This window comes from Halichoerus grypus, chromosome 3, assembly GCF_964656455.1.
Source record: "Halichoerus grypus chromosome 3, mHalGry1.hap1.1, whole genome shotgun sequence".
Classification (NCBI taxonomy): Eukaryota; Metazoa; Chordata; class Mammalia; order Carnivora; family Phocidae; genus Halichoerus; species Halichoerus grypus.
This window is the reverse complement of record NC_135714.1, coordinates 13,346,290-13,407,237: the sequence shown is the minus strand read 5'-3', so window position 1 is coordinate 13,407,237 and position 60,948 is coordinate 13,346,290. Positions and strand designations below refer to the sequence as shown.

The following is a 60,948-nucleotide window of genomic DNA, read 5'->3' as shown; positions in this document are numbered from 1 at the left end:
TTCCAAATGCTCCCAAGATTAAGGAGCACAGCAGCAGAGCATGTTTCATCCTATTTGTGAAGAAAGAGGCCCTGCATTTGCATCTCCATGACAACACCTAGCACTGCTTGTTTGTAATTTTGCCCTAAGTTAGGAACAATTTCAGCTGCAAGCCGCAGAATGTTGGACTAACAGAGGCCTAAACAAACAGCAGTTTGTTTTTCTCATATAATAACAAGTCCAGTGATAGGTTTTTCCAGTGTTAGTTCAGCCGCTTAGTGTTGCCTTGGTGTTCTTCCTCTTTGCTTGGCCGTTCCTTCATGGTTGCATGGGGCTATAGGCTTCCTATCCAGACTCAAGGTAGCAGGAAGCAGGAAGAGATGGCACCAGCTACATCTGTCTTCCCTTTGCGTCGAACCTACCAGCAATGCTGATCCCACAGCGGCTTCCCTCCTCAAATTGCTTTCCTCTGCATTGAAATCTGCGGAGGGTGGCCCCACCTGCAGAGTCGGGCCACCTGCCTGCCCCCACCTGCTGGGAAAGTGAAGCTTCTGGCTGCTCCCTAAAGAGGTGGGACTCCCAACGGGGGTATTCCCTAACCAAAGGGGGAGGATGTAAGAGGTTCTGGGACGCCAGCAAACCTGAGAGGCCCATGCAGTCCCGTACAGTAGTCCCCCTTATCTGCAGTTTCACTTTCTGTGGTTTCAGTTACCCTCTGTCAAAAAGCGGTCTAGAAGCAGGTGATCCTGACCAGATCGTCTAATGGAACGTCTAACCTAATGCTCCATCACGATGCCTACGTCATTCCCCTCACTTCATCTTGTCCTGCAAGCATGTTATCACCTCACATCATCACAAGGAAAAGAAGGGTGAGTACAGTACAAGCAGGTAATTTGAGAGAGAGACCACATTCGCATAACTTTTATTGTAGTATATTGTTATCATTGTCCTGTATTAGTAGTAGTAGTTATTGTTGTTCATCTCTTACTGTGGCTGATTTTTTAGAAATTAAACTTCATCATAGGGATGTTGTATAGAGTTCAGTTCTATCTGTGGTTTCAGGCATCCATAACCCTTACTATTATGTACCTTTGTGGGCATTTTTGAAGAAATTCTTACACAGAAGCTTAAACATATTAGAGACTTATCTTCTCATGAGAGAGAAGACAAAGGCTGGTACAGAGGCTGCCTAAAATTATCCGAGGCTCAAATTTCTTCTGTCTTTCTGCTCTACCATATTTAGTGTTAAGCAAATGACATCTGTTGCCTATCATCCAGAGTGGGAGTCTGAGCACTTCTGCCCACTGCATTTGGTATCGGGCTTGTCAAAGAAAAATGCAATGCAGTCAAGAGCTGGAGGGAGCAATGCTTTACTCACATAGAGCAGAAACAGCAAGGTCAGCTTCAGTAGTGGGGGGCCGTCCCTCATGGCCGACGGGTTTCCCTGAGAGCCCATGCGGGGCGACTGAACTACTAGCGCCCCTCTCTTGCCTCAGTGGCAGGACCCCTCCCTTCCACAGTGGAGTCTGGAATACTGAAAGCTGGAGACAGGCCTGTGGGCCATTGATTGAAACACATGCTTCAGAAGAACAAAGGAACACACACTGAGCCTGAAACAGGGAAAGATATGCCCATACAAGGTGATGAGTCTAGCTCAGGGTGTGTGGATTCTTTATCTCTAGGTGAGAAAGTGTTCCAGGTCCAAGACCTATTCTTATGTGGTCAAGTGGGGGTTGAAAGACTACATGAGAGGGCCTCTCCCACTCATTAATGGAGAGTTTGCATCCTCAAGGTCATCTGGCTGCTGGAAAGTCAGCCATTATCTCTGCCTTCAGGATAGGAGGAAGGGCAAAGACAAAGCCCCCCCCCTCCCCCCCCCCCCCCCCCCCCCCCCCCGCTGAGGCATTGCCTTTACAAAATGCTTTGGAAGCTCTGCTCAAGGACTTCTGCTTACAACCCATTGGCCATCCCTATCTGTAGGAAGGGCTGCTACCCAAGATGAAAATCTGGGTTCTAAAACTCAAATGAAAGGGAGACTGGATGTTATTTAGGCAACAAGCAGTGTCTGCCCACACAGTAATCGCTATGCATCTCTCAGGTCACAGTTCAGATTTCATTTCCCAAAGGAATTCTTTCTTGATGCCCTTGTTAGATCAGCTCCTCTTTGCCTATGTTCTTTAACATTGTAGAGGAGGTAAAATTTCTCCTTTACCCTTTTAGGGCCTCTGGCTGGACCTGAAAATTAAACTGACATAGCAGATTAAGAGGAGCAAAGCATACAAATTTCACTTATTAATGTTTACATGGGAGCCTTCGCAAGAAAGACAAAGACCAGAGAGGCAGTTAGGGCTGCAACCTGTACACTAGGTTGTTACTGTTGTTCAAATCAGTGCAATTGCGAACAATGTATACTGTAAATGCTGAGCAGATTCATCGTGTACACATCTAAGATTAATGTTCTAAAATAATATATGTGAAACTTTGAAATTTGCATTTTGATAAAATATCTCTAGAAGACATCTTCCAGTTGGAAGGAATCTCATGTGCCAAGATTACTGAGAAATTTATCTCTTTTTTAAAAAAGATTTATTTATTTATTTTGAAAGAGAGGGCGAGCAGGGGGAGAGGCAGAGGGAGAGAATCTTTCACACAGACTCCCCACTGAGGAGCCTGACATGGGGTTCAGTCCCACAACCCATGAGATCATTACCTGAGCCAAAACCAAGAGTTGGAGGCTTAACCGATTGAGCCACTGAGGCGCTCCCCCCATTTTTTAAAAAGATTTTATTTATTTATTCGAGAGAGAGCACAAGCAGGAGGAAGGGCAGAGGGAAAGGGAGAAGGACAAGCAGACTCCCCACTGAACGGGGAGGCTGTTGTGGGGCTCAATCCCAGGACCCTGAGACCATGACCTGAGCTGAAGTCAGATGCTTAACCAGCTGAGCCTCCCAGGTGCCCCTGACAAATTTATCTTTTGAATGAGTTGATGATAGCTACTACATATTAAGAATCTATTATATTAAAAACAAATAGAGGCTGATCATTAACTTAACATGGATTTTTTAGCATTGATCTTATTTCCCATTTCCTTGGATTTTGCTCTTAAATTTCTTATTTCTGCTATCAGAAATTTTAATTTCCAAGAGCTCTTTCTTTTCTCATTGATGCAATATTTACTACTTTTTTCTATAGATATTAATGATGCTTTCTCTGAAGTTTGCTTCTATTCTGAATTGTCTGTTTCCTCTAAGAACTATCTCTTCTTTGTTTGAACCTCTGACTTTGATGTGGGTGGATTTCCTCAAATGCCTGGTGATCTTTGGCTGTCTAATAACATATAAAAGTGAGGCACTGAAAGGCTAAATGGAACCTCTTTGATAATTAGTAGCTGTGACCCAAGGGTGATTAGGTAGATCCAGTCATTTTATTGGGACATCTCTAAATGTCAAAATCGACAAGCCTTTTCTCTTGGGTTGCTCCTTTTCCTCAAAAGGATCCTTCAATTGTCTGTCTGTCCTTCAATAGCCTGACTGCTAGTTTTTTTTGGAGCATGCCAGATGGAATCTGTCTTGACTTATATAATTCAGTCTATAGATTTTCACTTCATTTCCCTATTTTCAATTACATGCATCCCCCTGCTGGATCTGGGGACCCCAAATCTGGAGTACATCTGATTCAATCCCTTTAGAGAGAGAATCTAGGCTTCTATGAAGTTGGGGAAGAGGCATTTATGTGGGGGAGCATGAATATAATGTGTAAAGATTTATTGAGATACCGTTTCATGTTTCTGTGTGTATTTTCTTCGTTGCTGTGTAATTTGATCTCATGATCACATCTCTATCAATTAAGGATTAAGAGGATGGCTCTCAATAGAACCATATCACAGACTGAATAATTTACTACTCCTCAGACCACTGGAATGGAATTTTGCTATGTGTGTTCATTCATTTATTCAGCAAATATTTATTGAATGCCTAGTTTGTGTGAGGCACTGTTCTAGGTGCTGGGGAATACAGCAGTGAATACAACAGGCAAGAGTGTCCTGAGTTACATGAACCTGAGGATCTATCTATTTATTTCATTCATTCTCTTAATAAATATTTTCAGAGCTTACAATATGGCAGGTAATGAAGTAGGCTCTGGGGATACAAGATAAATAAAAGATACAACCTGCCTTCCTTCAGCACATCGTGCAGGAAGGAAGACCACTAAACAAGGTGATGCCAAGGGTATGTGATGAGTGAGGGCTGTGATAGGGGAAATACAAGAGCACAGAGTAGGAGGCTCTCACCTGATTTGTGGGGCAGGACAGTTCTCCCAGAGAAATTAACATGAAAGCTGAGACATATACAATGAGTAGGACTGATGGAAGTGAAGAGAGAGGAGGTGGGTGAAGGGCTTGTGAATAGGCAAGAGTGTGTGGCTGGTCTTTCAAGGAATTGAGAGGTCAACGTGGCTGCAGTGTAGACAGTGAAGGAAAATGGAGCTGTCCAGGTAAGCGGGGTCCGGCGGTTGAAGACTTGTACACTGGGGAGAGCTGATGGTAGCTTGTACTGTATGGTGGCTGGAGCAAAGGAGAGAAATGGAGAATTATCATGCACTTAAGGTAGAATCAGGATGACGTGGTGATGGACTGGATTTGAAGACTGAGGGACAGTGAAGATTTAAAGGTGACTCAGATTTCTAGCTTAAGCAGCAAGGTGGATGTCCTGCTTTCAACTGAGATTGAGGACCCAGGAGGAGAAACAGTCCTGGGGGGACGGGGTTAAGCAAAGAGGCAGTAAGAAAAACAGTTCCATTTTCCTCAAGTTGGAGACATCCAAGTGGAAATATACAATAAGCAGCTGGATGCATGGGTCTGGAGCTCAGGTGAGTCATCCTGGCTAATGATACCAATTTTGCAAGCATCGGCATATAGCAGAAAACAGGGGAGAGGATAAAAATGCCCAAGTGGAGTATTTGTACTTAGGTAATATGAGGGCCATATACATAATCTTGAGAAAGTCCAATATTTATGAAACTGGTAAAGAAAAAGACAGAGAAAGAGTGGCCCCAGAGGTAGCAGATAAAGATACTGATTAGAGGACAAGACTGGTCAACAAGCTCAAATACTGCAGAAAGGTGAGTCAGCAGGAATAAGGACTGGGAAGAGTCCAGCAGATTATGTAATGTGGAAGTTACAGTTTACCTTGACAAGAGCAGTTGCAAAGGTCTCTTCCATCCTCAGCAGATTCTGTACAAATGTAGGTTAGCTCATGTCACTCCTGAGTTCAAAACTCACCAAGGTCTTCCCAATCACTCACTTTCAGACTAAGAATATCCGACAAGTGATCTGGTCTCTCCACCTCCAACTAGTTATCTCCTGGGCCTCGTCTCTTATGACTCTCTCTATTGCTATCACACTTAACCTCCTCGCTGTTTCTTGAAAAAGCCAGGGAGGCCTGTGGCCTTTGCAATTGCCGTTTGATCTGTCAGAGATGATGCTCCCAGATTTCTGCCAAACTCACTCCTTTGCTTCCTTAAGGTCTTTGCTCAAATATTACTTTTCAGTGAGGCCTTACCTGATACTCTATTTAAATCACTTATTCCACTCAAGCACTATTCCTTTTTCCTATTTTATTTTTCTTCATGGCGTTTATCACCACTGAACATACTATATGTTTAATGAAACATTTATTTATTATTATTTATTATTTATTTACTTTATTGTCTCTCACCTCTACCTTCCCTCAGATGTAAGCTGCACAAGGAAAGAAGTTTGGTTCACTCGTGTGTCCCAGGAAACTAGAATAATGCACAGGACATACTAGTCACTTAATAAATATTTGATGAATAGATTAACGAACTAAATAATGTACCAAAAAAAGTAGATATGAAGAATAAGTTTGGTTGCAAAAAAGTAGAGAAAGATACTGCTGTCCTTAGAGGGAAATGTGGGGTCTAGGGAAGATGGTATGTTTTTGTTTGTTTGGTGGACACTGATATTTTCCCTTTTCTTCTTCATGCTTTATTTTGAAAAAAATTATCAGTTCCCAGAAAGTTGGAAAAGAAGTCTAGGAGATTCCTCCATTTACCTTTCCCCTTTCCCCAATGGTGACTTCTATATCTGCGCAATCATAGTACAATATCAAACCCAGGAAGAAGACATTGATATAATATGTGTGTGTATATACAGTTGTAAGTCATTTTATCACATGAGCAGATCTACATCTGCATCTATGTAACTCCAGGACAATATCCAAACCAGGAAACTGACATTACTATCATGTGTGCATATAGTTCTCTGTTACTTTATAAAGTACTATTAAGTACTATTATAAGTACTATAAAGCACTATTAAGTGCTATTATAAAGACTATTACAAAGATCCCCTTCATGCTCCCCTCTGCCCCATCCCTAACCCTTGGGAACCACTAATTTGTTCTCCATTTGTATAATTTTATCATTTCTAGAGTGTTATGTAAGTGGAATCATATAGTATGTGACCTTTTGAGATGGGTTTTTCCCACTCAGCATATGCTCTCAAGATCCATCCAAACTGTTATGCATACCAATAGTTCATTCCTTTTTCTTGCTGAGTAGGATTCCATGCTATGGATGCTCCACAGGTTTTTTTTTAGCCATTCACCTGTTGAAGGACATTTTGGTTGTTTCCAGTTTTTGACTATTCCAAATAAAGCTGCTATGAACATTGTGTACAGGTTTTTGTGTGGATATAATTATTATTTCTCTGGAATAGATGTCCAAGAGTATGACTACTGGGTTGTATGATAGATGCATATTTAGTTTTTAGAGAAACCATCAAACTCTTTTCCAGAGGGGCTGCAGCATTTTACATTTCTCATGGGTTTTTTTGTGTTTTTTTTTAAGATTTTATTTAATTATTTAACAGAGAGAGAGAGAGAACAGCAGAGGCAGAGGGAGAAGCAGACTCCCGCTGAGCAGGGAGCCTGACACGGGACTCAATCCCAGGACCCCGGGATCATGACCTGAGCTGAAGGCAGACACTTAACCGACTGAGCCATGGTTTTTTGTTTTTTGTTTTTTAAGGTGGGTGATGTCAAGCATGTTCATGTGTTTTAGGGGAGGACTGGTCACCAGGAAGGGGGAAGATGCAAGGGGGCGGGGGGCAGAGTCCTAAGGAAGCAAAAGGGGCAGCCCTAGCACGGAAGAAAGGGACATCCCTTGACTGAAGGGCACACGCTAGTAACTGGAGGAGGAAGAGTGAGGTGAGACACAGGTGGCTTTACAGGTTTGGTGGCAGGAACTTAATGGCTTAGTGGCTTCTCTTCTCACTAGTAAATAGAGAATGAAGGCCATGCCGAGAGCCAAGTGCTCTGAGATCAAAGGGTTTTGAGGTCAAACACAGTTGGGAGATGCTTCTTCTTAATGCTGCATCCAGGTATGAGCTCCTTAAAAGTTTAGAAAAAATCCTAGGGTGAAAAAGAAAACTGGACACACTCTGTGGCTAAAACAAATGAATTTATGTGGTGAAGGATGTTTTGCTCTCTACATATATTTCTAAGTCCTCCTAAGTCCTCCCCTCACCCGTCCAGAGAACAGTGTTCTTTGCACACCCCTTTGGGAGGCTCTGGAGTAGGAGAGAGCTGCCATGGGACATGCATGGGCTTTCACCCTCGCCGCCCAAGGCGGAAGTCCAGTTATGTGTGGGATCAGATATCTAGTAAAATCTCCTAATATTTAAAAAGTATCCCAATAGGGGCGCCTGAGTGGCTCAGTTGGTTAAGCATCTGACTCTTGATCTCAGCTCAGGTCTTAACTGGGGCATGACTTCCAGCCCCAGGGTTGGGCTCAATGTTGGGCGTGGAGCCTACTTAATGAAAAAAATAAAAAATAAAATAAAATAAAAAGCAACCCAATATAATTTGGCTTATCATGGGTTATGCCAAACTGATACTTAAAAATGAATTAGGATTCTTATATGAACACTGGATTTATTATAAAAGTGGTACTGCAGAGCAGTGGAGAAACAACAGTTTTTTACATAAATGAAGAAGCCCTTTGATCTCAATGAATGAAGCGAGGCCAAGTGGTTATGTGTTCGGGAAAAAGGGAGTTTTGACCCTTACCACGAAACAAACACAAAAACAATTTTCTAGGAAATGAGAAAGGTCAAACAATAAAATCTGTGTAAGACAACATAGGAGACTGCGGCGCCTGGGTGGCTCAGTCGGTTAAGCGTCTGCCTTCAGCTCAGGTCATAATCCCAGGGTCCTGGGATCAAGCCCCACGTTGGGCTCTCTACTCAGTGGGGTGTCTGCTTCTCCCTCTTTCTCTGCCTTTCCCCCTGCTGGTTCTCTCTCTCAAATAAATAAATAAAATCTTACAAAAAAAAAAGATAACATAGGAGACTATTCAGATGAACTTGGGGTAGGCAAAGATTTCTTATACAGGGTACAAAAAGCACCAACAATAAAAGAAGGGTGATAAATTCAATTACATTAAAATGAAGAACTTCCGTCCAACAAAAAGACATTAGGTGAAAAGGCAAACCATAGCTTGGGAAAAGATATTTGCGATCCATGTAATCAGCAAAGGATTAGTGTGCAGAATAAGTAAATATCACCCATCAATTACTGACAGACGATGCGATAAAACTGGGCTCTGGAGCCAGACTGTCTGTAGCTTCCTCACAGTGTGCTTCCCTGTGTCCCTTTCCTTATTGTACGGCATGAATAATAGTATCCCCACCTCCTGGGCTTGCTGCGAGAAGTAATTGACACAGATACAATACGTTGAGTAGAGTTTTGCACATTAAAAGGGCACGACAAAATTTAGCGATTATTATGGATTCTCTATGTTTTCAAAGAGGTGAAAGCTTGATGCAGAGAATTTGGTATTTAGTGTACTCCCATTATCAGAGTGCCCATGGTTAATGCGAGGGACGTGGTGTGCATCACATTTCCTATTACACAGCAACCGTGTAATTTCAACCATGAATTGAAAATTTACATTTAAAACAACCTTTCTAAGTGTGCCCACCAGACGGGAGGTGTGACTCCAGCAAAGGTGACCCACCCCTTCCATAGTAACCGGCGTAACCAAGTACCTGCAATGATCTTGCCTGTATTCTCCTTCACCCTATAATTTTGACAACTTTAGGATACCCTTAAACAAGATCACAGCATCGATTGCATAATCATGCAATTCACGGCTTCTACTGGTGTTATATTCGACAGTTTTACAGATACACACAGAATTCCTGGAGAACTTTTTAGGCTTGCCCTTAATCTTGTTAGGAGTTTGCACTTGTATAGGTGTTTATCTGAAAGGAAGTGCTTTTCTCAACTCTGCCATTTCCATATTGAAGCAGGAGAGCAAGGTTCTTGTCTCACGGAGTCCAAGAATGAATCTCCTGGACAAAGGAGAGCTAGTAAAGCGATAGAGTTTTATTACAGAAAAAGCTCTCAGGAGTGAGAGGGGTCCCAACAGGGTTGGCATTCTTTTATTTAGAATTGACCAGGAAACTCATGGCCTTACAGCTCTTAGCACGTCTTTTGTTGAGCAAGGATTTAGGATAACACTTTAACGGTTAACTTCTCCTTTGAGGCCTGGTCATTTTCTGTGGTCATTTTTTATTTTCTGTGGTCACGATGTAATCATTAGAAAAAACATTTTAATCCTAGCAGTTGGGACAGAGTAGTCTGATTTTTCTTCCTGATCTTCGTTTTTGTTCTCAGTGTCTGCATACCTGAAATACCCTCAGAACCTCGTTGGGGCCCCTATTGTTTCCCTACCTGAAGGCCCATCCTTTTCCTATTCAATAGGGGTGGTCTTTCTGGGGGCAGGGACTCAAGTTCAAGGCACTCCTGCCAGGCAAGCATTTTCCTTGACTGTGATTCACCAGGCAATTTTCTCCAAGTTCTGCCGTCGGTCCGCGGGATTTCCGGGGCATCACTGGTGTAATAGAAACGCTTGTAAAGCCAGCACCTCTCTGGCTGTCCTAATTAATCCCTCCTCACTCCCTGGGAAGTGGCCTGTGTAAGCAGGAAGTGATTGTTAACAATTAGACCCACATTTATCAAAGTGTGGTTGTGGCCCATGTGGGTAAGTCTCACCTGAGCTGCTTGTTAAAAATGCAGATTCCTAGATTCACCCTAGACCCTCTGAATCAGAATCTCTGGGATGGTGGGTTGAAAGTTTGCATTTAAAACAACCTTTCTAGGTGAGTCTGAAATTTAAGAACTACAGAAATGTATATTTCTGAGTGCCACAGAATCTGCTTCTAGAGTTAGAAAATCAATGCCCAACAATCCTGGTGGAATACAGTTTGTGAAAAGTGGAGGCCATTTGAATCTACAGATTACATTCGGGGAGGTTGAATATGTGAAGGGGGTGGAAGAGCGTTTGGAGAAGGTGAGCACTCTACATGTTGTAGTCAACAATTTCCTAGAGCTGAGGGAAGGTTCTGTTCTGCCTCTGAGAAGTGAATTACTCAAAAAATAGATTTATTTCATCCTTATCAATTCTACCAATGAATAAACGTATAACTAAGTTTCTGTATCTCGAGCTTTCTGTTTAAGAGATGGATACTCTTGGGCACCTGGGTGGCTCAGTCGGTTAAGTGTCTGCCTTTGGCTCAGGTCATGATCCCAGGGTCCTGGGACTGAGTCCTGCATCTGGTTGTCTGCTCGGCAGGGAGTATTCTTCTCCCTCTGCCCCTCCCCCTGCTCGTGCTCTCTCTCTCTCTCTCTCTCTTGCGCGCACATGTGCGCACGCAAAAATAAATAAAAATCTTTTTTTTTTTTTTAAAGATTTTATTTATTTATTTGACAGAGAGAGAGATAGCGAGAGCAGGAACACAAGCAGGGGGAGTGGGAGAGGGAGAAGCAGACTTCCCGCAGAGCAGGGAGCCCAATGTGGGACTCGATCCCAGGACCCTGGGATCATGACCTGAGCCGAAGGCAGACGCTTAACGACTGAGCCACCCAGGTGCCCTAAATAAAAATCTTAAAGGAAAAAAAAGAGATGGATACTCTTCTTACATCTAGGGAGTGTACTGATCAGTCAGTCTATAGATGTGGGTAATTCTGCCCTTACCTGTGAACCTTTAGGCTGACGGTTCTTTCTAAGCTTATGAATTAACAAGTCTGCTTTGGTCATTCTTGAGACTGTTCACTGACCACTACCAGAAGACCTGACCTCAAGTACCTAGAATTGCCTTGGGGTCCTGTAAAAAAATGCAGTTTCTGATTCAATGGTTCTGGGGTGAGATCTGAGATTCTGCATTTCTAACAAATTCTCTGGTGATGCTGATGATGCAGGTCCGTGGACCATGTTGAGTAGCAGCCTTGCTTGGTTAAGATGCACCATCTTATTTCCGGCCTTCAGAGAGCTGTTTCTGAGACTGTGGTCCCAGCTCACTGAACTGGATAGCTGGTGGAGGCAGATCAAGACCCATCACAAGCAATGCAGTATCGACTTTGCTCTCAGCAGTTCCTGACATGGATTCCATGTTGGCTGCTGATGCATCATAAAGATCCTCTCCCTTTCATACCTGATTCTGGGCTTTTAAACCAGCTAGTTCTTTCTCTGGAAAAACAAATTTGGAGTTCTGGCCTGTCTGCCCCCAGCCATGTCCTGAACTGTTGGCAATGATCACTGCTGTTGAACATCTCCCAAGCCTTCAATGGCTCAGTGGTGTCTGGATCCCATGGTGGTTGTTGCTTTTTATTTTCCAGTTTTGCCTCAGCTTTCAGACCCGTTGAGCTTTCTGTTCCTCAGACACATTCTGGTTCCTGGTCCTAATCACCCCTTTTTGGTAGGAGTCTCACCCGAGACAACTGGCCTTCCTGCACCTCCCCAGTCATCCCACCTGCCTAGCGAGGGGTCCAGTCCTGCTAGTTAGTAAGAGCTGGGTCTCCGGTTATCTACACTCAAACATGTGCCTTTTAAAGAACTTCCTTGCATCCTCCTACATCCATAAACTAAGAGTAATGAAGACTAATTGTCATCTCTTAATCTCATCTTGGTCAGGTCTGGGATTTTCCTCCAATAATCCCCTGAATTGGGGCACCTGGCTGGCTCAGTCAGTAGAGTGTGTGACTCTTGATCTTGGAGTTGTAAGTTCAAGCCCCATGTTGGGTATAGAGATTACTTAAAAAAAAATAAAATCTTTAAAAAATTTTTTTTAGATTTTTATTTTTTATTTTTTTATTTGACAGAGAGAGAGAGCACAAGCAGGGGGAGAGGCAGAGAGAGAGGGAGAAGCAGGCTTCCCGCTGAACAGAGAGCCTGAAGCACGCACGACTCGATTTCAGGACCCTGAGATCATGACCTGAGCCAAAGGCAGACACTTAACTGACTGAGCCACCCAGGTACCCCTGATAATAACTTTTAAAGGGTAAATTTTCATGGATAAAAAATTGATCCAGTGATTTGTCATTGTTGCCCTGTCTACTCTTTTATCCTTGGTGAGCTATCAGTTAACCAAATATTTTTATTTTTAGGACTCTGTTCCCTCAGAAGACTAAAGAGGCACACTTTTATGGCTATGACTTTACAGATTACTGGTAAGATTGAAGAGCTCTAAACTTCTAACAGTTTCTGTTCTGTATGGTCTGACAAGACGCCCCCCGCCCCAGAGAAATGACGCCCATTCTACTTAGCCAGCAGGGGTATATGTAAAATATAAAAAGGGCTTTCCTTCTTTGATTGGAACTGGAAATTGAAATGTAGCCTCTTAGAATCAGAACGAATCTGAGTTGGAAGACCCGTCCATCATCCCCGGTCCCCCTCACCACCACACCCCAGGAGGACACAATGTGTTTATTGTCAGTGGATTGCTTCCCCCCGGTGGTGAAAGGTAGTCATACCATCTCAGTTTTTAAAAATAGTTTAACTTGAGAATCACAGTTTATACATTTTTGCACACCATGAGTTGGTTTGACTATGATTATTACAACCTATGCTTTTGTGACAGTATCACATACCCAGGATTTTAACAAAGAAACAATATCTACTGGCGGGCGAAGCTCATTACTTCTCTAATTTCTTTTTGACTCACTGTTTCAAACGAAACAACTTATCTCTGATTTACAATACTCCCACTGGTAAGAAATCAAGAAATGCAAGTAATTGTTATAAGTCAACCCTTACCACACTAAGCATTATAAAACAGCATGGCTAAGTTTCTGGAAATGGCAAACTGCCACGTGTGGTTATAGCCCTCTTGGTGACAGAACAAAACAAACCAAAGGGATCTGGACACAGTTTACTACCAGATCCAAGATTTGGTAAAGGTTTCATGCCTAGAAAACAGTCCACCATTTTGAGTCAGATTGCTCTAAAGAACCTCAATGAGGGGTGACTGGGTGGCTCAGTCGGTTAAGTGTCTGCCTTCACCTCAGGTCATGATCTCAGGGTCCTAGGACCAAGCCCCACATCGGGCTCCCTGCTCAGCGGGGAGTCTGCTTCTCCCTCTCCCTCTGTGGCTCCCCCTGCTTGGGCTCTCTCTCTCTTGCGTGCTCTCTCTCAAATAAATAAATCATATCTTAAAACAACAAAAAAAAAGAATGTCAATGAGCTCAGTCCTGTTTTGAAATCATCCTTTAGTGTCCTGGAGAAGGTAGATACAATTATAAATTTTTCTTTAAAAAAACTGCTTTTAAACCATTTTTAAAGGGTGTTTGCTTATAATGTATTATTTTTATCTGATCCCTCAGCAACTCTGCAAGGTAGACAGGGATGGTATTATTATCTTGTCTTTTTTTTTTCTGGTTGAGGAAAGAGCACACAGCAGAAACAGTCCCAGAAATGGGCCAAGAATCACAGTCGTCCCAGTGTTTGTGAAATGCTTCAGATTCAATATTCAGTTTTTGGTTGTGCATTACTTGGATGTCCCACCCACAGGCTCTAAGATGTAACTCATCTGAAACTGCTCCTTCTCCTGGATTCCTGTGACAGTTAATGTTATCACCATCAGTAACCCCATCAAATGAGAAATCTGGGAGGCCTCCAGGATCCTTCTCCTTCCTCTGTCCCCACTTGCAACCAACAAGTCTTGTTGGTTTTCCTGACCCTCCTTCACATCCTGTTATTCCCTAGTATTACCCCCCTAGAGCTGCCATAACAAAGTACCACAACCTGGGGGGCTCAAACATCAGAAATCTATTTCTCAAGGTTCTAGAAGTTCTGAGGTCAAGGTGTCATCAGGGTTGGTTTCTTTCTGAGGCCTCTCCCCTGGGCTTGGCTGTCTTCTCCCTGTATCTTCACAAGATGCTAATATATGTCCTAATCTCTTCTTCTTATAAGGAGATATACCAGGCATATTGGTTAGGGCCCACCCTAATGACCTCATTTTAACTTAATTACTGCTTTAAAGGTCCATCTCAATATACAGTTATATTCTGGGGTCCTGGGGATCAGGATTTCAATATAAGAAATTTGGGGGATCCTGCAATTTAGCTCATAACAACTCTTTTTATCTTTCTGAACTGGTTGAAGGCTGCCTCCTTCTGCCCTTCACTTTTTTTTTTTAAGATTTTATTTATTTATCTGACAGAGAGAGACACAGCAAGAGAGGGAACACAAGCAGGGGGAGTGGGAGAGGGAGACGCAGGCTTCCTGCAGAGCAGGGAGCCCGATGCAGGGCTCGATCCCAGGACCCTGGGATCATGACCTGAGCCGAAGGCAGACGCTTAATGACTGAGCCACCCAGGCGCCCCTGCCCTTCACTTTGCAACGTTTCCACCTGGATCTTCTGCTCCAACTTACTGTCTACAGGGATCTTTCTAATATACGAGTCTGATCGTGTCTGATGGTGCCATCTCCCCTGCTTCTAATCCTTTGATCAAGCCCATGTCCCTTCACAGGATGAAGAGCGAGCTCCGGGAACCAGCCCCGCCTTTTGCACGTGCCTCCTTCTCTTCATGCTTCTTGTCCTGCACTTGACCCCCACTGATGCCTTGTGACAGGGCCAACCTGTTTCATGCCTCAATGCCTTATTTTAAATCTACAACCTCATTCCACAACCTTTTCTTCACCTGCCTACCTTTCCCCCATTCTTCAAAACTGATAGCAAGCAAATGGGAAACTTTTCTAGTTCCTATGGGCCAATCGCAGCTCTGGCTCCCAGAATGACCTGTGTGTATGAGTGCATCTTGGGGCTTTAGGAGGGACTGAATACAGGAAGAACAAGATCACTTACTGTTGGAACAGTTTGCCAAGGAAATGATGATCTGGCTCTGATATTAGAAACTCAGTGCTTCAACAAGCTGTCCCCTGCACTTTGGAAGATTTCAGCTGCCCCAGACTAGGCGGCCTGTGTGAGCCCCTCGGCAGGGAAGCTTCTTCACAGTCATCCATAGACAAACCATTTTCTTCCCATTTATGGCTGGCTGTCTAGGTATTTTTGTGTTATACACGTTTTAACTTTGGCTCATACCTATGAGGCTGGTAATTTATGGAGATATTCATTTATGTTTCCTTTTACCTACCCTGTCTCTATCCCCATTCCAGCTGATCGTTAGCCCCATGTCTCTTTGCCTCAGGAGATTTGTGGCAATGGGGAAACAGAAGGGCAATCACACTGACTTTCAGTGTTCTGGGTTTTCTAGGTTGTGAATCGCAGCAACACATCTGGTCAAGGGTTCCATCAGAGAGGTGGCCCTGTTTTCACATTTAGCCAACCCCAAGCTCATCATAAAGGTCAACCCTGCCTAACCTTTAAAATAATATCATGTGAGATCTTCCATACCAGTAACTTTATTGGAAATTTTACCCTCACGCCAGCATGTGATTACTATTAACGAGTTTACTTCCAAATCCTACCACTGCCTGTGGGAAGCTGTATCAGGAACCAACTTTGTCCAGCCCCCAACCTCATGTCATAATCAAATGGGATGGTTTGTGTTTTTCCTTCCTGGTCTGTAAACTACCCAAACAATGTCCTATTCATCTTTGTAGCCTCAGGACCCAGTGCTGGACATGTAGTAATTCTCCCAAAATACCTATTGAAAATAAAGTTAAAATAATCATATCAATGGGAGGACAAGGCAGGGGCATCCCAAGTAAATATTGGAAAATATTTTTAGTGAGAAGCTTTTGTCGTTGGAGGTGGGAGAGTGGAGGTGAAGGTACAGATGAAACAAGATTAGCCTTGGGTTGATCATTGCTGGGAAAGGGGACTACATTAGAGTAGTCTCTCTGCTTTTAAATAGATTCAAATATTTCCCTAACAAAAAGTAAAAAAAGCCCCAAAAGTCCATTTGTTTATAAACAGGCATGAGAAAGAAGTGCTAATGTTATAATGAAGATGTTCTGGAAAGCTTATTTTTTGCATTTTGTCACAATGGCCCTTAGTTGAGGAACAATGGCAGTGACTTCGATGTCTGCTGGGGAGAAACCGGGAAGAGGATGTCACACTGCAGTTAGTCAGCCCTCGAGATGGTGTCACAGGCTCCCTGGGATAAAACCTTCATTTAGCTGCAGAGGGAACAAGTGAGTATTAAAATGATCATTGTTACGTGCTATCCTTTGACTCAGATTTCATAAACAGATTCGTCTTTAATGATGGGATGAGTAAGGGATTATAGGATCTGATGGGATTGTCTGAAATGTCAGACCTGGAAATTTCCACTGCAGAGGGATGTCATGAGATTCAATACTGACATAGCCATTAAAAGTGATAAAGAACAGAACTATGTGGAAATTAAAAAAATAATAGGCTTGATATTTTTATGTGAAGAAAGGGGAAGGAAAATAAGTACACGCTGTACTTATTTGGGATGAGAGACACAATGATGGCATACAAAAGTTACAGTATTGGGACATTATGCTACAACGTGGATGAACCTTGAAAACAGACTAAATGGAAGAACCCAGTCACAAAAACCCCATATTGTGTAAATCCATTGATAAGAAATGTCTAGAATAAGCAAACCATAAGACAGAAAGTACATTAGTGGTTGCCTACACTGGGCATGGAAGAGAGGGAGAGGAATGCTAGGGTACATGGTCTCCTTTCGGGGCCATGAAAATGTTCTAAAGTTGTGGTGATGTTTGCACAATTCTGTAAACACTCTGAAAACCATTGAGTCATATACTTTATTTATTAATTTTTTTGAGCTGTACACCTTGTATGTCATGGGGTATAAATTAATCCTCAATGAAAGTGTTAAAAATGTTGGGGTTTTTGGGGCGCCTGGGTGGCTCAGTTGGTTAAGCGACTGCCTTCGGCTCAGGTCATGATCCTGGAGTCCCGGGATCGAGTCCCGCATCGGGCTCCCTGCTCGGCAGGGAGTCTGCTTCTCCCTCTGACCCTCCCCCCTCTCATGTGCTCTCTCTCTTCTCTCATCCTCTCTCAAATAAATCAATAAAATCTTTAAAAAAAAAAAAAATGTTGGGGTTTTGGGATAAAAGGTTTCTCTTTTTAAAATTGTCTTATTACATCATGATGTAATTCATTATGTTATCTTTTCCACAAACAATGCACAATTTATGGTCACTCATAGTGAAAATCTGGCAAGGATGCATCCCATTCACCAATGATAATGAATTTTTATTAAAAGAAAATCCCAGAGAAGGGGTTTCTGATAAACTTCAAAATCAAAGTTAAATTCAATTCGTTTTTCAGTGAGTGCTTGACAATTAAGCACCTAATGACAATGACATGGTGTTTGGTTTTCTAGGGGATGCCATCTTCTCTCTTTCCTCTGTTGCTTTGGCAAGGATGAGGTGGGCAAGGACAGTTCTCATACTAGTTAGTCCTCCAGAGTGGGTGAGCAATGGTCCCTAATCCCAAATGGGACTTACTGTGCCGCAGGTAAAGGAGTGCCCAGAGAAGTGTGGACATGTCAAAAGGAGCTACCAGAAGGCACTCTCACTGGTCACATTTGGAACTATTTGAGCATCAAAATAAATAATAGGAATGGATAATAAGCCATAGAGTGAAATAGGAATCTGTGAGCCCATACTGATAAAAATATATGAATGAATATATAGATTCTACCTTACAGTAAAATGCCAAGTAATACATGTAGAAGGAATAATGGAATTAGGAAAAGAACCATTTCGTAACCATCATAATAATTGATTTAGACAGGAAACATCAACAGATGCTAAAACTAGTGGGTAAGAATTTGATGGGAAATAAGCTGTTTACATAGTGTCAAAATATCTCTCAAGAAGATACTGACTAATTTGAATGGGGAAGAGAGCAACCACAGTGGAGAAATCTGACAATACCACTCTCCAAGTGATCAAAGTTAATACCACCAGAAATAGGACAAAAGATACCAAATGCCTCCTATAGGATGTACTGAGATGGTCCCAACCTCATGTCAGAGGTGATTCCTGCTGAGAATGCACAGGTAAATCTAAGGAAAACCAAACTGAGGGAGAGTCTATAAAATAAATGACCTGTGTTCTTCAAAATAGGTCAAGGTCATAAAAGACAAAAAGGACTGAGGGATTGTTCAAGTTTAAAGGAGACTAAAGAGATGTGATACTAAATGCAACCTGGACTCTGCATCACGTTAGAAAGAAAACAAACGATAGGGGTGCCTGAGTGGCTCGGTCAGTTAAGCAGCTGACTCTTGATTTCAGCTCAGGTCATGATCTCAGAGTCCTGGGATCGAGCCCCATGTCAGGCTCCATGCTCAGTGGGGAGTCTACTTGAGAGCTCTCTCTCCCTCTGCCCCTTCCCCTGCTCACTCTCTCTCTCAAATAAATAAATAAATCTTAAAAAAAAAAACCAAAAAGCAAAAAACAAACTAAGGGAACTATTGGCAAAATTGGAATAAGATCTGTAGATGAGATAACAGAACTGTGTCAGTGTTAATTTCCTGATTTTGATCATTGAAGTGTGGTTATATAAGAGAATGCCTTTAAAAAATATTTTTAAAGGATATACACATTAAAGTATTTAGAGGTAAGGGGTAAGATGTCTGCAACTTACTCTCAAATGCTTCAGCGACAGTTTATGCACACACACGCTTGCACACATGAGCACACGTGCACACCCACGTGCACACCCACGTGCACACCCACGCACATGTGCACATGTGTACACACACAGCATGCACACATATGCACACACCCACGTGCACACCCACGTGCACACCCATGCACATGTGCACATGTGTACACACAGCACGCACACACATGCACACCCACGTGCACACCCACACACATGTGCACACACACAGCACGCACACATGCACACCCACGTGCACACCCACACACATGTGCTCATGTGTACACACACAGCACGCACACACATGCACACCCACGTGCACACACCTGCACGCATGCATACACTTGCTCACACAAACACACACACAGAACAAGAAAGAGGTGAAGAGAGGAGAGAGAGAATATGATAAAGCAAATGCGGTAAAATGTTAACACGTAGAGAATCTAGGCAAAGGATATGGAGGGATTCCTTGTACTACATTTGCAACTTTCTGTAAGTCTAAAATCATGTCAAAATTAAAAGCTAAAAAATTGCCATGGGAATTAAATGTGATAACACAGATAAAGCTCATCAAGTGCTTAGCATAGTACCTGGCATGTAGGATATATTTTCTGCAAGACGGCAAATATTATAAACTTATCTGCTAATATGCAGTCTTCTGCTCTCTCCAGCCCATCTGCCCACTGTCCACAGAACACACCCTGTCTGTCTGTCCTGGATGCCCTGCTTTCTCGTGTCTCTCTTGGTCGTGCATCCTCTCGGCCAGGGTGAAACACATTTACTTTAGCTCCAGTTGCTTTCCCAAGAAACTTTATTGACTACTACTTATATGTACCTCTCCCTTTCCTGAATTCCTGCAGCCAAATGATTGATCTAAAAAGTAAGTGACAGCCCCTTTTTTGTCATATATGATTTTTCTCCTTATAAAAAGAAGAGTTATATTGTCCAACATTTTTTCCAGAAGAAGGTGGCTTGATTAGAAATATGCGTTCCAAATCACAGAACAATATGTATACAAATAATCCAACATGTAAGAAAAAAAAAAAGTGGATGTATACTTATAAAAGAGTATAGGAAAATGTACAGAGATGTAGAAATGGTCACTTTTGGAAGTGGGGTTGAGGGAGGAAAGGGGACACTTTAAAATTTTTATTTGTGTGTTTTAAGTTTTTTGTGTGTCTATAAAAACTTTGTTTTCTATATAATTTAGGAACAGTTCTAGGTGCTTGAGATACACCAATAAGCAAAAAACCTAGAAAGATCTCTGTCCTAATAGAGATGACATTCTCAAGGGAGAAGACAGACAATAAATACTAACATAATAAACATACCAATTATGTGGGATGTTAAAATTAAGTAAAAAGAACACTTAGAGCAGGGTAGGGAAGATCAGCAATACTGGGGGAGGTGAGACAGCTTTCAGTATTGAATTGGGGAGTCATTTAGGAGGTGGTATTTGAGGTAAGACTGAAGATCATAATGTGACCTCAAGCCTTCTGAGAGTTAATTCCTGAAATATGTGGGAAAGCAATTCCTGAAAATTTGAGAGATGGTATAATTGTTTCCTTGGTGAGTAAGCATCTTGCCTTGACGAGATTTCAAAATAAGTGTAAAAATATCTAAAAGAAACAAATATCAAAGTATTGTTATTTTTCAGATTAAAATCTGTGCATATTTACTATTTTAGGTATTGGTGATGATTAAGAGGAGGTGGTCTACACGAAACAGGTCGGCCTTGCAATTCTGGTTGATCTGGAATCATACTCCATTTATATGCAGTGTTAGAACATTTATAAGAATGTAGGTTCACAGGATTTAAATTTAATTCATTAGAAGAATTATTAAATTTTGTCAGTTAATTGGAGTGCTTAGAAAAGAAATTGAATAAACGTATACAGGTTATTTCAAGATGTTTATTTAACTACATTTGTAAATGGGACCAAAGAATCAAAAGCCTTTTGAAAGTGACCATTTAAGATTTGCTAGCCTTATAAATAGAATAATAAGCTTTGTAAGCCAGACTTCAATTTAAAGAAGAACTGATTCTCTGAATGTATAACTTTAATAAGTGTAATATTACCTATTTTCCTGTAGTACTGTAATTTACACTGACTGGTATGAAACTTGATACACAAAGGAAACTTGAAAAAGTAATGTATTCCCACTCTGCTTTCTCAGCTATAAAATAGTGTTTTTGGCATAATTTTATAAGTTCTAAATAACTTGTTAATATTTGCTATAAGTGATAACTGACAGAGATAAAGCCTTCTAGATGAGAATCTTAAAAGAAGACACCCACGGGGTGCCTGGGTGGCTCAGTCGGTTGAGCGTTCGGCTCAGGTCATGATCCCAGGGTCCTGGGATCGAGCCCCACATCGGGCTCCCTGCTCAGCGGGGAGTCGGCTCCTTCTCCCTCTGCTGCTCCCCCTGCTTGTACTCTCTCACTCTTTCTCTCTCTCTCTCTCTCTCTCTCTGTCAAATAAGTAGATAAAATCCTAAGAAAAAGAAAAGAAAAAAAGGCACCCTTACAAAACACGAAGAAATGATCAACTTATGAATTTTCTAGAACTTTTTTCCACCCTAAGAATCTCCTACAGTAGAACCCCTAAAGTTGGGTATGTATGTATGTATGTATGTATGTATTTATTTATTTATGTAATCGCTATACCCAATGTGGGGCTCAAACTCACAACCGGAGATCAAGAGTCCCATGCTCTACTGACTGAGCCAGCCAGGCGCCCCTAAAGTTGGGCTTTTGAAATGGCTTTACTGCCTGCTCACTACAAGGAACATTGCTTTTCAAAACCAAAGTAAAACTTTGAATAATTTGCTCTGGAGACAGAGATCACCCTGGCAATATAATTACTAAACAGTGGGTATATAGTGAGCTGCCTCTCACGTGGGCTGCTCTAGCTGGGGATGCCCAGGGTGACCATCAGCAGGGACAACAGGGTTTCCCTACGGATTGGCTCACCGTTCTCTTGAGCAGTACCAAGAAGGTCCACTGGCTTCACATCAGCATCTCCTTTTCCATAGAACGGACACTTTTTGTCCTACCTTTTAAAATCTTGAGAGAATTGTTACAAAAGAAAAAAAAAATGCATTACATCCTATTGATTCGTCCCCAAATGGCAAAAGAAAGATCACTGTTGTTGCAAAGTTGTTTGTCATTGTTACTTATTATTTTTTCCAAAACAAAAACAATAAAACAAATAGTCACATGCCCTGTATAAATTTGTTTTATTTAGCTGAGAACTTGACCTATGAATATCACAGAAATGCATATATATTCAATATGTAGTTGAACTGGTGAATTTTTAGTTGAATCTTAGTTGAATTTAGTTGAATTTCAATATTGAATTTTTAGCGTATACATGGGGCATGTCCCTTGCACATTACCACGTAGCCCAAATGAAAGTGCTGAGCTTAGGGCCTGGTATGTAGTAGGTCCTCTATTTGTGATAAATTTGAACATATTATTTCGCATTAAAAATAACATTTTAGAGTGGGAAGGAAAATCAGAGATTATCTTATGCAAGCTGGTTATTTTACAAATGAGAAAACTAGATTTCCAATTTCAAAACTGATGATTAGAGTAAGTACTTCTCAGGGTTCTGGTGAGGATACAAGGAGCTGATGCATGTGGAGTACTCAGCACAAAGCCTGGCACATGGCAAATACTCAGTAGGGATCAGATGGTAGTTATGTCAAGTGGGAACTCTTATTTGCTGACTAACTGTTGACATTGTGGTAGAAAAGAAAATGCGATTATAGGAGCAAAGGAGAGCGTGAAACCTAATATATTTGGCAAGAATTTTATGTGTGTCATAATTACATAGGTTTCTTATGAAGCTCCACTTAGTTTAACAACCAAAACTAAAAGGAGAAGGAGGTGGAGGAGGGGGGCAGGGGGAGGAGGATCAGCAGGGGGAGGATGGGGAGGGGGAGAGGGAGGAGAAGAAATCTGTCACATATAGAAATTCATCTAAAATGGGCACAGGAGGGCGCCTGGGTGGCTCAGTCGGTTAAGCGTCTGCCTTCAGCTCAGGTCATGATCTCAGGGTCCTGGGATCAAGCTCCCCGCTCAGTGGGGGGTCTGCTTCTCCCTCTCCGTCTGCCCCTTCCCCTTCTCACACTCTCTTGCTCTCTCTCTCTCAAATAAAAAAATAAAATCTTTAAAAAAAAATAAAATAAAATGGGCACAGGAACTTCTCTGAGTGGCTGTGTCCCTCTCCAGCATCATATCCCGAGATCATGGTTCACTTTTGAGATTCCCTGTGCCTTACCAGAGTCTCCTTCTGCCCCCCTATGATTTCCAAAGATGTACCCCACATGTTGTATAAGTATTTGAACTCCATGTGGGTGATGTAGGTGATTGCTCATTTGTTTAATATCCAAACCTTATTTATTTATTTATTTTTCAGGAATATTGTTAGATCAAGAAATTCTGGATTTGAGTAACATTGCTCTGGTAGGCAGAAGAATGTCCCCCAAAGATGTCCCAGATTAGCTGGGTGGGCCCAATGGAGTCACAAGGATCCTCATAAGAGGGAGGCATGCGGGTCACAGTCCTCAGAATCATCACCAGTATGATGGAAGCAGAGGTTGGAGGGACATCACTGCTGGAAAGAGCCCCAAGCCAAGGAATGCAGGCAGCCTCTAGAAGGCGGGAAAGCAGGAAAACACACTCTCCGCTAGAGCCTCCAGAAGGAAGGCCACCCTGCCAATAGCTTTACTTACCCGAGGAAGGCCCATTGTGGACTTCTGGCCTCCAAAACTCTTAAGATAATAAATGCATGCTGTTATCAACCACCAAGTTCATGGCAGTTTGCTTCAGCAGCAATAGGAGACTAATACAATTGTTATTTTGGATTACATTGGACCTTTTTGCTAAAGCATGCATTAGTTCTCACTGACCACCAACCGCTGCACAGCAACCTTATGATTTAGAAAACAGTTTTTTATTTTATTTTTTCAGTGAAAGAGCAAGCATTTTCATTACATTCTTCGGAAGTGTGAAGAACTGTTTAATCCAATTTTCAGAGGGTTTCCTATTTTTCTTGATAGAGAGAGGAGTGTATTTGTAACATAACTCTGTTCTGATTTGACATGGAAGGGTTTTTGCTATCCAAAAGTCTTTGATTGATTCCATACTTTACTGGTATGTCTTCATTAGTGAAAATCCTGTTTCATGGCCCGTGTTTGTGTTCTCCCCAAATCCATATGTTGAAATCCTAACCCCCAGTGTGATGTATTTAAGAGGTGGGGACTTTGGGTGGTTTAGGCCATGAGAGTGGAGCCCTGATGAGTGAGATTAGTGCCTTTCTACGGAGGGACGGGAGAGCGTGTTCTGGTCTCTGGCACTCTGACCCTGTCACGTGAGGCTACAAGAAACTGGCCGTCTGCAGGCCAGGACACAGGCTCTCTCCAGACACCAGATCTGCCAGCACCTTGATCGTTGACTCTAGCCTCCAGAACTGTGAGAAATACATTTCTGTCGTTTCAGCCAGTCGATGGTAATTTGTTATCGCAGCCCAAACAGACCGAGACATCACGTACTGCCCAAAGTCACAGAGTGAACGTGAAGTAGGACTTCGTTTCGCTGATAATGAATTACTTCTCTGAAATTAGCTCAGTTGCAATGGCTTTGATCTCTGCAGTATCAGTAATGATCTATCAATGTATGCATATGATAGTTACCTTTAAAGGACATATGAGAATTAATCATCATTATCACACTCTAACCAATGTTACAGAATAATGTTACGATTAACAGTTTGACTTTACATGAACTGCTAGGCTAGAAGGAATGGGGCCCTGGGAGCCCATCAGACACTTTGGTGAACGTTAGAAGACACCCCCTCTGGGTGGAAACTTTCCCGAGGGTGCAGGCCATGACAAGCCAGGGGGGGCATGGGCTAGATTTGAAGAGCTACCTCTTGGGCTGGGTGTAACTCACATAGCCACCTGCAGAAGCCCTGGGAAGGGGCCTTAGACGTCTTTCAAGAAAGGTTGTCATGGTGCATTAGGGAAAACAATGGCCTTGGCCTTATATAGATGGGGGTTGAATCCTTTCTCCATTATTTACTAATAAGGTGACCTGAGCAAGCTACATCAGTTCTCTGAACCTAAAATTGCTCATCTGTAAAATAAAGACAAAAATATTTATTTTGGGGCGCCTGGGTGGCTCAGTTGGTTAAGCGACTGCCTTCGACTCAGGTCATGATCCTGGAATCACAGGATCGAGTCCTGCATCGGGCTCCCTGCTCGGCAGGGAGTCTGCTTCTCCCTCTGACCCTCCCCCCTCTCATGCTCTCTCTCTCTCATTCTCTCTCTCAAATAAATAAATAAAATCTTTAAAAAAAAAATATTTATTTTGAATAATTGTTGTCAGAATGAGGAAGAAAGTATGGAGAGTGCCTGGCCCACGCTAGATGGTGGTCATTATCATGTAGTTTGCAACTTCTCATTTTGTAATTGAGGAATGGAGACGTCGAAAGGGCTGGGCCTCACCTAAGGCACATTAACACTTTTCCCCCATTTGACCCCCAGCCACTACCAAGGGTGACTTGAAGCATTAGGCAGGAAGTGAGTTTGGTGATTTTTTTTTTCCTAGGTGTGGGAAAAATATAACCATTTCAATGGGCTCTGGGCCTGAGATTTTACTTTCACACCAATTATTTACTTACAGCCCATTTTGGTGACTTTGAACATCAGACACTTAATTTTTAAAAAAGGAATTTATTTCCTATTTAGACTGTCATTAGCAATAGGGAACCACTCAAGTCTGCAATTTGGTGGGGGGGAATAAGAGCCTATGAATGGCTTAGTTACTTCATAAGAGGGAATGGAGAGGGGTCCCCAGGACCCCAGGGGACACGATGCTGTGTTTATACCAGGTGGGTGTCACTTGGTGGTCACGGTTTGACACTTTCAAGGTGTTATAGATGCTTCTGAAACCCTTGAAAGCTCTGAACTCAGTTGCCAGGAAAATTCACAAAAGCCTGCACTTGGACTCCTTGGAACACATCCATCTTGGTCAAGGTTAGCATCTTGATGAAGTCATTCCACTACTAGAGGCAAAAGTGAATTTGCTCTGCACACACCTGAAGCAGTGATCACGCTGAAGGCTGTGGCCGGGCTAATGTGGTTAGCAAGCACATCCCACGCGGTCCAGTGTGAATCAGCCCCAGGCACTCAGAGAATGAAATCTCTGGAGGGCAGGGATTTTTGTCTGTCTGTTCTCTGCTCTACTCCCAGCCCCTAGATCAATTTCAATACTCATTGAATGAATAAATGTAACAAGGCTCTCAGATATTTACCATATAATAAACTGTTGCCAGTCTTCCGTATGATTTATTTTTCAACGGTCAGCAGGACTTTATGGTAAACTTGATAGGACATTGACATTTCCAGTCGTTTTGAAACCCAGCTCTGCACTCTGCCACTGTCTCTTGGATCCATCTCCTATCACGTTAACTACCCCTTCCAGCCCTGTGCCATCTGCATATTTGATGAGTGACATCCGTCTGCTAAGCAGTACTGAGGCTGTGGGATGGGAATAGAGGGCTGGAAGGGACAGATGGGCCCAGCAGGGAATCATGAGCAATTAGAACAGAAAAGATGCCATGGAAACCTCCAGAAGCTCAGTGTCAAGCAAAGGTAAAGTAAGTCCAAATCGGGTGGTCATTTTAGATGGAACAAATTTAGGGGATGAGACAACTTTTACTTGGCATGAAGACAGGGGACCTGAGAAAGGATTCACCCCAGCAGGCATTGTAGGGATAGTAAATTAATAGAGTTTGGTACCTGTATGAGCAAGGGCTTTCCAGACAAACAGAATCAATAGGACATGTGTGTGCAAAGAGAGAGAAAGACAGGCAGAAGGAAAGAGAATTCTTTTTTTAAAGATTTTATTTTATTTATTAGAGAGCGCGAGCATGAGCAGGGGGAGAAGCAGAGGCAGAGGGAGAAGCAGGCTCCCCGCTCAGCAAGGAGCTCGATTTGGGGCTCGATCCCAGGACCCTGGGATCATGACCTGAGCCGAAGGCAGAAGCTTAACTGACTGAGCCACCCATGTGCCCCAGAGAATTTTTTTTTTTTTTTTAACTGGCTCACATGACTGTGCAGACTGGCAAGTCCAAAATTTGCAGGCTGGGCTGGCAGGCTGGAGATCCAGGGAAGAGTTGCAGTTTGAGTCCAGTGGCAGCTTGCTGGCAGAATTCCCAATCCCTTGAGGGAGGTCAGTCTTTATCCTAAGGCTTTCAACTGATTGGGTGAGGCCCACCCACATCCTGGAGGGCAATCTCTCTTACTCAAAGTCTACTGATTGAAATGTTAATCCCATTCAAAAAACACCTTCACAAAAACATCTAGAATAGTATTTGACAGAATATCTGGGTACAGTAGCCTAGCCAAGTTGGAACAGGTAATTAACCATCATAGTACTGCCTAAGGGAAACCCAACACAAAGCAACGGGGTTTATCTAACTCATGAATTAGGACAACATTCTAATCCCGCTGGGTATTCACATGCTTCCAGGCCCCTTTGTAATTCCATCCCTTATGCCTTCCCCTCACCGCTGACTCATCCTGAAATGCCCTTCTCCAAACCTGCTTCCTTCCCCAATGGAAAAAGTCTACTCATCTTTCCAAGTTCCGATCAAATGTCAACCCTGTGATACTTTCTTTAATACCACATCCCATGCAGGAGAACTAATTCCTTCCCTCAGTCCTCCATGCATGTACTGTCCTAGCATTTATCACACTGCATTCCAACTGCTTGACCATCCAGCAGCGGATTAGCAAAGTGGTTACAAGCATACACTTTGGTTCCAGACTTCCTCAACTGAATTCTGGACCTCAGCAAGTTACCCAATGTCTGGATACGTTAGTTTCTTCATCTATAAAATGGAAATAAAGTAGTACCAACAATCTGAACTTATAGTGAGGACCCGGTATATGTAGGACTTCTAGAACAGTGTCCAGTATGTAGTAACCACTAAAGAAAAAAAAAAGGCAGGGACGCCTGGGTGGCTCAGTTGGTTAAGCGTCTGCCTTTGGCTCGGGTCACGATCCCGGGGTCCTGGGATGGGGTCTCTCATCGGGCTCCTTGCTGAGCGGGGAGTCTGCTTCTCCCTCTCCCTCTGCCCCTCCCCCCCCCCCCCCCCGCTCCTGTGTTCTCTCTCTCTGTCTCTATAGCTTGCTCTCTCTCAAATAAATAAATAAAATCTTAAAAAAAAAAAAAGGAAAAAAGGCAGTTATTTTCATTCTTAGTGTTACTGTTCCTATCTGATGCCTATCCTGTGGAAGGATGAAATGTTTCTGGAGGACGGGAATGTTACCATATGCCTCTTTCCTCCCCCCTCTAATATTGTGTGGAACAGAGCAGGGGTCGACAGGCATTTACTGGAGTGTTCATCACCTTATATCTGTAGAGCTCTCTAATCACAGATACATATATTGATTCAAAGGTTGGCAACAATATTGCCCATTTAAACCTCATTACAACCTTGGGAGGTCTTATACCCCCATTTCACAGATGAGGAAAGTGAGAAGCAGACATTAAGTGAACTGTCCAGTGATCACACAGCTGGCAAGTGGCCGAGTCTCTAACTCCAAGGTCAGTGAGAGGGAAGGGCAGAGAGGCCAGAGTTCGGGAAAGCTTTCTTGCCTGGTCCAGGGACCGCCCTTCCTCCCTGCACTTCCTTCTCCTTACCTTCCAGAACACGGGCGCCCTGGACTGCAAAGCCTGCGCACGCAGGGAGGTCCCTGTTCCCACTGCAGAACTGACTCAGGAGAGGGTGTGAGCCGCAGAGGGCGATCAATACAGGATATCCTCAGCCGTGACTGTGGCCTCTTCGATTTTGGTCTTAATCTCCGGGAGTGGAAGTTGGCTGATTGCCACCACTACCAGGTTTGCGGCGTGCGCCGAGGCGCTGGCCACGCAGATCCAGAAGGACTCTTCGTACCGTTCCTCCACCACCACGAGGCGGAAGAGCTTCTCCTGGAAGTTGGCGATGCGCTCGGTGAGGTCGTGAAACTTGACCGCGGCCATGAAGCTGGTGATGGCCAGTGCCATGACTCCACCTGCAACCCAAACGTCACCCTCGTTCAGCGCTCCTCGGTACAGCTGTGCCGGCCCTCTGTGAGGTGGCATTTCTGTGGCACAGGCGACAAGCTTGCTTTGGGTTGAAAAATTTCTTAGGGTGACACAATGATTTTTTTTTTTTCCTTAAGTAAACTCTCCCCTCCTCCTCTACCTCAGGAGTCCAAGGCGCGGGGTCATGCACTCTACCGATGGAGCAGCCAGGCACCTGGGGATGACACACCTTTTCGTGTGCTTTTAAAAGCAGCGGATAATTCACACTGTGAGTGGGGAGAGGTGTGGGAGAGAGAGAGTAGGCTTCATCTCAGATCAACTGCATTCCCTTACCCAACACGGCGTATCCACGTTTGGGTACGTTCAGTCTCTCCATATCTGGGGGTTTGGATGGAGACCCTGAGGCCTCTGTGGGAGGATTAAGAACCCCTCGGTGTGCAGACTGGGGGTCCAACCCAGGGCTGGACTGTTCTCTCTTCTTTAATTATCCCTTTTCCACGCTTAAGGGTAAGAAGAGGAGGTAAGAGAAGGAGGAGAGGAAGTAGACGGGAACCTGGAAGGGTTCCAAACTTCACCTACTTCCCTACCTGTTGCTTCCGACCTCCACGTCTCTCTCTTCCTTTCTACTTTTCTACTGCTTGCTTTTAATATTTAAAAAACACATTTATCATGCTTTTTGCTTAGATTATTATGTCTTCATTAAAGAAAATTTGGACACCAGAGAAAATCACAAAGATGAAAATACAAATTCACTTTTATCCTAAAAGCCAGGTATAAATACTTTGAACGTTTTAATGTATTCTCTGTAACAGAATTGTATTCTGAAGCTCTTACCGTTTTCTGCTTGTTTTTTCCCCTTTACTTGAACATTTGTCTATATTGTTAAATATTCTGTTAAAGCACCACTTTGAACTGGTGCATAATATGTTCTTCAAGCAACACACCTACTTAATTTAATTAAGTTTAATTGGGTATGACTTTATTTCTGGATATCTAGATTGCAACTAAATTTTGGTATTACAAAGTGCTGCAGAACATATGAACACCTTTTTATAAACATCTCTGTGCTCTTTTCCAGTTATGGCCTTAGTATAAACCCCTATTTGGATTTGTTTAATTAAAAAATATTCATGTTTTCGGGGCTCATGAGTGGCTCAGTTGGTTGAGTCCCACTCTTGGTTTCGGCTCAGGTGGTGATCTCCAGGTCACGGGATCAAGACCCGCCTCAAGCTCCACGCTCAGTGGGAGGTTTGCTTCTGTCCCTCTCTCTCTTTGCCTCCCCACCCCGCTCACGCTCTCTCTCTCTAAATTAAATAAATCTTTAAAAAAATATTCATATTTTGGGGCGCCTGGGTGGCTCAGTCGTTAAGCGTCTGCCTTCGGCTCAGGTCATGATCCCAGGGTCCTGGGATCGAGCCCCATATCGGGCTCCCCGCTCCGCGGGAAGCCTGCTTCTCCCTCTCCCACTCCCCCTGCTTGTGTTCCCTCTCTCGCTGTGTCTCTCTCTATCAAATAAATAAATAAAAATCTTTAAAAAAAAAAATTCATATTTTTATGCCTTTTAACACTAAAGTTCTGTTGAACTGCCTTTTTAAAATAGTCTCATCAGTAGTGCTTGAGAACGCCATCTCTCTGATGTAGTAACTTGACAGAGATGAACATTTATTTAATCGTAGGACTGAGCACTTTTTACATGCCAGCCACTACGAGGATTCATGTGGATGGAAACAAGACACCTGCAGTCCAGATGGGGTAAGCTATGTATATAAGTAATTCTATAGGATGGTCACGGTCTGCAAACGCAGGCAAATGCGTAGTAACTGATCTACCGACATTACATTACAATACATGCTAAAACAACATTATCTGCTAGTGTACTTTATGGTCACCCTGTACAAAGCAAACGTAGTGATGGGTTATTGCCATCATGATCCTTGACCATTTGACCGAGGTTTTCTGAAACAGCCTCATTTCTGGGAATTTTATTATTTTTGCTACGTATGGCTTTTTAAGTGCATAACTAAATGTGCATTAATTTCACATAATTATTGTGTATCAATATACTCCCAAATCAACACACACTTTTGTTTTTTGTCTCAGAAAATAGGTCACGATCGTTATAAAGGATACCAGGATTAAAGAAAAGACAAAGGGCTTAGACTCAGTTGTACGTTGGTTGGAATCCCACCTCTGCCACTTACTGCTGTGTGGCCTTGGGTAAGGCTTTTAATTTCTCTGAGCTTCAGGATCTTCATCTGTAAATATGGGTCTAATGATACTGCCTCATAAGGAGGTTGTGAGGTTTAAATGAAAAGAGGCCTATAAAAGAGGCCAAATGCTCATCTCCTGTCATTTGGAAGGCTCCCTCCCACCCTCACAGCTGTGGCCCCACCTCTTCCCCTCTTCCTCTCTTCCCCCTGCCACCCCCAGCTCTCTTCTCTCTTCTCCTCTTACCCCCACCTCTCCTCTTTGCTCTAAGTCCTCAGCCACTCAGGCATGCCACCAATTTGGCTCTTTACTGTGACAGAGATTCTGCAACTTTCAGTAAAGAGGACATTCATGCCCATGAGGAAGGTTATAGATTAGAGAAGTGGAGGCTGAGGTGGGTGTTTTAATTCCTGCACACCTTCTACCTACCTACTTGGAACTCAGCCTGGTCATGGCAGTGGACGTGAATTTCTCTCCCTGGGGGCCTTCCTTACCTGCCAGGACATTCCATAGGCAGATGCCCCCGGGGCCGTTGACTGCCCTATATGGAACCTGGATCATGTTGAGAATGGCAAAGCCCATGCTGACCAGAGCCAGGGCCAAAGCCAAGAAGAGGAGCAGCAGAATTGTCACGTGGAGGCCTGCATTGAGTTCCTTCACCAGGTGTGGGAAGACTGGGAAGAGAAGACACAGCCAATATTTCAGTGTCAGAGGTGGGCTCAAGTTCATACAGTCCAGGCCTGCTTACCCCAGAAGCTTTAATAGAGGGGAGAGAGGGCAAGGCAGCAAGGGCTGGGTTTTCAAAAAGCAGGAGACTTCTCAGGTGGCCAATAATCCTCTCTTTCTGGCAGTGGATGCAAAATCGGAATGTGCCCTAGCTGGCAATTTAAGTTGCACTGACTTCAAAGCCCCAGGATCTGGTGTGAGCTGATGCACACGAGCCCTAGACGGTGGCTCTTTAGCAAAGGAGGTTGGCAAGAGAGTCAGCCAAAGAGGGCCGATTGAAAAGCTTTAATCTGGGTCAGAGAGAAATCAGAGAGGTAGAAGAGGTTTCAGGTACATCTGTGAAGAGTGTAGAAAGGCATAGCAGAGTGAAGCCTAGACCTGACATCCAAAGATCTGGGTTCAAATCCCAGTTTTGCTCATTTGCCACAAGTATAAAATAGGATCCTCTAATCCCTGCCTCCCCTACCCATCTTACCAGATTGTTGAGTGGATCAAGTGAAGTGCACAGGAATAATAATAGCACTTAATAAGCACTGATAGGAAGCTAGGAGCATCATCTTGGATCCCTCATAATGACTTGGCAAGGTAGTCATTTTTCCCCATGTATGATGGACCCTTACTTCTCATGTGCACTGTATTCTATTAGAGTATTAATTTTCCATATTAATGTGGCAGGATAATTTGGTGAGATATTAATTTGTATCTGTTTTCTCTATATTGGCCACCACACAGTAGCCATGAAGAGTAAATGATACAGTATGGCAGATATTGCCTGGGAAAGACTGAGTTCTCAAAATGGCGGCCAGGGCTGTTGCGGTTCTATTGTTACTCTCTGACTTAGGAAAAGTCACGTGACTCCTCAGAGCCTCAGTTTTCTCATCAGTATAATGGGGTAGCAATAGCTGCCTACGAATGGAGGGTAATCAACATTTACTGAGTACAGTCATATCAAGAGCCAAATCCTTTACATCATTATTTTATTCAGTGCTTCTGACAAGGATATAAGGTAGATTTTATTAAACCCATTTCAGCATAGGCTTGGACATTAAGTCCCTTATCTTTCGGCAAGGTGACTCTGAATTCTATATAGGATTATAGTCCTAGATACCATATGATATATGGAGTTTAGAGCACTGTTTTCAGAAATTACACTGAGGAATTAAAAATGACGGAAGCTAAAGAAAGCTAAAGAATGCCCAAGCATACCCCTTCCTCTGCAGCTACTCCGGGGTTTCTACTGAGCACCTCCTGGTCAAATCAGGGTCCACTTTGTGAGTCCAAACTCCCTGCTTCGTCCTTTGATGTCAGGACCAGCCCCTCCTTGTCTCTGCCCCCCGCCCCCCTGGGGAGCCAGGACTCAAAGCTTTCCTGGTTCCCCTCACTCTCCTGAACGCTTTTCCCCTCTGGCTCTTTGCTGGCTCACCTGCCTCCCTGCAGTCACAGAAGGTTGGCACCTCCCAAGCTTGAGAACTAGAATTTTGGTCCTTCCCCCTTTAAAATCCTTTCCATTGAGAAGTTTCCAGACACTCCATATTTACATCCTAGTTCTAATCTAACTTTCTTTCCAGTTTTGCATTTCCATTTGTATTTATCTCCATGTGGTTATCTTGTCGGCATCAGAAACTTTACCCTGAGCTTCTATCCAAGGGATTTTTCTTTGCAAGGCTTCTCTTTAACCATTGCGTCTCTCCTTTCTTAGTGTCCCTTAGGTTTTTTTTTTTTTTCTTTCCAAACTTTCAGCCCTGTGTGAGAGAACACTGTGATAGATGCAAGTCTGTCCCTAACCTGCAGCAGTGCAAAACCAGCCGACACAGCCTGGCTCAGCTCCAGTGAAAGTGTTCAGAGAGAATCACACCCAAGGCTCTGTGAATGGAAGTTTATATACCTTCCCTGGGGACACCCCAGGGCAGCCGGGAACTAAACATTCTTGAACATTGCCCTACCCAGAGCTGATATTAAAACATCCTTTATGATTGTCACACGGTTCTGGTGCTTCAGAGAGCAGACTGGGTTAGATGAACCCCCGGGGGCTGTTTCCTGTGGGGCATCCCTCTGGGAAGTTAGAGGAGAGAAAGGGACATTTATTGAGTTCCTCCAGTGGGCAAACAGAAAGTGCTCCTTTCACTCTGGCTTCTGGCAGAGGGAGTTTACATTTCTGTGAGCTGGGATGGCAGGGGTTTAATTGACCCTGCTGTGGAAGGGCTCAGTCTTTGTTCTTCTCGGGACTCCTTCTACTGCAAAGCTGGTGTCTGCTTCAGCTCCTTCTCCAGAACCAGTGTCTGTGCTTGGGGATTCTAAATTATGCTAGACCTACCAACTGCCACCTCACATCCTCTATTATCTGTTGAACCATGCCCTCCCTGCCATCCCCCACAAAAAAGAGGGGGTGAGGTCCCAATCTCCAGCATTTCAGAATATGACCTTACTTGGAAATAGGGTCTTTACAGAGCTAATTAAGATGAGGTTGTTAAGATGGGCCCTAATCCAATGTGATTGGTGTTCTGATAAAAGGGGAAATTTGGACACAGAAACACTTGGAGGGAAGACCATGTGAAGAGACACGGGGAGGATGCCATGTGAAGACCAGATGACATGGCCACAAGCCAAGAACACCTGGGGCTACCAGGAGCTGGAAGAGGCTAGGAAGGCTCCTTCTCCCATTGGTTCGAGAGGGAGCATGGCTTTGTCGACAAGCTGATTTCTGAATTCGAGCCTCCAGAACTATGAGAATATGTTTCTATTGTTTAAGTCACTCAGTTTGTGGTAGTACTTGGTTACAGCAGCTCCAGGCAACCACTCAGTCATTTCTAGTGGGATCTGTCCACCCTGGATCCTCCCACCCCTGAGAATCCCCATTCACCCACCACCTCCCCATGACCCTTTGCTGAACTCCAGGAGAACAGTAAGGACTACTAGGGGGATGCCTGGCTTTGGGAAAGTTGCCACTCACAACTTCCAGAAGGAGCAATATGGTGGAAAGTAGGAACTATGGGGTCAGGCTAACCTGGGTTGGGGTCTGGCTCCAGCATTCAGGGCTCTGTGACCTTCAGCAAGCTGCTTAACCTCTCCGAGCCTTAGTTTTCTCCTGACAGGGTTGTGGAGGATTAGTGTAGCATAAGTCACAAGTTTGGTGCCTTGCATGGGAACATCCAGGGCAAATGAATTTAAAAGTACTTTATTGCTATTCATTCAACCAATGTTTTTGAGTGCCGGTGTTTTAATGCACTCTTCTGGGGGCTTGAGATCATCAATGAATAAAACAAGATCCTTGCCCTCATGGCAACACATTCTATAGGGGTGGAGACAGATAATAAATAATAAACATAAGAGATAAATTATCTAGTATGTAAGAAGGCAGTTATCATGGTCACATGATACATCATGCTATATAATTACCAGTGGCTATTTTTATTATATTCCCTAAGCACTGTCTTATTAAAGTCTCTGGAGTCCTGTTGCTATTGATTGTCACTCCCCTGTTCAAGCTTGGGAACTTCCTTTATGAGGTCTTTCATTTCAATTAATAATGACTATTTAAAAATTGTGCCTTTTCTCCCTCAATTGTGTACGTGTGTGTGTGGTTTTGAAAGAATCCCAAACTTCCAAAAATTGTAAGAATGGTACAAAAGCATTTGTTTTTTTCTCCTGAACCATTTGCAGGTAAATTGTCCCCGCATCCTTGAGTACGTTAGGTTCTATTTCATTCAAAAAGAGATTTCCTTGCAGAACCACAGTACCCAAATCATTGAGTCAATGCTGGTACAAGCCTGCCACTTAATCCTGACACCCCATTCAAGTTCCACCAATTGTCTCACCAAGTGACGTCTTTTAGAGCAAACAGACCCAATTCAGAATCCCCTCGTGTGTGTAGTTGCCATGGTCTCCTTCGGATGACCTTTATTTTTATTTCTTTATGTGTGTGTGTTTTCCGTTTGTGTGTTGGTGTGTGTGTAATGTTTTTAATAGAGCTATTTTTCCAGTATCCCTGGCCCAGTATAATTGCTGGGTAAATATAAATATTCCCAGAGACTTTTTTTCCTGATTATCCAAAACAAATATGCATTTCTTTTATTAGTATAAGTGATGCCAATTCATATTATTATATTTGTCAATGGCTTTAGCTTTCTGTCTTTATGCATATAATAAGATACTTAACCCTGGGCAGGATTCTAAAAACTACAATTCTGAAATATAGAAATCAAATGAGTAAAATTCCTTATCCCCTTGCATTGCATTATGTTGATGAATTATGGTTGTGTAGGACACTGTTCTCACGAGCGATCCAACTGATTCTAAAGGCTTGCAGAATATTGACTTCTTTGCTTTGTTTTTTAATTCCCAGAAGATCCTTCAGAAGCTGGGCTTGTATTTCTGCTCTGTTTACACGGGCAGCAGCTCTGAGGGGAGACTAGATGCCAGCTGATGACAGCGGCTGCTCACGTTCATGGAGAGCTGCCAGTGTCTTGCCCCAGATCTCCCCTCCAGGGATCGCCCAACTTGGGCTCTCAACCCAAGTAGTCTGATTCCAGAGCCCGGGCTCACAGCCCCTTTGCCTGTTCTCAGACTATGGAGCTTTTATATAAACAGAAGTGGAAGCGCGCTGGGCTGGCTGATAATACCCCAGTCACGTGGCATGGGTCCGAAGTCTGGCTCTGCTGTTTCCTGGCTGGGGGACCTCAGGCAAGTTATATAACCTCTCCAAGTCTCAGTGTTGTCCTCTGCAAAATGGGAACGTTTAAGAATTCCTTCTTCATAAATTTGTTATAAGGTTTAAAAGAGAGAAGCCATGTAAAGCATTTAGCAGAATGTCTGATACATATATCAGTATTTTAATAGTTACTTCTAATAGAGGTAAACTACAGAAGTATACAAATCTCTATTTTTAATATTTCTATAAGCCTCTACAGAAAAAAAATTTTCTTTTGGTGGTCATCATGTCTTAGATTGAGGCAGAAGTCAAATCCCACAGTTAGAGATAAGCACCCTTACAAATTAAAAAAAAAAAAAGTGTTCTACAGCAGCTTGCGTGCCTGGAATATACTCACTCGTGAACTGGGACTGGCGGCCCCCAAGCCCGCACTGTCGAACTTTACATCCTCGGAAGAGCCCGTAGTAAATATCGCCAATGAACTTGACCAGCTCTGGATCAGTGGCGTTGACCAGGTCCACTCCAGTCTGACAAAGGATTTTCCCACTCAGCCAGTGGGGCGCTGCCAGGGCAATGATGATCAGGATAAAGGAGGAGAAGCTGAGTAAAGATGATAGCCCATACCACACCTTTTTGAACCATCCAGGCATTCTAGTGGGTGCAGGTCATCCTGCAGGTGGCCGGCATTCCCTGGACACTCTGCAATCCCCTGCTCCAGGGTTAGCTCTTCCAAATACAGCATTTCAGGATTTCCAGTGCATCTTCTGGTCCTCCCTCAATGCCTGCCTCCACAGCCCGTGTTTACTACAAGCACGTCCGGAAGTCTTTACAGAGACCGCCTTCACCTGACTCAAGTGTAGAGGAGTGTGTTACTGAAGGAAGTAACCGTATATCTCCCACTAGACTACTGTTTCAGCAGAGGGTTTAATTGTTCCTTTCAGGTATTTAAATTACCCTGGAGTGGACCTCTTGATGGCCAGGAAGTTATTAGCAGGCAAAACGAGGTAAACCTGACTATAAAGAGACACTAACTACTCTCAAAAAATGCATGCAATAGAAGGAAACTGAGCATGTAATGATTAGCACTTGAATGCTGCCCACAATGCATGGTGTCAAATGTCGAGCTCCTGGCTGTGCGCCTGGGCATTTCTTTCTGTAAAATGTCACTGCTGTCAGAATCTCCAGAACTGTTATTAATACTTTTGGATGACCTCTGTTCTCAAGGCTTTTAATTGAAATGTGTAAACAAGGCTATATGATACTTGGATTTATCACTCGGTGAATCTGCTGTGGGTAAATTGCAGCAGGAGTCGGTTTGTGGCTGGACTGGGGCAGCCTGGACCCCAACACTCACATTCCTGTCCTCCAATAGCACCCTCCCCCACAACCTCGTGTCATCTGAAGTGGGAAAGAAAAGTGTTTTTCTAATGTGTTAGCAAATACCCACCTTGTCAGGGGCTTTACTTCTAATACTGAAAATCTGTTTTTTTTTTTTTTTTTTCTTTTAATCTGTAGCCACCACGAATGAAATATTCCCTACTTTCTATTTTATACTGTGGCTTTTCAATTTTGATTTTTAGTCCATTACTGAATGCCAACTTGATGTCATGTGAGACTGGTAACAGCGACTCTCAATAGTTTTGGGGAGTCACATTTGGCCGAAATGGCACAATAGAATGTTTATTTGGTCACAGAGGTCTGGAGGGGGGGGGCGGTTCCGGAGTTTGCATTGTTAACCGACAGGAGTTCCAGAAACCTCACTTGGAGAGCAACGAGGGGCCAGAGGGACATGGAAATGGAAATGTCAGTTTCCTTCACTATAGTGGGGTTCACTTCTGTGGTCTCTCCACAATGAAAATAAACAAGAGTGTCCCTGAAGCTTGTGTAGAGCTTTTCCTCGTACAAAAGGCTTTTACCATATGCTTGCTCCCCCCCCCCCCACCCCGATGCTGCAGCAAGCCTTTGTGGTAGGCAAGGGATGTTCTATCCTAATGACCCCTCTCATGAGAAAACTGGATACAGGGCTTGGGCTGGAGTTCAGGTCTTTGAAATACAGCAGCTCATCTTCATCACAGTGACCCTGAAATAGCAAATGTTTTTCTGGTAATGAAGACATAACAAAAGGCTGAGAAGAGGAGTTGGCACATTAATAAAAGACCAATAATGGTCTTACAGTAATGTTAAGTATGCTTTGGACCTGCGCAATACCTTTGCATCGTATTTATGCCTCAGATGATGGACCAATGTCAACTATTGTGTTTTAGGGATTAAGCAATTATTTTTAGAATGATTATTTTAGAAAAATATGGGAAACAAATGATTCCCAACAAACCCTTGAGATGCTGAATGGAAGTGTGGTTAAGTAGAACTCTCCTGAAGACCTGGGTTCAAATTCCTACTCCTCTGGGCAAGTGTTTGAGACTCTTGTGCCTCAGTTTCCTAATCTGTCATGGGATTATTGTACAAAGTAAAATGAAGTAGCACACGCAGATTATGGCATACAGAGGGCACCAAAAATGGTGTTGACCTCCTCATCTAGTCTTCTAGCAATTCTGTTCCTGGTAATGATGCTTCTCATAATTAATTGTGTTGCGGGTGACATCCTGTTCTCCAGGAACGTATTTTTGTATGCCTTGTCTGGCACACATGTATTGAGCAAACATCTGTGTGTCTGCTACATGTACGCCACACTGCGTATGGGTGGAGGGGGACACAAACATGTACAATATTGCCAAAACTGATACAAAAATTGCAGTATACTGTATTTTAAATGTTTAACACTTTACAAATTAATGCTTTTAAAACAACAACAACAAACCCCCCCCCACGAAAATTATTACAGGAGTTCTAAAAAATATGACTCCATATGGCACAACAGGCCTGTGGTCTGGAAGAGACACAGTTCAAGATGTAAGTCCCATAATAATGTTTTTGGACCTCTGTGACTGTACGTTAAGACCCCCTTTGTCCAGAATGTTAAAGGTCCACACTTAAGCCCCACCAAATGGTACCCACTGCCCCTCCTAACAGAGCCTGGCATTTTTTTCTTGTAAACTCACACTCTCTAAGAAGTGCAGTGTCTGTAACAGAAGTAGTGGCGAAAATAATAATATTAATAATGCTCAATCTGCATTTATTGAGCCCCTACCTCTGGCCACACAGTATGTAGTCTAATACTCTAGTATTATTTTTTAAAATCCTTTCCAAAACCCTAGGAGGACAGACCATTAGTATTCCCATTTTGCCGAGGGGAGACTGAGGCACAGAGCAGTTAAGCGAATTGCTTAGGGCCACACAGCTGTTAAACAGGGAAGCCAGGCAGTCGAGCTGCAGAGCCTGCACTCTTATTTAAAGGTAAGATATATACATCGTTTGTGCTGTCTCCCCAGTGGACTCTCAGCATCGTGAGCGCAGATTCCCCACCCTTAGCCCCGCGCCCTGCACGCCCCGGGTGCCCGGCACCCGCAGGCCCGCGGGCCGCGGGGCTCTGCGGGTGCACCTGCAGGGTGTCGGTGCTCGCCCAGCGTGGCCGCGCGCTAGGCGGCAGCAGCGGGCCCCGCGCGAGATTCACGCGGGATCAGCGGCCGCGCGGTCCCTCTTGGCCGGGGCGGGGCCGGGCGATCCGGGGCGCCGCGTTCGGGCTCGGGGCAGTCGGAGCTTCGGGAGCCGGGCGGGAGGAGCAGGATGGCGGCGGCGGCGGCAGCGGGCGAGGCGCGCCGGGTGCTGGTGTACGGCGGCAGGGGCGCGCTGGGCTCGCGATGCGTGCAGGCGTTCCGGGCCCGCAACTGGGTAATTCGGCCGGGTCTCCGCGGGCTGGGGCGGTCGGGAACGCTGGTGATTGGGGAGCAGAGGGGCCTACCCGTGCAGCTCGGGAGGGCCGCCTGGATAAAGCCGGGGCCCCTGCGCACCCCCAGACGTGAGCGCTTGCACGAGCATGCACAGGTTTACGTTCCTGGCTACGAGTGCGTGCCCACGCCGCGCCCTACGTGCCGGGCCTGTGCTCTGCAAGGAGGTGAGGGGTGGGGCTGTTCGCTCCGTCTCTGCCAGGCCTAGAAAGTCGGGTATGGCTCCGGGGAGAATTCCAGAGGGGAATGAAGGGGAGCGGGCTTGAGGGTACAGGGAGAGACAGTGAGAAGGACGCTCTGGAATTTGACTGCCTGGCGTGGGTTACTAGTTCTATAATCGTGAACTTACTGCTTAACGCCCTCGAACCTCAGTTTCCCATCTGTAAAATGGGAATAATGTTAGTATTTACCCCTTAGGGGATTATGCGGATTGAATGGGATCATTGGTGTGGTTGTAAAGTATTGGACTCGTGGTAAAAGCTGTTGCAATGTTAGCTATTAGTATTACTATAATTAGCCCGTTCCTTCAGCCAGCCTTGGACCTGGTATTTTGAAGGCTCAGCCCCGCAAATGCTGGTGGCTTCTTCGTTTTGCAAAGACAATTACAACTACTTTTCATAATCAGGTATTGCTCCCTGCAGGGGGCAAGTAGGAGTGGAACTGACCCGTGGTCAGAGACCCTGACCCCAGCCACCAGGCGGGGCTCAGCTCGTTCCTGGTGGAGACCGGATCCGCCCTGTGTCTTCTCAGCTGCATCTGTCCCAGCACAAAATGTGCTGGAAGCTCTGGGGAGCTTCCCCTGAGGGGTTTAGTTAGTACCCAGGGTGCCCAGGAACCAGGGAGAGAGGGTTTCCTTCTGGTTCAGAACCTGGCTATAGGACTTCTAAGGGATTCTAAACACACCACTGGCTTCCTACTCTGAACTTGGGAAGACTGTTTTGAGGCGTCTTCCAGGGTCTGCAGGGGTGAGAGTGGGAACATGTAAGGAGTGCTGGCGGCAAGCTAGGCACTGTATTCCTACATACTCTTAATTTCATTTACTCTTCCCCAAACTTGAATGTAGTGGATTCTCTTGGTATCCATGCGTTCCAGAGGTGAGGCCTGTGGGTTCCCTTGGTGGGGGCACTTGGCAGAATCTGGCACGCTGATTTACCTGTCTCCCCCGCCCTATCTCTTCATTTCTAGGAGCTCTGGGAGGGGCTGGGATACAACCTTTTCTTTGTGTCTGTATCCCCCGTGGCTGGTGACAAAGAAGTAGTGACTGTTTTTGAATAAATGCTGTGTTCTTCAAAGCTTGTGGTAGAGATATTTATCTCCGGGGCCTGTGGACCTTGGGGCCCTGGAACTGGATGTCACCTCTGCCCGGAGCTTTTTGCAGTTAATGTTCACACTAACCCTGTTAATTGTTAACCCCCATGAGAAAGGCACTAGTTTGCAGGATGAGGACCCAAAGCCATCCCTCTGTGCTGGAGGGCAGGGGTCTGGAAACTGTAGTCCTCCGAGGGCCGAATCTGGCCTGCCATCAGTTTTTGTACAGCCCAAGATCTAAGAATGGTTTCACATTTTTTAAATGGTTGGGGAAAAAAAAAATCAAAAGAATACTAGTTTGTGACATGTGAAAATTACATGAAATTCACATTTCTGGAGTTGTAGTGCTTGAAGTTTTATTGGGACATAGCCACCTCCGTTCATTTATCTATATTGTCTGTGGCTGGTTAAAGTATCAGATCTGAGTCTTGCAACACAGACCACATGACCAGCAAAATATTTGGCCCTTTACATACCAAGATTTTTGCAGACCCCTGGTCTAGGCGTCTCTGAAGGTGCAGGGTTTGGCTTCAAAAGTGAGAGGGGAGGAGGAAGGTGAGGTTTGGAAGCAGAAGGGCTAGGCTGGGGCTTGGTAACGGGGAGGTACCTGACTGAAGCCAGATGTCCCTGTAAGGATGGCGAGAGGTCAGGAGTGAGATCCTTTCTCTAGTGGGTTTTCTTTTAAGTCTCTTATCTGTCCCCACTGTCCCCATTTCAGGGTGTGGATCTTTAATGGAATTACAACTTACTGTCTCTTGACCAAAGCTGTTTTCTCTTCCATGCCAGTGGGTTGCCAGCATCGATGTGGTGGAGAATGAAGAGGCCAGTGCTAGTGTTGTAGTTAAAATGACAGACTCGTTTACGGAGCAGGCTGACCAGGTAATTCCAGAAAAGGCCCCCCACCTTCCCAAGCACTGTGGCAGGGAGACCCTGGGGAGGGGGTGATGGGTTCTTTTTTTCTTCAACTAATATTCTCTGTTGATGAAAGCCATTTGTGCTTATTGAGGGAAATTTGGAAAAAGTAAAAACAAAAAAATGCAAAGAAGATAAATTGCTCGTAATCCATTTCTGGTTAGCTCACTGTTCACGTTTTGGCCCGTTTTCTTGTCTTTCCTATCCATACTGTATGTTTTTAGTTTTATAAGTTAAGATAATCTTGTATTTTATATTTTATGGTGAGCTTTTTTTTTGAACTTAGCACTTAAATACTCCTCAGACCACTTAAAAAAATGCCTTTCTGTCGGCGTGTGATTTTTAATTTCCTTAGTTTCCACTTCCTGCACATGTAAGGGTTTTGCAGTTTTTCTTTTTTACCATTATCAAGAATCCTGTGGTGAACATCTTTGTTTCAATCTCTAATTATTTAGGATGCATTCTAAAAAGTGGGGCTCTCCAGTTCAAAGCATGAATACTAACAAAAGAGGTTATTTTTAATTATAAAATGATATGCTAATGTAAAACCAGAAGTCAAACAAATATGTAAGTAAATGGTGAAATACCCCTGTTTCTCCCCGTGATCATGTGATTGCCTGGAAGGAAGCACTGTCAGCAAGTTGATGGCCATCTTGGTTTGAATATCAGAGATGCTCCTAAGTGGGCCGATCTTTCCGGAAGAGCCGTTCCTGCAAGCTGCTTGGGGCACTGTGCTGTCTCTGGTTGTCATGCCGTCACTGCAGCCCACATTCCCAAGGAAATCTCCTTTTTCGTGTGGTGTGTTTGTAAGCACTCAATGAGGCAGGCGGGCAGGTGGGGAAAGACCCATTTTGTAGCGTGGGAGACCGAGTTTCAGACACTTAAGTGACGTGGCCAACAGGCTAGCTGGCGGTGGATTAGGGAGCGTGGATTTTCTAATAAGAGACTTATTGGGGCGCCTGGGTGGCTTCGTTGGTTGAGCATCCGACTCTTGATTTCAGCTCAGGTCATGATCTCTGGGTCCTGGGATCGAGCCCCATGTCAGGCTCCGTGCTCAGTGGGGAGTCTGCTTGAGGATTCTCTCTCCTTCTCTAAAATGGAAAAATCTTTAAGAGAAAAAAAAATGAAAGAGACTTATTAACAACTTTAATAAGCTCAGGGTCTGCTCTTTGTTTAGTATGCTTTCTCTAGTAATCTGTTTGGTGGTCCTTAGCTGTGTTTTTTAACAAATATTTAAAATTTTAATAAGTGATACGTGGGGGTGCCTGGGTGGCTCAGTCAGTTAAGCGTCTGCCTTTGGCTCAGGTCATGGGTCCTGAGCTCGAGCCCCGCATCAGGCTCCCTGCTCAGTGGGGAGCCTGCTTCTCCCTCTCCCTCTGCCTTCTGCTCCCCCTGCTTGTGGTATCTCTCTCTCTCTCTCTGTCAAATAAATAAATAAAATCTTAAAAAAAAACTGATAACATGTACGATGTAGAAAATTAAATAAAACAAAAAGAAGGGGAAATCATTTTTAGTCCCACAATGTAATGTTTTGTAGTATTTCCTTCCAATCCATTCCTCCAAATGTATACATGTATAAGTCTAAAAATTAAAAAAAAAAAAATAACCCAAACTGAGCTGCTCATTTGCTCTTTCTAAAGCATCAATTTGACAGAGGTTAGAATATAAAAAGCCAGCTGACATACTCCAGAATATAGATTTTTGTTGTTCTTACTTTTCTTGACGTGATCCTAACGATTCCTGTACCTGATGATACCTGTTGGCCTTAATGGGATTAATAATACAACCCAACTAGGCATTGTTATGTGTCAGGCACCGTTCTAAGTGCTTTATTCACTTTAACTTGCTTAATCTCTGTAACACTCCCAAAACAAAGCTTCTGATTGATTTCTCTTCTGGAAACGGGGAATTTGAAGCCAAGAAAGGCTCTGGTATTTGCTCAAGGTCAAACAGGCAGGAGGTGGTATAGTTGGGATTTGAACCTAGGCAGTGGGGGTTTGGTCTCTGCATTCTTAACCACGTGCTAAGCTGCCTCCCAGCAACATAGCTCCATGTGAACAAAGTAATAATAGCTAAACTAAATGCAAGGAAGCACCTGGGTTTGGGTGTCAGCAGCTCTTCTGGATGTGGTTCTCTGTAATCAGTGTTTCTGTCTGTCTTCACTGTCTTGTCTATTCCTGTTAATTGCAGGTTTCTGATGTCATGTGCATTTTTGAAATTGTCCCCATCTGAGACTTGACAGTGCATTTTAAAGACAAAGATGGAGAGATGCCTTAGTTATTTCAAGCTCAGATTTTAAAACCTTTAACTCTCCCTAATCCCCCATTCACCCAATTAAGAATTTCTGGACAAACAGCATGATATCCAGTTTTTGTTTTTAAGGCTTCGGAAGAGGAAATTCAATCCTAATACATGTAAAATTGACCCCCCAAGGCAGGAAATTCACTAGAGACAGTGAGGAGATAAGATGTGAGAAAGGCATTAAATCTTTTTTTTTTTTTTTTTTTTTGGTGTGCGGCAGGGAGAGGAGATAAAGGGAGAGGGAGAGGAGATAAAGGGAGAGGGAGAGAGAGAATCTCACATGGGGCTAGATCTCACAACCCTGAGATCATGACTTGCGCCAAAATCAAGAGTTGGAGGCTTAACCGACGGAGCCACCCAGGCGCCCTGAAAGGCATTGAGTCTGTAGAAAACTATTGGGCACAGAGCAAAACTGAAGGGGGAGGAATTTATTTATTTATTTTTATTTTTATTTTTTTAGAAAGGGGGAGGAATTTAAAAATGTATAGATGTTGTAAAAACAAGTCAAATAGGTGTATTGTTTTTGCGGGCTGCATGCTTCCCCAAAGAGTAGAACATGCGCAGGGCTGTGTGTACATATGGACATTGAGAGATCTCCAGCTTCTGGCAGCTGGGATCTGGGCTCTTGGTAACAGGACTTGGGTTAAGAATGAGGGGCAGGGGTAGCCTGGTCACCAGGGTAACAGGAGGAAGGTCAACAACATAAGGCAGGATTAGGTGAGATACTCATGAGTAGAGGCCAGGGGAAATTCAGGAATTTCTTAAGAGGAAAGATGTAGGTATGGGGAGTAGGGAGAGGAAAGCTTGGTTTCCATTGCCCAAGCGTTCTCTTGGAGGGAGTGATAAGAGGCCTCAGAGATTGTTGGGGAAAGAGGTGGGGGACAGGAATGTTGCTTCTGGCAAAGATACAGGGTCTTGGGTCTTGGGTCAAGTCATCTCAGCCATTCTGGAGAAGTGTGAAAGGGCCGTGGTCGATGGCTAGAATTGCCTGTCTTGCCAGATTTTTGTTTTAATAAATTGTAACAAAAGGACATGTGTATATTTTCAACACTTAAAAATTTCAAACAGAAGTAGAGAGATAAATGAACACCACGTATCTGTATTTACCAACATTTTGCCATTGACTGTATTTTTTTTAATTGAAGTGTAGTTGATTATTTTTTATTGTTCTTTTTAAAAAATATAATTTCTCATTGGCGTTTTGATTTGGAGTTGTACTTAAAGGGATTTTTGTATTGAGGGGAGAAAAGAATTGATTATCTCAAATTATGATTCTGTGATGCGTGCGTGAAGAAAGTCTGGAAAGAAATATACCAAAAGGTTAGCTGTGGGCAGTGAAGCTCTCGGTGAGTTTTTTTAAAGCCTTCTCCTACTTTTCTTTACTAATTGTTTTATTCCAGGCATGCTTATGTCCCAACCCTTCAGGATGTTCCAAAGAAGACTCTAGAGTGCTTTATAAGAATCACATTGAAATGTAGTTGGGGCTTCTCTATCCAAAATGCTTGTTGTAGATTGGTCCTGCATCTAATTTTTCAAAGTGTTAATTGCCAGGTGCTGTTAACTGAGTTCGAAACGACGTGAGAAATAAACAGAGGTGTCTGTAAAGATGTTAGCCTGTTTAGGTTTACGTGATGGTTTATGCACCTTTTTGTCCCTTTCGTTTAAGGTGACTGCTGAGGTCGGAAAGCTCTTAGGTGAAGAGAAGGTGGACGCCATCCTCTGTGTGGCCGGAGGCTGGGCTGGGGGCAATGCCAGATCCAAGTGTGAGTCCTTTCCTGCGTTAATCAATCATTCCACTCTGCTCTTTGTCCAGCTGGCGCGGACTGGGTCCATCCTGTGTGCCAGGCCAGATGTTTTCTGTATTTCGCCTAGAATCTTTGCCGTAGCTCTGTGAGGTAGGGATTAACCTCCCATGTGACAGATGAAGGAAAAACTTCCCATAAATGGGGTTAGGGGAGAGGGACGTTGAGTTTGAAGTTTAGAATAGAAGAAGAATGAAATCAGCATTGTTTCCCCCCTAATCTTTCAGGGCCTCTTACTGGGAACTGGGGGATGTGTGATGTATTAAAGCTGAGTACGGGGGCGCCTGGGTGGCTCAGTTGGTTGGGTGCCTGCCTTAGGCTCAGGTCATGATCTCAGGGTCCCTGCTCAGCGGGAAGTCCTCTCCTCCCTCTCCCTGCCCCTTCCCCTCCGCTCGTGTTCTGTCTCTCGCTTACTCTCTCGCTCAAATAAATAAATAAAAAATGGTTACTTAAAATAAAGCTGCGTACATTTTTCAACTCATTATGAAAATTTTCAAGCATACAGAGAAGTTGAAAGAACAGTTCTTGAACACCCTGTTTCCTCTATCTAGTTTCAGTAACTAACATTTGCTGGACTCGCGCTCTCTTGCTTTCTGGTGCGTGGGTATCCTGCGTGTGTATTTTTTTGTTAATCATTTGCAAGTAAGTTGACATTTCGCCGTCCTTCGTAATGCATCCTCAGGGAGTCAACCCATTCTCCTACATTCTCATAATACCATTACCATATCTAAGAAAATTAATAATAATTCTATAAGATTAATGATACTCAGACTGTATTTGAATTCCCCAATTTATTCCAAATCTTGTATCATTGTTTTTTTTTTTTCCCCACCTAAATATTCCAGTCAGGGTTTATGCATTGCATTTTGTTATTTTTAGTCTCTTAATCTAGAATTTTTTTTTTTTTTCTGTGATAGACTTGGTGAGTTCAGGGTACTTTCCCCATAGACTGTCTATCCTACTTTCTTTAAAGCATCATGTACCTTGTTCCCTTGTCTATGGTATTTCCTGTGAACTAGAATTTAGATCGAGAGACTTACTTAGATTCAGGTTAAGTATTTTGGAGGTAAGCGTTCTTCCTGAGGCATATGTGCTTCATGTGACATTATGTTGGGATACTTAACAGTGTCAGATCACCAAACCCATCCACAGTGATGACAAGTTGGGTGGTTGGTTAAGGTGGTGGTGACAGACTTTCATTGTGAAGGTACATTTTTCTGTTTGTAATTAGTAAGTGATTGTGGGATGCTACTTTGGCATTGTGTGTGAATGTCCTATTTCTAAGCACCTTGAGGGTCTCAAATTCCCCAAACCTAATGATTTTAAGCCTCCATTGATAATCTCTGCCTGAGCCTGTGGTTTTTAAATTCTATCATTCCTTCTGTGTTGATCAGTCAAAGCTATGTAAAAAGGAGTTGATTCTCTGTGAAATCAGTTACACGTAAAGTTGGTATTTTGTGGGGTGATCAGATTGGCAAAACACCCTGATGGCCTTTTGTGTGTTTTGGGAATAAGAGTTGATGACATTTTTTTTTTGGTCTAGTCCTTGGTAGCCAGGAAATGCCGTAACTTGGTTATCACCTCCTGAATGCCCATCGTCCTGTATCGGGAGGCCTTTCTGTCTGGATTATGGGTGTCTTGCCCAGCCGGTGATGTGATATACATTAGCACTTATTCCCCACCACGTCTCAGGCAAGGCTGGAGGGTGAAAAATAAGCGTGAAATGGTTGTTATATCAGCTTTCTTTTAAAAAGTCTTTAAAGCTGGTGTTAAACTTTCAGCCATACAAAATGTAGCTCTATAAAATCCCTCTTTATGTCCATGCAGTACTAGTCCCTCACATTTTTATCCCAGGTAAAACCTGACTTAGACATATGGGTTCTTATTCCGAGTCTCATGCCCTTCATAAAGTAGAACAATTTTTGAGTTAGAGCCAGTCCGGTGTATTTGTTAACAGGTGAGGAAGCTGAGACGCAGGTCAGCACATGGTCCGGATTTGAACCTGAGTCTCTCTGACCACGGGCCCTGTACTGTTTGGACTGGACCTTGTAACCAGGGACTGGGAGGGTAGGGGTGGCTGTCTGGGCTTCCTCAGTGGACGCCATGACTGGAGCTCACCTTCCAGTGTCTTCCCTGCGAATGCTGAGCTCATGGGTTGTTCTTTCTCTGCACAGCTCTCTTTAAAAACTGTGACCTGATGTGGAAGCAAAGCATGTGGACGTCGACCATCTCCAGCCACCTGGCCACCAAGCACCTCAAGGAAGGAGGCCTCCTGACCTTGGCTGGTGCCAAGGCCGCCCTTGACGGGACTCCTGGTAGGCTTTCATTTCCCAGTCTGTGAAATGGGAGCGCTCACCCTTGCCCCCCTGGGCTGCTGGGTGATTCTCTGAGGTCAGGGACCTGGGAGCCCTTCACCCTCCAAGACGCTGTACAGCTGGGTGGAGTTTGCTTCCTTGAGGCCTGGATCTTTTTAGGGGAAGGACTCCTGACCCTTCTGTGTGCACTGTCTTCATGCTGGTGGTGGGGACAGAGTCCTGTAATCTGGCACTCCCACCCGCTTCCTTTATCTGGGATCCACCCAGGGAATGGGTGGTGCTGAGCTAGATATTAATCAGTTAATAAACAAGTTTTATCGTCATCATACGGTGTCCGTGTGCCCCTGGGAAGCCGCTCAGCCTCTGGAAACGGTGGGGGCTGTAGAGTAAGGGAAGCTAGCTGTGGATTCTTCCCCTGAGCTGAGGGGCTTTGAACAGATGATTTGATGTCTTTGACCAAATTCTGCTGTCGTGAGTGACTGTAACGCCTCCCCGAAGTGTAGCTGTGAGGCTTGGAGGCACGGACGTGTAGACAGTGCCCAGTGTGGGCCGAGCCCTCTTAGAGCCACTCTTTTCCTTTGGCGTATATTCTCATTTACTCCTGAGGTGGATGGTTCTTACCTTTTCCATTTACAGGGAAGCGGAGTAGAACTTAGGGGAAGTAACTGGTCGTGATGTCGCCAGTGAGCTGTAGATTTACTTTGAGCCAAAACCCTGATCATTTCTAAATTGCATGTTTGTTCTCCTGCATCACACAGGTGCGGGTTTTCCTTGGCATTTTTACTCCGTCCGTGTTTCCTGGGGCTGCCGTGACAACAGACCGTGGCCTCGGGGGCTTAAACACAGAAACTTACTTTCTCACGGATCCTAGGGGCCGGAAAGCCTGAGACGGAGGTGCGGCAGGGCGGTGTCTTCTGAGGCCTCTCTCCTGGGCTTGCAGTTGGCGTCTGCTCCCTGTGTCCTCTCATGGTCTTCCCTCTGTGTGGGTCTGGGTCCTGATCCCCTCTTCTTGTAAGGACACCAGTCAGATTGCTTTAGGGCCCAAAGACCTCATTTTAATTTCATGACCCCATTAAAGACCTTGTCTCCAAATACAATCACATTCTGAGGTAGCTCAGGTTAGGACTCCCAACACGTGAATTTTGGGGGTACAATTCAACACATATCTTTGGGATAAGGCTGATGAAATTTAAGTGGGGTGGGGGACAGCACAGGGACGCAGAAAGTGTCTACCTCCGCTACCTAAGTAAGCTCTGAAAAAAAAAGGAAGGGTGGTTGTTTTGGGGAGGGGGCTTTTAGTAAGTGGTAGAGACCTTGAGCGCCTTTTTCAATTTTAGTGTAGTCACTAAAGTGTGAGGCTCTTACAAATTAACAGTTTCTTGCCACTCGTTTTCTTATGGGGTGTCTTGGAGCATGTGGTCTTATACGTCCATGGCTCTTGCAGCAGTTACAGCTGGGTAAATGTTAGGTGTTAGTTTGGTTGAGATCTGATTTTTATTAAAGGTGACATAGAGCAGAGGCACTAGAAAGTGAGTAATGAAATGAGTAAATAGCTTGCCATTTAAAAAATAAAACCCTGCGACCAAAAGACTTGATTTTTCTAAAGGGCAAAACAGTCTCTTCCTTTATTTTGGTTTTTAAGTATCTTTTTTAGTTATAGTTGTGGATACTGGTTAAGACTGCAAGTTCTGGAACCGCACTGGTTGGTTTTCTGTTGTGGTTTGGCCACTTCTTGTGTGATACTTGGCAAATTATTTAACCTCTCTGGGCCTCAGTTTTGTCATCTGTAAAATGGGGATAAATAATAGTACCTCCTCTATATGGTGGTTGTGACTTATAAATATCTTAGTGGATGTAAATGGCTTGGAAAGATACTATAGAGTCAGTAATCAGTGTGAACTTTTATTATTATATATTCCAGACTGACTTTAAAAGCCCAGCTATTTCTGTTTCATATATTAATAAGCTTGCTCATCTTTTAAGTTCTTAGTTAGATGTTGTTAAATTTATTTGAGTCATGAAGTCTTTTAACTTTGATTCAGATCCCAGAGTGATCTGGGGAGATCTATGTATAATCCAGAAGTAAATGACAAATGGGCTTAGTGGTCGGTCCTTCAAGCACAAGAACGGTTGTTCAAAACTGGAAAGTTTTCTCTTGGAAAAGTACTCAGGAAACCCCCCCCACCCCCCCATGTCCAAGCTTGTATTTGTAGACCGTCTCCTGGTGGATAAACTATCAGAAGGAAGGTGATTACTTGTTTACCATTTAGGGATCTGTACAGTGTTTGGAAATTAGTCTTTAGGGACTACACTGATCATTTTAATAATTGAAAGTATCTTTTCCATGAATGCATTTTTTCGCATCTTGCAAATGATCCCCTTATCCACATTGTGTAGAATCCTGTGGAATTAAGTCATTAGGGTCCCTGGTACCTTGTTGCTGGTTGCTTGTTTCTTTCTTCATTGTGTTGTTTGAGTGGAATGAGGAGGGGGCCCTAGATGTCTGCTGGGGCCTGGGGTTGCGTGCATAAGATTCGTGCGCTGGTTAATTTTAATCCTGCAGAGTTTGTTAGATCTTTATATCACTGTTGGCTTCCTTCCCCCGATGAGACCGAGAAGCCAGAGATGGTGAAATCTTCTTGTGCTTCAAAGTAACTCTTTGAGACGTTGACCCTCTTTTGCAATTCAAGGTTGCTGTTGGAGAGTTCAGTGATTGGTTCCACAGCTGGGCTGTGGTCCCCACCTCCCCTGGGCCTTCGGTGTCTCCTCATCTGTTACACCTTCAACAGCATGTGTGCTGGGGTTTTCTAAGGAGGCTGCTGATCTCCAAAAGAAACAGTGGTTTTCTGAAGGAGGAGAGGCATTTACAGCAACTAACCTTGCTTCTTTGTTGTTGGTTAGTGAGAATCCACAGCTGGGTGCTGTGGGGGAGAGAGACTGGGTTCCTGCCACCTGTCCGTGGGACAAATGGAAACCTGTCTGAGTAAAAGGCATGCCTTGCTTCAGTCAGCAAATATTTGCTGACTGGTGGGAGGAAAGGAAGAATAATAGGTGGTGTGTATCCTTACGTGAAAGTTGTTCAACTGCTATACTTTATAAACAGCGAGTGGCACTCCAGGGCACGTTACTTCTGTTAATTTGACGGGAAATATGTACTGAGCGCCTATCCTGTGCCGAACCCACAGTTAAGTACTCTCTCCCCATTTTCCAGTTGGGGTAACAGGATTAGAAAGGTTTTGAAAATTTGCCTGTGATTTCTTGAGTGGTGAGCGGAAGAGCTGGGATTTGAACTTGGGCAGCCTGCACTCCAGATGACCGCTTCATCTCGCCCGCGAGCATGTATTGATCTGAGGGTTTAGACGCAGCTCTCGCCTGGCCTTTAACCTTGGTACAAGTGCGTTTGTGAGCCCGGGTGGCTCCTTACGTACCCTGTCCATGCCTCGGTTTGCTCAGCGGTAAAAATAAGATCGGCCTCATGGTTTTTAGGATAAATGTGAACTGCGGGGTGAATAACAGGTGCATTTTCTCTCTACAGGTGTCCATTCCTTCCTTTCCTCCCAGACTGGCGTGGTGGTCTCTGGACCACTGTGGCGGCCACTGGTCACTGAACTGTTTTCTCCCCCTTTCCCCAGGGATGATCGGCTACGGCATGGCCAAGGGCGCCGTTCATCAGCTCTGCCAGAGCCTCGCCGGGAAGAACAGCGGCATGCCTTCCGGCTCCGCGGCCATCGCCGTGCTCCCGTAAGTGCTGGGGGCTTCCCGTTCCCTGCCCACCTCTGCCCCACTGCCCACAGTTAACATCTGAGTAGCTTTCCGCCGGGGACTTGTGTGTGCTGTCATCTTGGCTTCTAGAACTCGCCAGAGGCCCTGAAGATGCTTCTTCAGAAGTTGGGAGTATCCCCGGGCTGTCCAGAATGGTTGATTGGCGGGTCTGTCTGTCTGGCCTCTTCCTTTCTGTTTTTTTTTTTTTTCCTTCCCTCTCTCCATCCCTCTGCCCCTCCTTATTAAAAGTAGCCTACACATTTTATTGTAATAGGTTTAATTCTTTCAAGTCATTATAAGGCCAGTGGAAGAGAGATTGTGTTTAGTGTGTGTGTGTGTGTGTGTCTGTGGTGGGGGGACGGGGTCTGAGGAGACTGGGAGAAACTGGGAGACGCTCCTATTTGTGACCAGGAGGTAGATCCCTAGTCGGCTGTCCCCGGCAAGGCAGCTGCTTTGGAGGTAGAGGTCCTTCCTGCTGGAAGGATGCCGGCACCAGCTGGCTTGCCTCTTGCCTGCAGTCCTATAAAGCGGCCATTGGGACTTCGAGGGTCCTGGGATTTCCGGTTCCCGTTCACTTGTGAGCCTGTGTGAGTCTGTGACCTGCTCCGCCAGCTGTTTTGAATGATTCCCAAGGCCTGAATTTTCTGGCGAGAGTCATACCTGTCTGAATTCTGTGTTCTCTTGCTGAGAATCATAAGGTTTCATAGAAGACAGCCACAAAAACAAAGGATGAGCCTGTCTTTTCCCCATATTTAAAGGGATATTATTATTACTACCCTTAAAAAAATCCTGAGAGGTGAGTCGGCTACATTTTAGGGAGCGAATAAAGATGTAAACAGCACAGCGGTTTACTTCGTAGAGACTGTATTTAAGAAAAGGCAGGACTGTGTTTTAAAAAAAGGCTCTTTCATTTTGTTCCTGTCTTCCTGAAGGGTAAGTCACGAAGCAGCTACCTGAGTTAGGCTCGGACGTGCTGTCTGTAAGTGTGGAGGGCTCCCTGGCTTCCCTCTGACCATCCTCACGGGATCGCCCCGTCCGTGTACATGCGGCCACCCTGGGGCCGGAGGCTCTTGGTGCGTTTTCCTGGCCGAGGAGGATGGGGCAGCTGTAATTCTGAGAGCCAGCAGGGACACATGATAAGCCTGTGTCTGTGCCCCGCAGGGTGACCCTGGATACCCCGATGAACAGAAAATTCATGCCCGAGGCCGACTTCAGTTCCTGGACGCCCTTGGAGTTCCTGGTCGAGTGAGTATTGACATGATGTCATAATATTGGCACCTGCCTGCCTCAGTTGTCCGCCTTTTACAGACCAGGGGACAAGCCGTGTTCTCTTAGCTAACACGTGGCTCTGTGAGGTCACCAGGCCCCCGAGGGGGTGTCCCACATCAGTGTGAATCTCAGAGAGGCCTTGATTAGTGCTGACGTCTGAATCTCAAGCTGACCAGCCTGAGCATGTTGTCTCACTGCTCCAGGCCTCAGTTGCCCCGTCTGTATAATGGGGTCCTTCCTAATTGTTAGGGGGATTACATGTGGAAGCGCTTGGCTTGGCACAATGCCTGACCAATGCAGTAAGTGCTCCGTAAACCTGCGCTCCTGTTAATGTCGTCGTGTCTGCTAACAAGGAGCAGCGGTGTGGGGGTAAGATGCTGATCTACAGCACTTCATCTGGGCTCCCGTGTCTGATTTAGCGCCGAGCCACGGGCCTACAGAAAGTGTCCTTTGTTCCCCAAATCTCATTCACCCCTTTGTGAATATGGGTGGCATTTGAAGATCACGGACAGAGAGTGAGCATTCTCACCCTGTTGAGTGTGTCTAGATCTCAAGTCCCTAAGCCCTCTGTGTAGTAGGCATGTACTCCCCGAGCACCCACTGTGGGCCAGGTGCTGTGCTGGGCCCTGGGACAGGGACACGAATAAGGTGCAGTCCCTGCCCTCACCAAGCTGGGGCTGACCTTCCCCCCCAGCGCCTGCATGTGCCAAGTTTGGGATGTGCTTCTGGCCCAAGGTTACATCTCGTTTGAACTCAATCGAGAGATAGCGGGGACTTCATATGATGTTTGGAACTAGTTTTAGGTAGCCCTTGTTATGTGCCAGGCACCATTTTAAACACTTGACTGTTACCTTATGTAATGTTCATAGCAAGTCAGTGTGGGGGGGGTGCTGTCATCTTTATTTAAGGTTTGGGGACTTGGAGGCATGGGGACAGGAGGGCTAAGGAACGTGCCTAAGATCATGTAGCAGAGCCAAGATTTGAGGCAGGTAGTGTGGTTGCCGAGCCTGTGGTCTTAACGAGGCCCGTAGTTCTTTCTGCCTCCCAACGTGTGAATTGGGTTTTGCCTTTAAGTTTCTTTTTTAAAAGCCAATCCTTCCCAACAACATCCATGACCCAGGTTCTAGATGGAACACCTGGGGTCATGTGTCTGAATTAGGGCCAAGCCATAGATCCACAGAGAGTGGCTGGGATAGCCGTCCTTTGTTCCAGAAATCATGACACCACTTGTGGGATTTGAAAACTCACCTGGCAGATTGGCATAAATTGTGCTTTGAGTGTTCTCCCTCATCTACTGCAGACCGCTGAGGAAGATGAAGAAGTAAGATAGTTTGAAACATGCATAAGTAACACACGGGCCCCGACACATCCAGCCTCAACCGGTCTCCTTCAGAGCCTTCCTAAGCCCTGCCCGGCCCCAGAGAAGGGTCATGGATGGTATTTCAGGGAGTTTCAGCAGTGCTTTGGTCTTTGGGCCCATGTAATTACTGCCCTCGGCTTGTTCAGCTGTCAAGAGTGGGCCCTCGAATGACTTGACATTAAACATCAGCTCTGGTCTAGCAGGTTACTGATCAGCACTGAAGAATATCCCAGGATCTCTTGTGTGCTTCCCAGTTAATGAAGGTGCAGAGTCCTAGCTGGTGGATTGTCGAGGGAGAACATGTACTCAAATGTAAATGTTTTGTTTGAAAAATTATCAGCTACTTGTTCTACCTTGTGAATTTGCGGTGTCCTTTTTAATTTCTGTCTTCTTAGAGGAGGTCTTTCCAAGTCCCCCAAGCAGGGTTCCCTAATTAATGCCCCCCATTCTTGCATTTGACATATTTTATTGTAATAGTCTGTTTTTTGGTATCTTTTTCCATTGCTGTGGGTGTTCCATTTATGTTTACTTATTAAAAAAGAAAAAAAATGAATTTCTTTTCTTTTAAATTTCTAGGAAAGTAATAAAGCAATGTATAAAGTATTGTGTACATGTTTATCTCTTAGAATTAACTAAGAGATAATTAAGAGTTAATTAAAGTCTTAGTCACTTAAAATCATACTGCTATGTTATAAAGGATTCCAACAATGAAGAAACATACAAACACTAAAGTTAAAATCTTGCCGAATCCTGCCACTTGGAAATTCGAATGAGTACTGAGATCCCGGGGACCTGGGTGTATGTCTCTGTGGCTTTTTCCATAGCTGCTGCTGATCTCCTCTCCCTCCAGCCACTGATGTGAATGAATGGAAGCACATGTCCAGATTTTTGCTTTGAAAACGTAAAGCTGATCTTCTTTGTTCTAGAACCTTCCACGACTGGATCACAGGGAAAAACCGACCGAGCTCAGGGAGCCTGATCCAGGTGGTAACCACAGAGGGAAAGACGGAGCTTACCCCAGCATATTTTTAAGCTTCATCTCAGTGCCTGTTCGGGACCTGCCAGATGAGTCGTCTATCTCAGTGTGGCTGTGTCTGGCCCTGTTTTTTCTGTAATCCTGTTTGTGGTACGAGATAGTGAGTCCTGTTTTTCCTCTCTCCTAATGTGCATTTGTTCTCCTCGGACGGTGTAAAATGTTGATGGGAAATAAAGATATATGAGGGCAGAGGCCTGCAGATGGCACCATCAGTCTGTGTTCGCTACGAAGGTTTAGGAGGAGGTATCCAATGGGCGCCTCTTTTGTCTGCGTCGTCTCGAACTACATTTGAGACCCGGATTCTCTGTCCTGGACAGTGGCTGTTGACCTGACTAGTTCAGAGATTTGTTGATACTGGGGATGTTTGGGGGGCCCGAGTTACCATTGAATGTGATGTTTATGTCGCGGACATCATTTTTGCAGCCTTGAATTGAACTGCCTTAAAACTCCTTTTGTGATGTAAGTGAAATCCCGTGGACTCTGTTAAGATACCTTTTTCCTGTGCAGTTGCCAAAAGTGCAGCAGAACTACTTGTGGTCGTTTGGAGTCTATCTTCCCAATAAATGCACTTCATTCATTGTGTTGTCTTCTTTAATCAGCCGCGTCTTAAATACAGTCACAGATGAATGCACAGTAATCACGGGAAGGGGGTGGACTCAAAGCCTGAGATAAGTTTTTCCTCTCTTTTAAAATATTTTATTTATTTATTTGACAGAGTGCACAAGCAGGGGGAGCGGCAGGCAGAGGGAGAGGGAGAAGCAGGCTCCCCCCAGAGCAGGGAGCCCGATGCGCGGGGCTCCATCCCAGGACCCTGGGATCATGACCTGAGCCGAAGGCAGATGCTTCACCGACTTAGCCACTCAGGCGCCTCTTTTTTGATTCTTTAAAACAATTTTTATTGAGGCAAAATTCAAATAACAAAATCAAGCATTTTAAAGTGGAAAATTGAGTAGCATTTAGTGTGCTCACGGTATTCTTTAACCACCACTGCTGTCTAGTTCCAAAATACGCTCATTACCCAAAATTAAACCCCATCCCCACTGAACAGTTACTCCGCATTTCCTGTGCCTCCGGGCCCTGGCGACTGCGAATCTGCTTCCAATCTCTACAAAATGACCTGTTCTGGATATTTCATGTGAGTGGAACCCTGCAACGGGCAGACTTTGGTGCCTGGCTTCTCACTCCGCATGTTTTCCGGGCTCACCCATGAAGGAGCAGGTGCCCGTACTTCGTTCCTTTTTGTGGCTGAACAGTGTTTCATTGTTCGTGTCCACTACAGTTAGTTTATCCCCTCATGCGTTGATAGATAATGTGGATGATTTCTGCCTTTTGGCTGCTGTGAGCATTCATGTGCTACCTGTCCTCAGTTCTTTTGGATAGGGTGGGGTTGCGTGGCCATTTGGCAATTCTGCATTTAACTATTTGAGGAGATTTTCTGATCCTTGACACCGTACCTTGTAGCGGCCAAGGGCAGGCCACCCCGAGAAACCTCTCGAGAGAAACTTTTGCGCCTCCCTTAACTACATAGAAGAATCTAAAATGGGGGTCTTTCCCAGAATAAGGGTTATTAGCAGAGATAACTTTTATCTGAGTGACCCATCTGTATGACAGGGCAAACATCTAATTACCAAATATCTGCTCTTCTCTTGCCTGTGAATTACATGCCTTCCCTTCAAAAACCCAGACCCCTACCCCCTGCTCCTTAGTTCAGGATGACTTACGTACCTCATTTTGCCTGTCTTGGGAATCTCCATGTCTGTGTAGATTCCCCATTGTGTATTATTAAATTTGATACTCTGTTGGTCTGTCTCATGTCCATTTGATTCTTAGTCCAGCTTGAAGGACCTTTGAAGGGGACAGGATATTCTTGTTCCCCGACAGCTTCAAGGTGATGGTATCCAAGTTGTACAGGAAAGAAGATGGGGGCTCAGAAAGGTGGGACTGATTTGTTCAGAGTCCCCCAGTGCTATGGTCTGAATGTTTGTGGCCTCCCTGTCTCACTCCCAAATTCATATGTTGAAATCCTCATGCCCAGTGTGTTGGTATTAGGAGGTGGGCCTTTGCACCCCCCCCCCCCTTATAGGATAAAAAAAAAAAGCACGCTTATGAAAGCGGCTCCTGTGAGATCCCTGGCCCTTCCTGTGTGGAGATCCAAGTCTGTGACCCAGAAGAGGGCCCTTACCTGACCATGTCAGCACCCTGATCTCGGCCTTCCAGCCTCCAGAATTATGAGCAATACATTTCTGTTTACAAGTCACCCAGTCTTTGGTGTTTTGTTGTGGTACACACAGCATTGCATATCGGTTCTGGTGATACCCAAGACGGACGGTTTCTGTTCTTCAGGTGGGGAAACAGTCCCGTAAGTTAAGTGACTCTCCAGCAGTATGATTACTTTCAGGAGAGCTGACTTTGTTCTACTTGGCAACCAGACCTTATGATTGATTATTTAGGTGTGTTTCTTTTTCTTTCCTTTGTGATGTGCAAAGAGAATAGAAGGAGTAAGGGGGTGAGGAAAAGGGGATGTTTTCTCCCATGCTTTAGCTAATCATTCAACAAGTAATTTTTTTTTAAGATTTTATTTATTTATTTGACAGAGAAAGTGAGAGAGCACAAGAAGGGGGAACAGAACAGTAGAGGGAGAGGGAGAAGCAGGCTCCCCCCCAAGCAGGGAGCCCGACGCAGGGCTTGATCCCAGGACCTGGGATCACGACCTGAGCTGAAGGCAGACGCTTAACCATCTAAGCCACCCAGGCACCCTCAACAAGTAATTCTTAAGTGCCTCCTACGTCATAGGCTCTGATCTGTGACACACAGGTGCCCGAAGTAGACAAAGACCTCTGCCCTCATAGAGTTTCATTCTATACGTTAAACAGTGTACCAGGAACTGAATATGAGTAGAGTATGTGAAAAAGGTAGAGCCTGTGGGAAAAAAAGCATGGTGGTGTTGGGGGGGGGGCGGTAAAGGAGTGTTGGGGTGGGAGGGGCTTATAGTTTCAGGTGGGGTGGTGGTATGGGCTGAATGTCCTCCCCAAAATCCCTGTGTTGAAGGCTGAACCCCCAATGCAGCTGTAATTGGAGATGGCCTCTAAAGAAGTAATTAAGGTGAAATGAAATAATAAGGTGGGGGGAGCCCAGATCCGTATGATTAATGTCCTTATGAGAGGAGACACCAGAGAGCTCTCTCTGTGCACCTGCTTTGAGGAAAGGCCATGTGAAGTGTTGGGGAGGAAGACCTTCCCCTGTGCTATGGTCCTTCTAGCTGGACATAGAATCAAATTGAAATGAGACATTAACAGGAGGAAATCAAATTTAAGGGGCGTAAATACAGAGAATCCACACAGGCAGCAAATTCCAAAGACAAGGAGGCAACAGGGAGCTTACATGAGGTAAGGTAGGGCCTGGGGATACAAAGAGGAGACGCAGGGAGGTGAGAGGAGATGTCTGGGAGAACAAGGTTGCCCTTTTATGCAGGTAAGTTCCTTAGGTGAAGGGGAGTCTCTGTTATAGGCTCTCCTTTCCAGTGTAAATTTAGGCAGTTGTAGGGGAGGCAGAGAGCTTTTCCTGAATCCGTTGGGTTTTAAATTACTTTTAACTCATGATAATCTTTATGCCAAAGTGGCCAATCTTGGGGCAGCCTGCCCTGCGCCCCTATGGTTGATAATGGCAAGAAGGTGGCTGTCTGCAAGCTAGGAAGAGTCCTGAGCAGAATCCTAATTAGCTGATCTTGGACTTCAAGCCTTCAGAAAGTAAACTGTTAGTTAGGCCACCCCATCGGTGGTATTCTGTTATGGCAGCCAGAGCTGACTAAGGCAGTGAGTGAGGATCTCATGTTAGGAGGTGACATTTGAGCAAATCTTAAAGGAGGGGTAGAAGTTAGCCACTCTTTTAGGTGTGTTTCTCACTTCTTAGGTGAAGGAACCAGGCAGTGCAAAGGCCCCAAGGCAGGAGTGTGCCCGGCATGGCTGAGGAGGCCTTGGTGGCAGAGTGGAGTGGCGGGGAGAGTGAAGGGTAGCTGTAGATGAGACCAGAGACATGATCGTGTGGAGCACAGATTCCCAAACCTTCTCGGTTCGTGGTGCCCTTTGTGCCTTAGTAATTTTTCATGATGCCTTACATCAAAGGAAATACTGAGCAGTGGTTTTATAAGTAGTTAGATCCTCACAACTCAATAGTCGAGTCTGACAGATATTGCCGTGTTAACCTTGGAAATGGAAGCCATCCTGTGGTGCCCCTGTGAATGTACCGTGCTGTCCTGGGGTGCCTCAGTGGACAGTTTGAAGATAGCAAATTTGGATGGTCCATTTAAGGACTTTGGCTTTGGTTTTTGGCAACCATTGCTGGAATTTGGAGTGAAGGAGTGACAAGATACATTTTAAAAGATTGCTTTGACTGTTGCACTGAGGATAATCCTGAGGCTAATTGTAGCAATCCAGGCAGG

The 60,948-nt window shown here is 44.5% G+C and overlaps 2 protein-coding genes and 2 long non-coding RNA genes across 9 annotated transcripts; 3 read left to right on the top strand and 1 right to left on the bottom strand.

Annotated features, from left to right (window-relative positions):
• Positions 1-705: 705 nt before the first annotated feature.
• On the top strand, positions 706-16,330 carry LOC144381327 (uncharacterized). Its single transcript, XR_013446294.1, has 3 exons — positions 706-848; positions 12,450-12,512; positions 16,303-16,330. It is a non-coding gene; the product is annotated as an uncharacterized LOC144381327 (long non-coding RNA).
• LOC118522797 (uncharacterized) lies at positions 16,326-31,230 on the top strand. 2 transcript variants are annotated; one of them, XR_004910788.2, is made up of 5 exons: positions 16,326-16,440; positions 20,604-20,644; positions 29,184-29,286; positions 30,695-30,770; positions 31,119-31,230. It is a non-coding gene; the product is annotated as an uncharacterized LOC118522797 (long non-coding RNA). The 2 variants fall into 2 exon arrangements; XR_013446293.1 differs by lacking the exon at positions 30,695-30,770 and having other exon boundaries at positions 31,119-31,215.
• Positions 28,115-37,582, bottom strand: CLRN2 (clarin 2). Its single transcript, XM_036072075.2, has 3 exons — positions 36,998-37,582; positions 31,721-31,900; positions 28,115-29,005 (listed from the first exon to the last, which is right to left on the bottom strand). Exons 1-3 carry the CDS (start codon positions 37,248-37,250, stop codon positions 28,740-28,742), a joined length of 699 nt encoding a protein of 232 aa, XP_035927968.1. The 5' UTR covers positions 37,251-37,582; the 3' UTR covers positions 28,115-28,739.
• A 2,598-nt stretch (positions 37,583-40,180) lies between these two features.
• Positions 40,181-58,311, top strand: QDPR (quinoid dihydropteridine reductase). Of its 5 annotated transcripts, XR_013446292.1 has the most exons (8): positions 40,181-40,389; positions 42,519-42,632; positions 46,633-46,729; positions 48,943-49,083; positions 52,716-52,824; positions 54,007-54,090; positions 55,678-55,786; positions 56,401-58,311. XR_013446292.1 is itself a non-coding variant. In XM_078068428.1 (7 exons), the coding sequence occupies exons 1-7, from the start codon at positions 40,285-40,287 to the stop codon at positions 56,504-56,506; spliced, it is 756 nt and encodes a 251-aa protein (XP_077924554.1). In that variant the 5' UTR covers positions 40,182-40,284; the 3' UTR covers positions 56,507-58,311. The 5 variants fall into 5 exon arrangements, 4 of the variants coding, with proteins under 4 accessions (XP_077924554.1, XP_035927965.1, XP_077924556.1 ...); XM_078068428.1 differs by lacking the exon at positions 55,678-55,786 and having other exon boundaries at positions 40,182-40,389; XM_036072072.2 differs by lacking the exon at positions 55,678-55,786 and having other exon boundaries at positions 40,183-40,389; positions 42,540-42,632.
• The last annotated feature ends 2,637 nt before the right edge of the window (positions 58,312-60,948 follow it).

What these genes read in the sequence shown, in the direction of transcription:
- QDPR (XM_078068428.1), top strand. Translation starts at nt 40,285, where the DNA reads ATGGCGGCGGCGGCGGCAGCGGGCGAGGCGCGCCGGGTGCTGGTGTAC. An exon ending in GGGCAATGCCAGATCCAAGT is followed by an intron (nt 46,730 to 48,942) that starts GTGAGTCCTTTC and finishes TTCTCTGCACAG; the next exon opens with CTCTCTTTAAAAACTGTGAC. An exon ending in CGCCCTTGACGGGACTCCTG is followed by an intron (nt 49,084 to 52,715) that starts GTAGGCTTTCAT and finishes CCCTTTCCCCAG; the next exon opens with GGATGATCGGCTACGGCATG.
- CLRN2 (XM_036072075.2), bottom strand. Translation starts at nt 37,250, where the DNA reads ATGCCTGGATGGTTCAAAAAGGTGTGGTATGGGCTATCATCTTTACTC. An exon ending in CCGCCAGTCCCAGTTCACGA is followed by an intron (nt 31,901 to 36,997) that starts GTGAGTATATTC and finishes TTCTCTTCCCAG; the next exon opens with TCTTCCCACACCTGGTGAAG. An exon ending in CCTATGGAATGTCCTGGCAG is followed by an intron (nt 29,006 to 31,720) that starts GTAAGGAAGGCC and finishes TTTGGGTTGCAG; the next exon opens with GTGGAGTCATGGCACTGGCC.